The 70,864-nt window shown below is 48.9% G+C and overlaps 2 protein-coding genes and 1 long non-coding RNA gene across 17 annotated transcripts in view; 2 read left to right on the top strand and 1 right to left on the bottom strand.

Moving 5' to 3' along the window:
- The window catches only part of GREB1 (growth regulating estrogen receptor binding 1), a 91,257-nt gene extending 62,311 nt beyond the window's left edge, over positions 1-28,946 (bottom strand). For 3 of the 14 annotated variants that reach the window (XM_036224624.1, XM_036224628.1, XM_036224629.1), the window contains exon 1: positions 1-4,157. This exon is cut by the window's left edge and continues 2,136 nt beyond it. The gene's annotated coding sequence lies outside the window, so the exon portion shown is untranslated. Of the gene's footprint in view, positions 4,158-28,885 lie in introns of those variants that run through there. The other 11 variants (XM_036224633.1, XM_036224637.1, XM_036224636.1 and 8 more) reach the window with 7 other exon arrangements.
- Positions 28,947-39,056: 10,110 nt separating this feature from the next.
- On the top strand, positions 39,057-55,220 carry E2F6 (E2F transcription factor 6). Of its 2 annotated transcripts, XM_016127110.2 has the most exons (7): positions 39,057-39,423; positions 47,194-47,248; positions 49,341-49,557; positions 50,075-50,230; positions 51,057-51,171; positions 52,809-52,947; positions 53,396-55,220. In XM_016127110.2, the coding sequence occupies exons 1-7, from the start codon at positions 39,316-39,318 to the stop codon at positions 53,443-53,445; spliced, it is 840 nt and encodes a 279-aa protein (XP_015982596.1). In that variant the 5' UTR covers positions 39,057-39,315; the 3' UTR covers positions 53,446-55,220. The 2 variants fall into 2 exon arrangements, with proteins under 2 accessions (XP_015982596.1, XP_015982597.1); XM_016127111.2 differs by lacking the exon at positions 53,396-55,220 and having other exon boundaries at positions 51,057-51,175; positions 52,809-52,937.
- A 230-nt stretch (positions 55,221-55,450) lies between these two features.
- On the top strand, positions 55,451-63,758 carry LOC118605371. Its single transcript, XR_004952106.1, has 2 exons — positions 55,451-62,517; positions 63,137-63,758. It is a non-coding gene; the product is annotated as an uncharacterized LOC118605371 (long non-coding RNA).
- Positions 63,759-70,864: the final 7,106 nt, after the last annotated feature.

Raw genomic sequence — 70,864 nt, 5'->3', positions numbered from 1 at the left:
TGCAAAGCGATGTCCTCGGCATCCCCCACCCCACTGCAGAAGCAACTTCAGAATAAAGCCAGGGAAGGCATTCAAGGAGGAAAAAGCGACTGAAGAACTCCTCTCCAAAACCACCCAGGCAGGGTCCAGAACACGCTGTACGTCTCCCGAGCAGAACACGTAGAATCACACCACTGCTGCTTCTGTGTGCACCTCGTGCAAAACTCGTCATTTACAACCCCTCAGGTACCATTTCAAACAATAAAAGGAAGGAAGCTAATTGAGTGGGCTCCCTCTGCTTGCTGGACACCTGCGCTGTACTAAAAGCGAGTGCTTTGCCATTTTTTTTTGCTGAACACAAGCCAATGCTGTCTTTATAATAAGCAAAAAGCCAACACGAACCTCTCTACTCCCAAAGTCAAATGCACCAATGCACCGTACCTGGTCATTTCAGGCAGCCCATAAACCAGCCAGCCAAGAGCGGGCTGAACCCGGTGAAGTGGGGGCGCTCACAGAGGCCACGTCTTTCATCATGTGGGGAGCCCTCGTGCCTGATCAGGGTGCCGAGCGCTCAGTCAGCCTGACACCCTAGCGCCCCGGCCCCTTCCCAGGGAAGTAAAAGCAGTCAAGCCAGCCAGGGGAAAGGTTTCAAAGCCGGTATCTGCTCCCAGGGTTATGACAACCACCGAAAACAAAACAAAACAAACAAAACAAAACAAACCAGCAGCATACCTTCCAAGCGGAGCTCCATCTGCCTCAGGCTCCTGCTGGGTCAGATGACAAATGCCACCGTTTTCCGTCTTTTTAGCACTCGAGTGTTTTACTGGGTCAGAGTGCTCTCCGCGCAGGTACATACCAATCTGTCACTCTAACTACCAGCAGTTAAGTCGAGTCTTTTTAGACAACATGAAAGTCCTGTACTTGGAAAGTAACCACATTCTCCTGGACAGAGAACAAAGGGTCAGGGAGGCGCACAGCTCCACCGCAGGAAATGGGCAGCCTGGGCCCGTTTTGCGGCCACCAGAGCCCCACAGGAGCGGTGCTGACCCAGGGATGCACGCACCCCCTAAAATTAACCACCTCGGCAGGCGCCAAGTAAAACGCTCTTGACATTCACGGACGCACGTTCTTAGATTTTTCACTTACGTCATCGCTGCCACTATGGAAATCAAGAAAACACCAGCGTTCATCCAGAGCTTCCTACACGTCACCGTTGCAATTAACTCTACGACAAAGCCAGGAGTCCTGCTCAACTCCTCGCTGAAAACAGACAATAATAAAAGCTCGCTCCATTTGGGCTGAATACCTTTAACTGTGATTTTATCTTCCCGACAGGGTCATTTATTTGCTTGAAAAGATGGCTTGGACCCAGAGGTGTCCATGTCATCCACCCTTTATGACAAAGGCCAAAGGGCTGGACTGTTCTTGTTGGCGCTTCAGTGAGCAGAGAGAGTTCCCAGCTGTTTAAGGCCCGGTCCCCAAAAGCGCCAGGTGCTACAGAGTGTGGGAGGGAGTGGCCCACAGGGCAGGCCTAATCTTTACCTGGCTGAGCGGTGTCTTCCTAGAAAGAGCGAGTGGGGACACCACTGTCCCCACATTTTCACAGCAAGGGCAGGACGACACCCCCCGGTGGTGGTTCTTGAGGGAGACGCTGGGAGTCAGAGCCAACCCGCTGTGCCCTGGCTTCGCTTCCCCGGGGAAGACAAGTCAGGTGAGGAGGACCCGCGGGGGCTGCAGAGGAGGCGACCGTGCCGGATCCCGCCTTCTGCCACTCGGTGCACTGTCTGTAACGGCGGGAAACTGGACACTGTGGCACGTGCCCAACCAGAAAGCAGCCTTACGCGGTCTCCGATTCGCATGCGAAGCCAAGCCATGTGCAGAGGGGCCCTGAATGGCATGGGTCTACCTCGGGTCTAACACCCAGCAAGGAAGATTTTAAACTGTTACAGAAACACCTCGACAAAATACATGTATATGCACATATGCAATCTGCGGTATTTTATTATATATAAATGTGTGTGCGTGCTGAGAGAGAGAGTATTTTTAAGAGAATGGGCTCTGGGTCCAGGCTGGGGTTTGAATCCCGACTTACTGGATGTCAAACCTAATCTTGATGTGCCTCAGTTTCCCAAATCTGAAAAAAAGAGATAAAAGCACCTATTCCTTAGGGTGGTTGTGCGGATTCTATGAATTCCCATACACAGGGTGCTTAGACCAGTGAACGATACACATGAGGTAGTTACCATGTAGGCCATGATAACAGTAACAATCGTCATTACTAAGCTTTCCCCCTGTAAATCAACAAAGAAAATGCATAAAAGAGATTGGAAAAAATGTCTACGGTGGTTGCCTCTAAGTGAAAGAATTCAAGATTTGGTTTATGTTTCTCTAATCTCTTCTATAATTTGTTAACTTTTTAAATTGACACGTCATCGTCATCATGTGGAGGAAATTGGCAAAGAAGGTGTGTATTACGAAACTTTGGGCCGACTGTGCTCTCCCATTGCTGTAAAAATTGGCTTTTGGTGTGAAAATAGCACTGAGGTGCCTAAAGAGGAGAGCGCTCGGCCGACGTCAGCTCCAACGGGTGCTTCTGGTGTGGGGCTCCCTCCTGAACGTGGCTCTGCAATCCCACACTCAACGCCAATGCGTCTCCTTGCCACGAACCCCTTCCTCCTGTTCCAGATCAAACCCTACTCTCCCCCTGGCCCGATCCCTTCCACGTTAAATACGACTAGCACAGACATATCATATCAGCAGCAAACACTAGCCGTTCAGGCTGTGATATGTTGGCTTTATTTAATTCTGTGACCACAAAGTCTAGAAACAATGACCTTCAAAAAGCAGAAAAGTCTAGGTGTCCAAAAAAGTGTCCGGGAGACCACGACAACTGCCATGATCAAATAAACGGGCCGCGACTTTGACAAAATCTTTCCCCGAGAGCTTCTCAGATCCCTCTGCCTCCGCTTTACCTGTACGGCTGTGAGGGGCTGGCACTGCCCGGGCTGCCGTATGCCAACCGCCCCAGGTTCCTGCTCGCTCCGGGTCTCAGTGGCCCCTCCCTCCGGTTCTCCGTGCGTGGTGAAGCCAGCCTCCCTAAACGGACCCGAGAACTTTGTCTCTGTTTACATCTAACGGACTCCCAGGAGCCACACTAGAGAGAGGATGCGTGGCTGCTGCGGGCGCAGCGCCCGGAGAAGCCGATCGGCTCGCCACGCGCTCCCGGTGCCTTGTTTCTGGAGACCCCGAATTTTCACGTCCTGCTTGGCCTTCTCCCTGCACCAGTGAACCGGAGTGTCTTCCTGCGACAGAGCCAGTTGCTGGGTTGTGTTAACGTACAAGAAATCTGTGGATCATCTGAGCCTCTTTCCTCCATCAAAAATGGGATAAAATTTGAGCATAAATAATGAAATCTCCATTCCTGGATTTTGTTCACAGAGAGCTATGGCGCTGGGGCCTGGGTCCCCATCCCAGCCCCGCACCCGCCTGTCAGATATGGGTGGGTGCGGCCCGGCCTCGGAGCTCCGGTCCCCCATCCCAGAGGGAGGGAACGAGGCTTACTTCAGAGGGGTTTGTGAGGAGTAAATGAGACGATGTAGCAAAGCATTTAGCACAGCCGCTGGCACTTAATACGTGTTTTTCCATTTACCTTTTTTTCCCCCTTTTTTGAGGACTAGTCAGGCTGAGCTTTCGGTTGGTCACAAATCTGTTCCCTCGTCCGCGTCTTGCGTTATTTGCCGACACTGACACCCCAACCCCGCCCCTATGTTCCTCAAACGTGGAGCTTAAAAACTGAGCAAAAAGAGTACCCGGGAGGTACAAAGCCCCTTCGCTTCTGGGACCAACTCTTTCGGTTCCTGTCGACCGGGCGCTGTCCTGACGCCCTCCCTTCCCTCAGCCGCTCACCCACTCGACATTTGCTGGCGCCCACTACCCACTGAGTGTTTGAGTGACTTAACTTCAAAGAGCCTCAGGTCTCTCAGCAAAACGTGGATACCGATACCGACATCGCAAGGGGGTTGGAAGGCTTCAATGACACCAGGACCGTAAAGCCGCTTTTCACTGCCTGACACATAGTAGGTGCTCAACAAAGCGGAGCTTTTATCGATGTCATGATGATGAAAGGGAAAAGCTACAGCCCTGCTCTAAGGGAGCTTAAACCCTGACCACATAAAGACACGCCCCCCATCCCCCCTGCTGGCGCAGACGAGCAGACCCCCAAACCCTCTCCCCCTGCAGACCCAAACGTGCCGGAGCGGATGCCTCGCTAGCTGCAACACAATGAATCTGGTTGTGAATACACATGCCTGAAAAGCAGCAAGGTTACTCAAGTATGATTCATCGCTGTCTGCTGCAGTAATTAGAAGTATTTTGGCTGGTTCTAGGTCAGAATGACCCAGTTACTGCACTTTTTTTAATTTTTTTTTTTTCACGGCCAGAAGTTCGTGGTGAACCTTACAACAAAAACAAAAGGCTTAGGGAACAATGACGACTTTGTGGCTTTCACTCAGAGTGAGGACATTATCAGCTCTGCCCTTCAGAAGCAAGGCCTGACCACGGAAGCCATTTTCACTCGGTCTTTTATTTTATGAGGCACAGTATAATTTCCATGCCCACCCCCCAAGACTGAGGCTTCTAGAAACTTATCTGGCCCATCTGTTTCTCCAGGACCGACCACAAAATCATGAGAGTGTTTATCGACAAAGGTTAATTTTCAAGAATTAAGGACAAAGAGAACTAATGACCCCAAATAACTGATCTTTGCTAAATTCTCCAGGAATAAATAAACATTTCCCACTTCATTCTTGCTGATGTTGACTCATTAGCAAGGATAGTCTCTGCAGAGTCAACGACAAAAGCATGAAATAATCATGAAAGCAGAGAAAGCGGACATAAGGGCAGAAAGCTGTATCACTCGCACCCTTAGCACTGCAGATACCTGTAATTTTTAAAAATGCATAGAAAAAAAAAGACTGGAAGGAAATACATTAAATGTTAACAGTGGATGTTTGGGGAAATGAAATTACGGACAGCTTCTTCTCCTTTCTAGTTTTCTGTATTTTATTTTTTACAAACGGTCGTGTGCAATTTGTATAAATAACCTTTTAGGGGAAAATTATAATTGTGATACCCCATTAAGCGTGACTCCATTTTGAGGGAACACAATATGCAATAGATAAAAGGACCTGGGTGGCGGAGTCGCGGGGACCAGACTCTGCCACTCCCGGGAGGCAGGTCACTTATCCCAGCTGTCTGGGCTGCATGCCCCTTGAGCAGCTGCCAGCTCCAGCTCAGCGGGTCCTTGTGTCCTGCAGGGGACAACGCTCCAGGGCAGACAAGTGACCCCCGGGTTCTACGGTCTGCTCCTCAGACACAGCAGCAAACGCGTGGGGACAGGCCCCTTCCCAGGGAGGGCAGCAGAGAACAGGGGCGTCCCACCTAATCTCAGGCGCACTGTCCCCCGAGTGAGGTTCAAAACTGGACTGACAAAACTGGATTTTACAGCCCAAGAAAGACCTGTCCTGAGAGCTCGTGTGTTTACTCTGCTGAACAGCCATGTGAGTGACCATGCGGAAAGCAGATACGACTTCAAAAAAGTTAAAGAAAAGGGAAATGAAGGGACTTAGCGATATCCTTAGGCCCGGAGTCGTCTTGGGAATCTGTACCAGCGACTCCACCAAAGTGGCAGACTTCGTTAAATTATCGGTCGACGTAGGATGAGGTGACGCCCTCCCAAGCCAGCCTGCCTCTTTCCTCCCAACACGTCACGCTTCAGTGTCTGTCTGGCCACAAGCCCGTGAACCTCCACATCTGTTTTGTTGACCACAGACTCCCCAGAGCCCAGCCCAGCCAGTGTGTCTCCGTCCGCGCCTCCTAATCCAATGAATGCGCGCAGTGCTGCTATTTGGAGAGGCTGATCGGCAGAAAAGGCAGCTGGACAGACACGCCGTCCACCCAATCCACCAGGCAGGCGCCGAAGCTTACTCTCGGGTCAAGTTTCACCACAAGACGCTGTCAACCCCGCTAGCCTGGTCCGCACGGAGTCACCGTCCCGGAGTTGTGCTGGACTATAACCTTGGCTTTTCTCCAACACCGTCATGGAAAACAGCGATGTGAAACTGACGCTGGCATTTGCTAACAAATTAATCCACTGCGTCACCAAATCCTGTGTAGGAAGTCCCACGGTAGCAGTGTCTTTGGGAATTTAACGCGGGGGGCGGGGGGGGAGTCCTTTCTCCTGAAAAGCTGGCACACTTGCCCCTTTCTGATAATACGCTCCTCGCACTTATTACTTCCTCATTTTGTTCTGACCACGAGGTTAATAGCGATAAATGCCTACAAGAAAAATAAATAAATAAGCGAGTACTAATTTCAGGGAAAACAATACACAGGAAAACAGGAGGACTAACAGTAGTACCTCCCTGGCTCAGCTGCCAGCGTTTACGTGGCCATAAGCATGTATACAAGGAGCCAAGCTACCAAAAACTGTAAATAACTATGTCGTAAGGATGGAGCGCAGGAGGTATGTGTCTGTATGGGTAGAACGGGGCAGGTGTGAAACAGAGAAAAATCCTTCCCTTCCACATTAGGGAATGTAATAAATATTGCCTAAAAATCAAAAGCCGAGAAGCAGCAAAACATGCTCTTTAGAAATGTCAAGATCATTACCAAAAGCACCAGTCGAAAGGATTGAAAGCGGCTGCCTCCCAAGAACGGGAAAAGGGATGGAAGGTTGGGGAGCTGCAGAGAAGATCGTAATTAGCAGCTTACTTAATCACCTCTCAAGTTCTTCTCTTACTGAGAAAAGCTACGGCTCGTAGATGCAGAGAACCAGGATCGCACGGCGAGTTAGTAAAGCTAAGATTCTAATGCAGGCTGCCTGGAACCCAAAGCTCACGGTCTTTCCGCTACATTATGCCCCCCCTCAGATTCTTCCATACGGAGGGGACTGGTGACATAAAGGAAGGAAGCCTGCAGCCCTGTGGCCCCATCAAATGCCACACGATGAGAAGCAAGAAAAAAGAGGCGGCGAGCACCGACAGTGGAGGACGACATTTGGGACCATTCGCGAAGCTGGGTTCCACTAATAATTAATTCACGTGGCCTCGAGGCCTCCGTGCGTCTTTTTTTTTTTTTTTCCAGAACGAACTAAGTTGGCATTTATGAAAGTGAGACTTGGCTAAAATCTGCCAAGTGTCTGATTCCTCCATGCCAAGCCGGGACAAGCCCTCGGACGTGTCACCCACCACAGGGAGCAATCGCTGGGCCCCAGGGCAAGCTAAACTCCCAAGGGCACTGGCCCCCAGGCAGTGTGATGCTTTACAACCAAGGATGGCTCAGGAGGCCCTCAGAGCCCGGGGGGAGAAAGGATGCTGAGAGCAGGCAGGAAGGAAGATACACAGCAAGGTGGACTCGGGGTGGGGAAAACCGGGCAAGGGGTTCAGAACCGAGCCTATGAACCACGCCTGTGTGCTAGCCTCTACCTCGCGACACCTCCTCTGTCGCCGGATGGGAGACCCGGCCTGACGGGGTGGCTGTACCCCCTGCAGGAGCTTCCCTCGCCCCACTAGAGGCAGAGTTTCTGTAAGAGCACGGCCTCCCAGGTCTTGGCCAAATGTCTAATGAAAGAGGCCCAAGTAAATCTATAGGGTGCATCACCCTGGAAGAAAACAGGCACGAGAAAGAGGCCGTGCCCCGGGCACCTTTAGGAAGGCCACATTGGAGACGGTTAACCTGAGAGTCACGTCGGCATGAGCTCGGGACAGCACCTCGCGCGTCGACAATCACGTCAGCCCAGTCGGGACTCGTTCTCCCCCAGGTAACGAGCCCGCGGGGAGCAGCTCAGAGCCACGGTGGCATTGTGACAATGCCATCCGAGACCGAAGCTCCTTCAGCCTCGGGAGGTGGCAACTGTGGCCCACACAGGAAGCAGCAAGAAAGGCAAAGAACAAAAGCAGGGTGGCCTGTGTACCAGGAAAACCATCGTTTGCCCAGAAGTCCTGCCCGATACATTTCCGCTTAGGAAACACTGGCCAGAACTTGTTCCGAGGGCCACCTACACGCCAGAGGGGCCTGGGAAACTGCGTTTTAGCTGGCGCTTTGCTATCTTGAACGAAATCAGAGTCCTTCCGTCAGGAATAAGAAAAGGGAATGGACGGAACTGCCTGCCACGGGCTGCAGAGAGGCCAGCGTCCGTCGGCCAGTGCCAAGATGAGCGATGCAGTTTGGAAGGCACAGTATGAGAAGCAATGATAAGACCAAAGCAGACCAAGGCCAAATCCGTCCCAGACAATGAGGTCAGGCTGACCTTCTGGGGAGGGGAGGCTGTTCAGACGAGGCATGGTCCTGTGAGGCAAATGCACAAACACCCAAGCGCTATTTTACAGAGGTGGCTATTTTGAGTGTGGGTTATCCGCCGGATGAGGGCAACACAGGAACGCCGCGAGAGGACACTCCTGCCGGGCATTTTACATGTCGCTCCTCGTCACGCGCATGCAGCCCTGTGAGCTCAACGGGAGCGGAAACGTGAGGGCCAGAGAGATGGGCTGCCTTCTTGCCCAAGGACACAGCTGGCAAGTAGCAGAGGTGGGATTTGGACAGAAACCTATCACGGACCCAAGCCCATGACCTCTCCCCTACTCCTGTTGTCCAGGTCGGTCTCCTGGGCACTGGGCGCTGGCCTGAGGCTCTGGCCGTGGGGCCAGAACAGAGCTTCCTCTCACCCACCTCCCGCAGAGAGGTCTCACGGTCCCACACCCTCACCCTGTCTTTGTCCTCAGGAGTCAGAGCCCTCCGTCCGCCTGTCCCGCCGCCTGGCCCCCTGGCTGTGATCCTGGGTGACGCAGCTCAGACCGCTGAGCAGCGCAAAGTGCCTCTCGCCCTGGCCGTCGCCCTGGCCCTCACCCTGGCAGGTCTGCCTTGGCCTCGAGCGGCCCACCCGCCACCGCCCCCGCAACGAGCTCTCTCCTGTTGTGGGTCTTCATTGAGCCTTATCGATAATGTCCAAATTGTCTTCTGCAGCTAATACCTTCTACTGGGAGGAAGGAGAAAAGAAAAGGGTGAATTCCACGCTTGGGCATTTATTTATTAGGAGTACAAACTTCCACTGGCAAATTCAGACGCAGTGTGATAGGTCCATGTCTGCCTGGTGAGGGTGCGGGGCAGGGGGGGGAGGTGGTAGAGATATTTCCTCAGATGCACTAAATTGTTTTCCTTTTCTGTAAATAAACAGTTCTTAAGTGGAGCCTGTATGAACCCCAAGAACAGACTTGCCCACGTTTGTACTCAGAGAGCCTCCATTCTGTGCCAGGCACTTCGAACCAATCTAGGTGGAAAAGACAGTGACGATTGACAGAGACCCCCAAACTGTGAGCTACACAGGCTGCCAAGCACAGCCTGCAGGCCTCCTGCAGTAGTCTGAGAGGTGACGCTCCCTGCATGTCACCTGGAAGGAGACGGACCAGGCAGGCCGAAAACCCAGGGCTACTTCCAGGTCTTCCTGTCTTCATGGTCTGACTTTGAATCACAACTTTGGGACGCCTCTCTAAGACACTCCTGCCAGACATCTATGCAAAGGGATGTCCCTTAGGGCTCACGAATGGTCACGTCTCTGCAGATCTCTGTGGCCAAGGACAAGATGCCCATTTACTACGAAGACGCACATCCCAGAAGCCTGCCTTTGTGTGGAGGCTGCAATCGACGCGTTCTTGTGGAGCTAGCTTTCGTGGCATCCCAAGGCCAAACAGCGATCTGTTTTCAAAATAACGCAGCATGGAGAACTTTCACAGATGGCACGAAGTAGCAAACAAGAAATGGTATGTGTTATCTGCATTTCGTAAGTTTCCCCAACAAATGTGCGCGCAGACTCATCTACACGTGAACATTCACTTTGAATGTGACAAGCTCCGTAGCGGTGATGGAAGTAGAGGCTTTGGTACCTGATGCTGCTTTTCAGCCCTCGATGTTGTAAGGAGAAACCTGGCTGGGGTTAAGAGACACGGATGAACAGAAGTGAAATATTTGAGTTTATAGCAACGGAGATTTTTAAATCAAGGTAAGTTGTCTGCATAGGAAACAAATTTTTGCATCTGTCAAAACTGCAGGATGTCACATATCCCTAATTTTTCCTCACCCTGAATATCGGTCAGTTTTCGTCTAAGAGTCCAGCACGAAGCCGCCCATCCCCACCGAGTTAGTGCTGGGCCCCCCGCCTTGTGCCCAGCGTCCATGCAGCTGACTTGGGCACCAGAACCAAACTGCCCGCGCTCCAAACCCAGAACCCCGCGGGAAAACAGGGCGACCTTGAAAAAGCCACTTACCCTCGCCACATCTCAGTTTCCTCATCTGTAAAATACGGATAATAACAGCGCCCCCCTGTGGCTGGCTTGATAGCGGTCAGTCCCCGAGGATGTTCACACCCGAATCCCTGGACCCAGTAAATGTCACCTTCCCTGGCAAATGTGACTCTGAAACCCTGATTAAGGTTACAGACCTTGAGATTGAGAGATATATCCGGTGAGTCCAATGAAATGGGCACAGCCCTCAGCTGACCGCCTACAACCGAGTTATGCCAACAACCCAAATGGGCGAGGACACAGATTCCTCCCTGGGCAGCCAGAAAGGAAGACAGCCCTGCTGACGTTAGCCCACGGAGACCAACACCAAACTTCCGATCTCCAGAACCACAAAATAACAACTCTGTGTTGTTTCGAGCCACTAAATTCATAGCGATTTGTTCTGACAGCAATAGGAAATCCATTCCCTGTCTCTAAGGGCTGTTGTGAAGATGAAATGAGTGCTTGAAACAGGACTCGGCATCTAAGAAGTAAATGAGTAATCATTTAATTTTTTAAATGGTGAGCAAGCTAAATGCAGTTTACGTTCTCACAGACCTTCAGTCTTGTGGGGAAGGGGGCTAAATGATTAAACGAGTACTCATATAATAAAATGTGAAAGGGCTAAGGCAGGGGAAAGGCATCATCGGAGGATTGCTGGTGAGCTTCCTAACGTCTTACAGACCTAAGAAAGACCTTCGAAGATAGTCAATTCCAAGTTCAAAACGTTTTCCTTTAGTAAGCCAACAAGTGGTCGGTCACATCTAAACAATGCTTATCGCACACAAAACAGGTAACTGTATCTATCTACACCACTTCCGAATTATATTAGACTACGAGTCTGATTAGAAGAGAATTCAAATAATGGATGCCTTTCAGTCAAAATTTTCTGAAAGGTCTTTCAATGAGAAAAATAAGGCTCAAGGGTATTTTTCATTTTTTTTTTAAATCATGTTTACATTTTATGCACATGCTTTTGTTTTTCCCAGTTCGCTCTAGTCACCTGTTAGACCTGGATGAGTTGCCCAGATCCTATTCAAAGCACCACCAAAATGTCATCAGAGTCCAAGGTAAGTTGTTTTCACAGGTTTTAGCCTTGGCCCAGACTGGGTCACGCCCAGACCCTCTGTAGCTACAGCAGCGTGTCCCAGAAGCACAGAGAGAACCCCGTGTCCTCTGATGGCCCCCGACCCTGGAATTCGAAACTCTAAACTCAGCGTCTGAGACAGACACAAAGGAGCCGCCCCAGAAAGAACAGCGACTTTTTCTACCGAAAAGGAAGAAAACTGTGTGTAGCCACACTGCCTGGAGATCCCAATTTACCTACCAACGAGCATGATGTCCTCCTATATTAAGTTTTTTAAATGTGTTTATTTTCAACTTTCAGTGATGTCTGAGTCATAAATTCATGTCCACCTGAACGCGACCTTGATATTGTACTTGTATCTTGAAAGAGGTCCCCAGTGTCTCAGCCTGCCGCCCACCCCCGATTGCAAAGGACACGAGCCCTCATGCAGTAATTAAATAAGCAGTCGCTGGTTCCTTTTTTCTTTTGCTCTTGAAAACAAAAAACAAAGAAACAAAAAAGACACTAAATCCTCTTCTCCGGTCAAATGCCCGCAGGCCAGGGAAGCCAACAACAGCTACTCCTAGAACTCTCTGAGTCCGGTCATATCACCAGCACCTTTTCCTTCCTCCTGACAGTCTCACTACCAGTTGTTACATGTAGCAGAAACAAGGATTACAGTAGCACATTAAAAGAAAAGGATCATAAGCCTGTGGCCAGAGTCAGACTAACATGGGAAAACAAATGAGCCAGTGGGAAGATCCCCTCGAACAGCGACTACGGGGCCTGGAAGGCAGCTTATCCTGGGCGGTGATCAAACGCCGAGCACTGTACTTCGCCTTCGGTATTGGAGGGGGTTAGGTGGCTAGCGCAGCCACCTGCTTTACAGGTAAAGAAACTGAGGCTGGTCACACAGGAAAGGGTAACGGAACCCGAGGTTTGACTGACTCCGAAGTCAGGCGCACCGGCTCCACCGTCGGTACGTGGAAACGAGTCTCAAAATGGGGGTGTCGAGGGACAGTCGTTTAAAGGAGCATATTTTCCAAATGTCTGAAAGTTTCCGATAAAATCCCACGACCTTCTGGGCTTTCCAAAATGAGAAGCAAGTGGAGAACTATTTGCACATGCAATAAAGAAGTATCGGAAAAGTCCCTCGCCCGCTGGACAAAGTCGGTCACGACTCACGCATACATTCTCGTTACTAGGTTAAATTCTTGAGAGAGAGCAGACTTTTAACCATGGACTGGCAAATAGGCTGCAATTCCCTACAAGGAGCTCCTTGCTGCTTCAAAGCATGGGTTGCCGTGGCGATACGTGTGCCAGCAGGAGCAGGTGTTTTTAGGGGTGTTGTCGGTATAGTGGGAGAAATCGCCCGAAGGCAGGGTAAGGACGTCAGGGGAGTGCTGCTCCGTGCATTCTGGACAGACCCGGAGCGCCCCCGCCCGCCCCACGCCCTCACCGTGGACAGCACGCGGCTCGGGCAGTGGCCTTCCCAGCCTCCGTGGCTCCTGTGGCCGCCGCGTCCGCCCTCCTCCCAGCCCCCCAGCTCCGTCAGTGACATCGCCGTCCCTTCGCCCCGTTTTCCTGGTGAGGAAGACACACGCATCTCTCAGCCCATCACTGGCGCGTGCTCATGGCAGTGCCTGGGGCCTCGACAAACCTGGATTTAGCATCAATGCACCCTGGCAAATCTCTGTGCCTCGGTTCCTCCTCTGTCAAATAAGCCCCATTATGACGCTTAGGGACCTACAGAAGTTACTGACCAGAAGCTGCTCAATAAACATGCTTACAGCTCCTCTACCGCCCCCCACAGGCATCTCGCAGCCCTCCTGGGGGCCCCAGGCCACGGGCACACATGTCACCACGGCAACAGCAAGGAGCCCGTTATAAGACCTTGTAAGGAATCGCAGCCTATTTATTTGCCAGCCCATTTTTAAAAGTCTGTTCTCTCCGCAAGAATGTATATCCTCTTAACAAAAATCTACACGTTGATACTTTTTTTCCGGCATAAGTTATGACTGACTTTGTTCCGTGGGTTGAATTGTCCCCCCGAAATCCATATGCCGGAGCTAACTCGCGGGAACCTCTAACGTGACCTCATTTGGACCCAGGGCCATTGTAACGTAGTTCGTTGAGACGAGGTCACACTGGCGGGCCCCTCATCTAACATGACTGGTGTCCTGATAAAGGGGGGGAGTTTGACAGGTGGCACTTGTCCCTGTCATTCATGTCTAATCCGCTGTCCACTGTGTCCTACAGGATGGGCCACCTCCACATCTCCACTTTAAAAGCACAGATTACGGATGCGCCGAGACACCTGGGGGGGGGGTGGCTGGGAAGAACACTGAGTGCTAAGGAGGTTTCTTCGGACCGTGTTCCAGCAGGGGCCCAGAGGGCTTCCTGCGTGGCTGAGTCGGACGCCCTAAGCGTCTCCACCACGTGAGCCTCTCGGTCACAAAGGCTGGGGACGGGGAACGGATTAACTCTGCCCTCAGGAGTCTGAAGTGCGACACAAAACGCCAAGAGGCTGACTAAGGACGAGTGTCAAAGGAATTAGCCTCCGCTCTCTGATAAACGTGCGGTCACCTCCGGTCCCCAGCGGAGGGGCCGATGAATGATCGCTCTGCCCAGAGAACATCTGCTCTGTCCTTCCAGGCAGCGTTCGTCTTGGGCAGACACAGGAGGGGGCAGTGACGAGGCCACCTGGAGGCCACCGGGTCAGTGCCCTCTGCTCTCCCCTCTGCACGCAGCCCCCCATGGAGGGCCTCGTGTCTCCGCGGGCTTCCAGCCGAGCGGGAAGCCAGCCAGATGGTGCCAGTGAGATCCCAGAGGCCCGAGGCGCCAGGGAAACGGCACAGAGACAGCTTGCGGCGTTCATATCCACACCACCCCAGAGTGATGCGCCGTGCGCCCAGAAGCAGGTCAGCAGTGCAGGCGTCTGAAGACACGGCACTAACACTCAGCGGCAGGCGGTGCAGCAGCAGAGGCCGGCAGAGGGGTGCAGACGGGTGAGGGCAAGACCTGGAGTCAGAGTCTCCAGCTGGTGAATTCCAAGATCAACAATGCAGCAGCTAACTTGGAAAATAGCTTATTTTCTCTAACCCTTGGTCTTTCCCATATGTAAAATCGGAAATATGATAGCGTCTACACCACAGCGCTGTTTCAAGGATTAAAGGAGACCTGTTTGCGCACAAGTCCCGCTCACCCTCTGGGGCGCACACGTTTGGTTCTTGGGGGTCATCGCTGTCCTCCTGCTCCCTGGGCTTTGGGGACCGCCACTCACTTCCCACCACCTGCGATCTGGCCCAGGCCCCCAATAAAAACACTCCGTCCTGCACCCATCCCCGGCCGTTCCACGCTAATCCAGCTCCCGCTGTCGGAATGAGAAGCAGATGCCTCTTCCCCTCTCGAGTCTGAGCTCCTGCCGGCTCCACAACCCGAGCCCGGCTCGGCACGGGCACAGGCTGTTGCTATTCGAGGAACATTCGCTGAATGAACCGGAAATTACGCTGCCACCGCCACCAGTCCCACTACGGACATGAGGGCAGCCGGACAGGCTGAGCCGGGGCGTCCAGTCTAAATATCACTTGGTACCAGCAGAGGCCAGGCCTGGGAAAGCGCTTCAGGTACACGAGGGTCTAAATAAGTGTGAATTATTACAAGGCAGACACTGTTCTTACTTTTTTTTCCAAACAAGACTGAGACCCCTCAATTAGCTAGAAATGGAATTCCAATGAGTCAGAATAAAACCCCAACTCAAGGTTACAGAAGTTCAGAAAAGGGAGAAAATTCTATTGGTTAAGAAGATCAGGGAAGGCTCCCTGGAGGAAGTGAGACTTGAAGGTTGACAAGGAGTTTCCCTAGGACCCCAGTACTGTGCTAGAGACTCAGAGAGTCCAGTTCCTATACTTATTACAATGGCCAAGCTGCTTAAAACTATCTTCCCTGAGAACCTGTCCTTCATTCCTTGGACTAAAACCCTCAAGGATGACTCTTCCCACCGAGTTAGAGACGCCCACTCCCTCTGACAGGGAGATGAGCTACAGATCCCTCACAGGCCCCCAGGGCAGGTGAAAAAAATGTCCTGCCTTGGGAAAGTAAGAGAATAGATCTGATTAATCTTGGAGCCTTCCAGAACCATGCCCTGCCCACTTATCTCACTTATGAACAACGAAGAGGAAAACAATCAGATCCAACTGAACCTACAGTTTTTAAACATTTCATTTCGGCTCAGGAAGAGAGAAGCTCTGACTTCATCAAGTTCTCCATTCCCAGGCAGACAGTGGGTGAAAAAAAACAGAACGTTCTTCCCACCACCCCAGGGTTCACTTACGAAGCTGCTCCAGCAACTGGAGGGTCATTCTGACCTGATTATCTTTGTCTATAAATAGTAAATTATATTCACTTAAGCAAAACAACTCTCTGAGCTGCAAGAAATGTCTCCCAAGTAGTTGGGAAGAGGTATTGCCTTTGTTCTTGTCTTGAGAGGACCCTTCAGATCCCCTCTGGGCCTGGCCACTGAGCATCTCCCATGTATACGCCAGGCACGGCTTTGCTTTTTTGGAGTCCAAGGGCAGCCTTGTGAGGTAAGAGGTCTGAGGCCTCTGTCACTCGGGGAAAGAGGCTCAGGGCTCAGGAGACGAACTGAGGAAGGCCCCACGTGGTACTGTAAACGTAAAAGGAAATCCAGGCTCCACTAAGTGAAAAATCAGTTCAGTCCGAAGATAAATAAAAGGGAACCTGAAGAGTGAGAATCCGAAAATAAGACGAAGCAAACCTGGCAGGAAGTAGACACTGCGCGTGCGTTTGTGGTTGGACACATCTCAAAATCGTCTTCCTAAAAGGTGTGATACATAATCGATCTAAAAGCACCTTCCAAAAATAAAAAAATGAAAATAAAATAAAAGCACCTTCCACTCAAATGAACCGGGTCATAGGAACTCAGAGGTAAACAGGAACCATGTCTAAGATGTTCGGCTGATTCCAGGAGCCTCCCGCACCCCACCCAGTCCGGTGGGCCCCCAGACCACGGACGCCTGGTCCCTGTCTTCAGGGAGCTGGGCAAGCGGCGTGGGGCAGGGGCGCGGGTAAGCACCGAGGATAATGCGGTGTGGTCTGCGCGAACACAGGGCCCGTCGCCGCGTGAGCTTTGACCGAGACGGTCAAAGCCTCAGACCTGAGCCCAGTGTCGCCGCCAGGGGGCGTCGTCACAGCAGCAGCGTGGAGTGAAACGGTATCTCACAGCTGTTACATTCTCTAACGTCTCGGGCGAACGTCGAACTGAGGCCGTGGTTCGCCAGTGCTCCCTCCTTTTCTCCCTTCTTTGTTTCTTAGCCCGAAGTTCGCCTAGGAGAATGCCCCAGGGACCCATCCGCCGCCCCCTAACTCAGACTTCTTCCCGCGAGGCGCCTGGTGAGGTCGGTTGTCTCACTTGTGTCTGTCCCCTGCTGTAAAGATGTCCAGCACAGGCAGGCATCCCGCGGGACCCTCGGAGGGGACTGGCTCCAGGACCATCGCATGCGGATACTCAAATCCTCGGATGCGCAAGTCCCTTACGCAAAACAGCACAGTATCTGCGTGTGCCCTGTGTTTGCACAGAGGCTACAGCAGGACGTGCCTACACCTCCCTTCGTTTGTGTGGGTGCAGCATAGTGCTTGGCACACGGCACATTCAAGTTTCGGCTTTTGGAAGTTTCTCGGATTGTTTTTTTTCCAAATATTTTCAATCTGCAGATGTGAAACATGTGGATATGGAGGGTGGACTGTACCCATATTTGCTTATTCAAACTGAGTAAGTCTCAGGGGTTCCCTTCCCAAGCAGCTGGAACCGTTTTAACCACACAGTAACAATCTGTTACTTGAAGGATACTTTTGAAAAGTTCCTGTTAGCAAAGCAGGTAATTTTGTTTCCGTTTTAGTGCTACCACAAGAATTCCTTACTAATCAAAAAAGGCAGCAATACTATTTTAGTTTTTTGTAAAGCAATAATTCTATATTATAAAGAAATTATGTAACAAGGATATAAGATAGAATACTATGCAAATATCAAATTCTGTGCAGGAGAATATTTACGGTAAGGACATGGATAAAGATTCCTAGCACGCCTACAAGGAAATTGTATGTATAATATTTTTACAAAATTTGTTACTGTATATATGTACATTAAAAAGACAAAAACTTCCCCAAATGCTACATTAATTATTTCTAAGTAGAGGAATTATTTTTTGGTTTTGTGTTTTTCTGTGTTTTCTAAGTGTCCGCAATTCACACATATAAAATTTTAAATTTGAAGAAAATGCTTTAATCTTCTAATCGGATAAGTAAATAACAAATTTTCCTCAGAACAAAACAGGGAGACTGATGTCAACGGTTAATGCAAATATTATTGATCGGCTCTTGCCCAGAATGAATAGCGGGATGGAAGTTCTGCCCTCCGGGATTCCCTGTGGGAAGACCCCATATATGGTCTGTCGGGGCAAAGGACAGGGCCAGATAACAGTGTTTAGACACGTCTTTGATGTCCTCAGCCATCACCCTGGACAGCCGAGCCGAGGAAACAAAAGATCATTCTGGCCGCAGGGCCGCAGCTGGCCTCCATGGCCCCCATGCCCCCGGCTTTAGGTCCTGCTGCGTTCCCCAGCGCCAGCCCCCTCGCTCACGCACAGGCCTCCTTTGCAGAGTGCTCAGCTGTGCCCAGACTCTCTCCACGCGGCCGATGAGAGAACTTTTTCTTCCCTAACCAGCCTTGTGTCTTCGTGGCCCAGCTAAAGTGAGAATGGAGTGTTTACAGGGATTATCTCAGAGTACGGGGATTATAGATAAATTTCATTTAACTGTACTACCTACTTTTTCTCCAACAAACATATTTGTGTAAAATAAAACATTAAAAAAACAAACAAACAAAAAGACAATGATGACTTTTAAAATGTAAACCCGCACTTCCAAAATTGCACTTGAGTTCTGCGTGCTCTAGACACAGGTTTTTAACCAGCCAGTGGCTGGAAGCCACATGGTGGGGACCTCACAGGAGCGCACGGCTGAAATCAGGCAGAGGTCAGGCGGGGCTGCAGCTGACAGAGGAGACAAAGCGAGAGCCCAACCCGGTCATGCCTATGCCTGCCGCAAGGTCAACGCCACCCCGCAGGTCAGTGTGCCCCAGTTTGACCTGGCACACCCAGTGCCACCACCCCTGCCTGGAGAGGAAGGCGGCCCAGCGGTGCGGCAACTGCACAACTTCCCAGGAGCTCAGCCCCCCACCACCCACCCAGATCCCCCCAGCCCTGACCCACCCCCCACCCAACCGCCATCGAGCCCTGACCTACAGGGTCCCTAAGCTAAATCGTCCTTATGGATCTCTTGAAACCTAGAATTAACTATATGAGCATCTCAAATTTATTTCATAAACTCTAGATACTTTGGGGCCCAATATATTCGACTTGATAATAAAAAGCACCAGTTCTTAAAACGTTATAAGAAATCGATGCAAAAGCATTTTCATGAAGGACAGAGAGCCTTTTCACAAATGGTGCTGGAACAACTGGACACCCATAGGCAAAGAAATGAACCTTGACCTAAACCTTAACACCTTCTACAAAAATCAACTCAAAATGGATCAAGGACGTGTACTAAGACATAAAACTACAAAACATTATATTAAGAAAAGAAAGCAATTGAAAATCTTTACGATCTAGGGTGAGGCTAAGAGCGTTTAGATTTGACACTGAAAGCACAATCCCTAAAATAATAAACTGATCAACGTAACTCCATCAAAACTAACAAGTTTTGCTCTGCAAAAGATCCTGTTAGTAAGATGAAAAGATACGCTACAGAATGGGGGAAAAAATATATTTGGAGATGACATATCCAACAAAAGACTGATACCTACAGTATTTTTTAACTCCCAAAACTCAACAGCTAAAAAAACAAAAAAATTTCTAATTAGAAAACAAGCAAAAGACACAAAGAGGTATTTTACCAAAGAGGACCTACAGATGGCAAACAAGTCATGGAAAGATGCTCGGTATCATCAGCTAATAGGGAAATACAAATTCAACCCACAGTAAGATGTCACTGCACACCTATCAGAGTGACTGAAATAAAAAATAGAGACAATGCCAAACACTGTCACGTATGCAGAGAAACCTGTAAACTAACGATAATACTAGCTTTACTCACGATGCCCCCAAACCTGAAACAACCCAGATATCCGTCAACAGGCTAATGGTTAACATCCACAGCCTGGCATACGACTCAACGATAAAGAGGAATGCACTGCTGAGAGTAAAAACAGCGTGTGTGAGCCTCCAGGGAACCACGCCAAGCGGCAAGGAGAAAAAGCCGATCTCAAGAGCTCCCATCGTGTATAGTTCCACTGACATGACATCGGGAGTCAACAGAATGACGGAGCGAGAGCGGGGACCAGCGACTGCCAGGGGCCAGGAACGACGGGAAGGGCAGCGTAAGGGGTCCTGGAGGTGGGGGAACACTCCATCTCCACCTATCAGTGATGCGACACCATCCTGCAGGTTTGCAGGACGTCACCATTGAGAGAAGGTGAGTAGAGCATATGCGTGAGCTCTGTATTATTCCTTACGACTGTGTGCTCACCTTTAATTATCTCAAGATAAAAACGTGCATTAAAAGTAGATAATATCAATCAGTATTTTTTTAAAACAATAATCTTCTTGCTGGCAACTCGCCACAACGCTGCGCCACCAGAGCGGTAAACAACGCTTCGCCCAGACTCCTTGCTCTGTTCCTCAGACATTGGAGCGCGGTGACAGGCTGGGGAGCAGGCGTGGCTGGCTGCTCTCTGCCGCCGCCTCTGCGTGGGAACGCTCCCTGGGAATTCGCAAGCTTCACTCAGTGTCGACGGGGATCAGAAGGGCGCAGCCAAGGGCCAGGTCTGAGCCTGTTCCTTTTCACCCACGTAAGTGACTTTGAATAAACCGAGGGCATTAAAACCCCAATGAGGCATTTTTGTTCCCTTCCATGGTGACCAGATCACTGACGGAAGACCCCGGAGGCAACCCCGGCCCCAACCGGAGAGGCATTCGAGTCCCTGTGCGTGGGAGAGCAGAGCACGGGGCCAGAGCCTGGCCTCAGCGCGATGGCAGGACCTTGAGAGTTCCTAGGAGAAGCCCCAAGAACGGTGACCGGTGACCGTGGCTCGTCCACCCTGGGAGGAGTGACGGACGGGAGACGGAAGAAGCGCCCAGGATGAGGGACACGGGGAGACGCAGGGAGGCGTGGAACCCAGCCGTGCCACCTTTGGGGTGACAGCTTCCCTCGCCTCTGGGAGACTGGCTCTGCTCACCTGTAAAATGGGGCCATCGTCCCGTACATCACAGGGCTGCTGTGACAGTGAGATGACTGGGCGCACAGGGCACCTCGCACAGGTTCACGGAGGTGCACAGGAGGGCCCTGCCCTCCCCTTCCCCATCCGCCCAAACTCTCAACATCTGAAAATCCCATTTACTCGAGAAAAGGCACCTGATCCTATCAGAGACTCAAGAGATAAAGGCACAGGTGGCTAAAAGCTCACAGCGCCTGTGGCCAGAGGGTGTCTCTGCCACTTCCTGGGTTTGTGGCCTTGGACGAGCTTTGTAACTGCTCAGTGCCTCAGTTTCCCCTCTGTAAAATGAATGTGGTGATACTAGCAGCTACTTCACAAAGCAGTCGTGAGGACCAAGTAAAGAAGCTTTGGAAAAGCACATGACCCAACATTTTTTAATGTGCTCTTTTACGTAATAGTTTGGTTAAAAGAAATAAGAATATTTCCTTGGGACCACTTTTTTAAGTTTGTCAAAAACAATTAGATCGTATGATAACAGTATTAGGTCAAAGGATACAAAATTGCCAATGTTTTACAAGTTCAACCTACCAAAGTAGCAATTTCATATGTTTTTTTGCCTAGCAGGTAGATCTCTGAGCCTCGGTTCACACACGTGTAGGAAGTGTGCCCTGGCCCCTACGTCCCGAGGCTGTGGGGAAGCTGTGGACACTGTAAAGTGCTGGTACGAGGTAGGAGCTTAACGGATGACGGCCGCCAGCCGCCAAAACCGCCACTCTGCTTCCCAGTTACGATGCTCAGAGAACACGACGTACGAGCAACACCTCTAAAGAGGCGCGATAACAAGACGATGTCATTGTCCCAACTCCCCATGCAGACCGGTCGATGTCACGTGGTGGGGACCTCTTCCCGAGGTCATAGAAACTGAGCGAGAGGTGTGGATAGCAGTAAGAATTGAACGCCACTGTAGGGAAGCGCCCCTGAGGCCAGGGCCGAAGACGGGATGTGAATAATGTCATAACGGCAATGGCGAGTGCGGGCTTCCTTCTGTGCCCAGCACGATGCTCTGAGCACCTGACCTGGGTACACTGAATTCTGACCATCATGCTATGAGGTATTTTATTAGTGACCCCACTTTACAGGTGAAGAAACAAAACCGGAGACGATTAGGTAGACCGCTTGCCCGAGTGCAGTCAAGTTCAGATTTGACCCTGTGCATGCATGACTCCAGACAACCAGCTCTCAGCAACACTCAGATCCAGCCCACCCCCGCCCATTAAACCCAGGCAGGATTAGCATCAGATCCAGCCCACCCCCGCCCATTAAACCCACGCAGGATTAGCATCATTTAAAGGCAAGGCCGAGCCAGGAAGCCAGAAGCCAGCAGCTGTGTCAGGAACAGACTCCAGACTTTCTAGACCACAGGGCCGTTCCACTGACCTATTGCCCGGGCAGTTCTAGGCAGTGCCCATCGACCCTGGGCATGCATGAGACTCACCTGGAGGGCTTTTGAAAACACAGATGCCCAGGCTCCAATAGCAGGGGTTCTGATTCAGAAGGTCTGGAGTGGGGGGGAACCCAAGAATTTAGATTTCTAATGATCTTCTAGGTGATATCAACGCAGCCGGCCCATGGACCGCACTAGGGCACCCAGGGGTAGCTTCCAAATCCAACGTCTCATGAATCCGTGTGATGAGAAGTCAGGAAAAGTGGTTCCCATGTCGAGGGCACCCTCAGGCCAGCCTGCTCCCGTCAGCCCAGCTTCTCAGCCTGGCTCCGTCTATGTCGAGGGCACCCTCAGGCCAGCCTGCTCCCGTCAGCCCAGCTTCTCGGCCTGGCTCCGTCCAGGCCCCACTCCTACTTCGGAGTCAGACAGAACATGGTCCCCACCGTCTGCCGTCCAGGTAAGACCGGGCAAGTCCACGGGCTCTTCCGCGCCTCCATTTCTTCGTATTTACCATGGGTACAGTACTCTACCTTGCCAAGTAAGGATTAAGTGAGCTGGCATATACAAAGCACCCGAGCTTCCGACAAAGTCAAGGACTGTTTATTTTTTCCCCTCACCTTTCCTCGGTCGGATCCATTTTTCCTACATCCCCAAACACATGGCCTCAGATTCCACTTTTTCTTAACGTGCGCCGTGTCTGCAGCCATTGCTAACGATAGCGACGATCCTGCATATCGCTATGGTTTACGGTACACCTCGTACGTCCCTCATCACACGTAATCCAATACCCCGCACAGAGCTAGCATTCACTATGAACTCACTGAGCAAACAAACGAATGGAATCTGCTCTCACACTAACATTTTGAGAAGAAAAATTTAAGTTTCCAAGAAGCGAGCTTACAGCGGCTCTGGCTTTCTGCTCGACCGAGAACTCCTCTCCTCTGCGCACAACTCACGGATGCTGGAGATAGCCAGCAATAACCAGGAGGGAGGCTGTGATTACAGATGATGGTAAAATGAAGCTGGTGCCCTGGGTACGGTGAGGCAAAGGCAGCTCTCCTGGAGCCACGGACATCAGAACACCTCGTTCCCTAAGCAGGACCAGCAAATATATCTTAGTAAAAGAGAGAGCCCAAAGAAGATAAACCCCCATGACAGCCTGTGAGAAAAGGCAGGCTCAGGAAGAACCAGCCGAAGATGACAGAGAAGGAAAAGGCAGAATGTTTATCCTGAGATATCTCTCTTAATCTGACCCGTCCCAGAGCCAAGAGGAGTTCATGTGGAAAGTAACTTGAAACAGATGAAATGACAGACACAGACCTTTTTTTGTGCCAAGATTTGGCTTCGCAGTGGTATAGCTTCGTGGTCAGACAGACACATGCTCACATCCTGGTACCTCGTCTCACCGCCGTATGACCTTGAGTCAGACCTTGAACTTCTCTGGACTTGACTTATCCTACTTATCCTACATATAAAGTGGGGAAAATACCTATGCTTCACAGGGTAGTCTCAAGGACTGAGTGAGGTCGCATAGACACAACCCCACCTGGAACCTGGCCCAGCACAGCCATGTGAATGTCAGTTCCTGTCGACTGTGCCCCACTTGAAGCCACGAAGAAAAGAGGAACTGGATTCTACTCAGTCCGATGGCCCGGAAGTCTACAGTTACTACAAGTCGCTTCCATGCATCTAGCTAAATGACCACAGTTCTATTTCTATCCCATTCGAACCAATTCGTACTGTTAAAATGAAAACTGTGTCAAACTCTTATAATTGGATAACACGATCAAACTTTACGGAATCCATAGGGAAAATAACTTTGCAGGACTCTTCTTCCCGTTAAATGTTTTCGAGTTGATTAAACGGCGTTTAGTTTTTAATCTAATTAGGAGTGCCGGAAGCAGCTCCTCGACTCAGTGCCCAGGTTCCCTCCCTGTGCTTCCGCTTCCTGATTGCGAACCCGCCTCGCGGGACCACCCTCGGGCGGCAGAACGGAGCAGGCCATGCGGTAAGTGCAGAACGGCCCCCTGCACGAACACCTCGAGCGTGCGTGCCGGGTGACAGGAAACACACGGAAGCCACAGCACAGAGCAGGTGCACGCTGAGGTCTGGTCCCGGGTTTGCAGTCGACCCGTTCTGCGATCGCTTCTCAATCTGAAGTACGAGGACGACGGCCCTGGCACATCCAAGACCCAGTTGGGCTCTTGCGACGTATTACCCTTAAACTGAGCCACGGTCGAGTCTAATGGAAGACAAGAATGCCTCGCATGACGCAGAGTCTTAAGGAATGGAGAGACGCTTCTGTCCAGCCGGAAGCAGAGCCCGTGCATTGTGATCATTTTTTAAGGGTGGTCCGCATGTGTGCATGCCTTCGACATCAGAATAAACCGGCACGTTTAAGAAATGCGTGAGGAACGGGGGCAGACCTTGCCAGTGTGGCAGGGGATCCATCTGATCTCCCATATTCACAAGCCCCAGCTTTCTGAAGGACCTAGCTATTTCAACATGCCGTTTCTGGTTCAAAATTGTCCACCAGCCACCAACAAACACCTGTAGGTGAGCACCTCACTGTGCACTGCCCTGGGCCGGCCCAGGAGTGTGTGCACACTCAGTCTCTGCCCCAGACACAAAAAGATTCCTGACAGCACAGGAGTCACCTGTGTGTGCTCCAGCCTTACCCTCCTCAGCGCTCCCCAAGCCAGCACTGGGAGCCTCTTGCAAATCGACCCTCTAACTGCCCGCTCCCACACCGAGCGGACTCGCCTCCGGGAGCCATCTTTGGAGTGTGTTAGGGACTGAGGACTTGTGTACCCCAAATTCACATGTGAAAACTGTACTTGGAGACTAATCTTAAAAGGAGGTAATTAGATTACGTGAGGTCACAAGGGTGAGGCTCTGATAGGATTAACGTTCTTCTTAGAAGAGACAGCAGAGGGCGCTCCCTCCCCCCCACCTGCTCCCCACCGGCCATGGCCATGTGAGGACGCGGAAGGAAGGTGGCCGTCCCAAAGCCAGAAGGTGGGCTCTCACCAGAAAACAGACCCGCCGGAACCTTGACTTCAGACTTGCAGGCAACTTCTGTCACTTGGTACTTTGTTATGGCTGCCCCAGCTAATACAAGCTAATACAAGTGCAAGAGGGAAGACTGGATTTTTGTTATTATGTATCCCTTACTTTAAAAACCATAAATACATTAAGCCTTGGTAACGGATTGGCACTCCCACGCACAATGCACGTGTCGCACATGGCAGGCGAGGTGTCATGAGGAAACAGTGGGCGTCCCCCAGCTCAAGAGGGTTGGCGGAATGCCCACCCCTGTCCACCTGTTCTCCATGGACTGCAACATACTGCAGCGGACATACAGGTAGCCAGGTTGTGATCTGTGGCCATAGAACCTTTACCATATTTCCTATGGAGACAAGGAAAGACAATGAAATCACAGCACAGAGGTTCACTAGTGATCTTATCACTAGAATATAAGCTCCATGAGAGCAGGAATTGTCTGTGTGGTTCAATGCTGTATCTGTAGCCCTTAGACTAGCCCTTGACACATAGTACGTACTCAATAAATATTCATGTATTTAAAAAATGATGGGATTTTTTTGTTGTTGTTAAAACCTGTTACCTTTACAGACCATCGTGTCTGCAGATTTTTAAAATCTGGAAACAACTTTCTGAGCCTGTTTTAAATTTTTACTAATGAAGATTTCAATGGGTTTTTAATTTATTTTGTTAAAATATAGAAATTCGAACTTTAGAAATGCACCGCATGTCTCTGGGAGGACCTGGGTTTCCAACATAGTGCCTGAAATATACTCCCTGCAAGAGAATACTTTCAACGTCAGTGACATGCCAAGCCTTGGCTGGGCATTAGAGGGAATCAGACAAATTAAGGTACAAATTTCTGCCCCCAAGGAGCCCATAATTCAGTGGGGGAAATAAAATATAATTTATCAGGCTACAGAGATTAGTAAATGGCATGAGACAATTAAGAGTGAGCTAAGAGATTAAGAAGACTGAGGCAAGATTGATTATTTTTCCCTGGAATTAAATTTTTTTTTGCCACTCTGTATGAGCAGTCACGTTTTAGAAATGTATATCACCATGGATCAGGTCAATGATGTTTTATCAGAATGAAAAGAATGTCAGAAGTACAAATAATATGAAAATCTCAAGAATCTGCGAGGGAAATAGTTGAATTACAAGCTTCCCAAACAACAGGAATGTAAAATTGTTATTTAAGATGACAATATAAAAAAAGATAGGTAATATTCATAATATAATTTTTATATGAAGATACAAAATGGCATAATGTATACATATCATATAATACACAATTTTGACCAATGTTTAGAAGCATATAGAATTTAGTTTTAATGACAGAAAAAATACCCCAGAGTGCTGACAGTAATTATATCTGGATCACAGATTTCTGGTATTCTTTTTTCTCTTTAAACTCCTTGCATGTTCTTAAATTTTATGGCACAAATACATATTACCTCTACATAGCCTTCCCTATCCTGTTTTTTAAAAAGGCAGTTAGCTTTAAAGTACTATGACTTGTCTCCACATCCAGAAACTGAACGCAAAAGCCGAAAGTGCCCCTTAAGCAGTGGTTGAGCTGAGAAGATTAACTGCCTGGAATCTTTTGAAGGGATTAGAGGTCCAGGGACCCTCTGGGGTGGCCAGCCCAGGGTGCCACGAGCTGTGCTCAGCCGGCCCTAATGGCCAGTTGCCCCCACAAACGCCCTACAGGTTTCCTTTCTAGGTCTGGAACAGAAGCACTGACACATGCTAGAGAGAGAGAAAAAAAATGGTGTGATTATTAAAAGCAAGCTCCCTTTACACACTCCGCACCACAGCCTTTGTTTAGATGTCCTGGTCCCTCTCGATTCCCGTGACTATGCCTGGGCACCGGCGGTGGGCAGGGGGCCTGCCCGTCCTTAAGGTCTCATGTATCTTCTTCCCATTCTGATTTTTTAACCTTTTATTAGCTCTAGTTTGAAGCTGCCTCTGAACACTCTGAAATCTGAATCCGCAAGCTGGGACGGTGTTCTTTGAAGGGGGTTTCTAATGTCGAGTGGAATGCTGTCAGAGAGTCAGTACCTACAATGCCACAGTCCAGCGAATTGCTTACTAAATGAAAGAAAGACCGGTCAGCTTGATATTCACCATAGAACGCTTCAGCCAGGCTCTATGGGAACATAAACTCCCCTAGTAAAAACGACAAGACAAAAATTCAGATATTAAAACTGCAGCTCCAAATTACCCACCAGGTAAAAAGGCTCTTTTCACTAACTAAAACCATCTGAAGCCACAAACAAACCATTTATGCCATCCACACAAACAAGAAAATCCAGGATGGAATTTTAGTTTCAACCTGAGCTCACTTCTTACTTCATAAAAAAATACTCGTTCCAGAATGAACAGCGGAATACCTCACCTGTGGCTGTGGGCAATGGAAAATACCACAGATCCCACTGCAAACTCTGAATGGACCAGATTCCAGCCTGAAAAGACTTGTAGAAAAACCCCTCACCTGTGTTTCATTTCGCTGTTTCACATTTTAAATTCGGTGTTTATTTCCTAGAAGCAAACTTTCCTGAGAAAGCCAAAAACAGTGCTCTGGTTATCAAGAATTCTTCAAATCCGCCCAGAGACTTAACACAGTCTAAGAAGACAGTCAGACGCGGGAACTTAAAACTTCCAAAAGTATTTTCCTACAAAGTGCTGTGAACCAGTCAACAGTCAACACAACATTGATGTAACATGAAGCTCAGAATCCTGCCAGCCCTCCACCTCCCCAGGGCTAACTCCCAGTGGTAGGCGCAGAAATTCCAACGCTCTCACTAGGAATAAAGGTTTTCGTTGGAGCTAAATTTACACATTTATTGTTTTACACAGGTACTAAAAAACCTTTCAAGCCCCAAAGTAACGCCTCTATAATAAAAGTTTATTAAAGAAAAGCTTCAGTAAACAGATTAAGTAGTTCCTCTTTTTTGCTGGTCCGCGTGACCAAGGATCAAAAGAGGCTTGACAGCAGCTTGGCCCAGCATCCTTCTCCGTGAAAGGCGGTGGCGTTGGCGCCTGGCGGCCACACACACACACACACACACACACACACACACACACTTCTTGGACTTCAGGAAAGCAGTCTTTGTTCCCAAGACTCAAAACGGGGATCCAGTTACTAAGGCCCCACCTCCCATGAACCTGCCTTCCCAAGGGTAGGGCCCCTCAAACACGGTCCCCTGGCCTTTCTGGGAAGAGGTCTCTCTCTCTCTCTCTTTTCTTTTTTTTTCCCCGCCGGGTCCCAAGTGCGGGAGGTGCGGCTGTCTCCTCCGGCTCTAGTTTCTCTGCACCGATAGACATCGATGCCCGCGTGCACGGACACCCGCAAAACAGCCATTACTACGTTCGCTGTCACCCGCCGACCGCTCCCCGTGTGCCCGGCGCTCCGCGCGCGCTCCGACTCCTCTACCTCTCACGCGCGGTGTCTCCGTCTCTCTTACACACACACGCACACGCACGCACACACGCACGAGGCAGCAGCACTCAGGTCCCCAGGTGACCCCAGGGCTGAACGCCGACACTTCCGCGCCTCGCTCGCGGGTCCGGGCCGGGAAGATGCCCACGACGCGCGCGCGCTGCGCCCGGGCTCCTCTCCCGCGTGGCCGGGCGGGGCCGAGGTCCCACGCGGCCAGGACCCCGGGCCGGCCCCCCGCCCGGCGCAGCCCCGCGCCCCCCGCGCCGCCGGCCGCTCCTACCTCGGCCCTTTGTCCCCGCGCGGGCGGGCGGCGTCCGCTCCCGTGCGCCCGGCGCCGCCGTCCGACGCCAGCCCAGCCTCCGGCCGCCGGTCACCCCCGACTCCCGGGCTCGGCCGCGCGGGGGGCGCCCGGCAAACCCGGACTGCGGAGCAGAGCGCGCGCCGAGGACGCGACCCCTGACACCGCCCACCCCGGAGTCCACCTCTCCGGGTCTTCGGGCCGGCCGCGGAGGAGGGACGCGCGGCGGGCTCGGCCGCGGGGGACCCGCGCTGGGGAAGGGTCGGGACGGCGGCGGCGGGGAGAGGGGGGCCGACGTGGGAGGAGCCGAGCCCCGCGCCCTCCCCCCGTGCGGCGGCGCCCCGGCTTGACCCCGGCCCGCGCTCGTCCCCGCCGAGGACGCTGTCCCCACCCCGCGCCCGGGTCTCCGCGCCGCAGACCAGGCGGACCGGCGGGTCAGCCGTTGGCCCCTCGCGCCGCCCTGGCGGCCACCTCGATTCCCGATTCGCCGCCTGGGGTGCCGGGCACCTGGCGAGGGGCGCTGCCGGCGCCCGGGAACTGTCGCTTCCTCTGTTCTCCGCGGGGGATCCCCCCTGCCGCACCCCGCCGCGGCCGCGTCCCGCACCCGGTGCACAAAGCGCGACCTCCGCGCGGGGCCGCAGCTGGGAGCCCCGCCAGCCACGGGGGGCTCAGCAGGTCCAGCCACGGGGGACTCAGCGGGTCCAGCCACGGGGGACTCAGCGGGGAAGGGAGTCTGGTCGCCAGCCTAAAGACTCCCGGAGAAGAGACTCTGCGTTTGGACCCAGGCGCCCAGAAGGGACACGACAGGTGTGTGAGGCCGCGAGAGCCGAGCCCGGGCCCCCAGCGACTCCACGCCTGGGGCCACGGGACGCCCCACCCCGGCCGCCCGCTGAGCCCCGGGCGTGGTCCTGGGCTCGCCGTGGACTCGCTCTGCCCAGCAGAGACCAGACTCCAACTGCGCGCGCTGGGGCACCTGGATCCCCGACAGCCAAGGTCAGGGGGCGGCCCGCGATGGCCTGCCTGAGGTCAGCATAGAACAAGGAAGATTCTGGAACGACGGGCAGCTGAGGGTGGACCGACCAACTTCCCCTGGCCCCACTGTTGCTCAGAAGAACAAGTGGATAAAGGAAGGAACGGACCTCAGCTAAGCCTTGCAGACGTCGCCGGCGCCTGGTGAGAGACGGGCGGGAGCCACAGCGCAGGGCCCCTGTGGGGGGGAGGGCCGGGAGGTGGGGGGTGGGGAACGAGACGCTTCTTTCTTTCTTTTTTTAAGCAAAAGATGGGCCACTGTGATTCCAGCAACCTGGGGGAGGCGCAGAACCAAACTCAGGAGACCAACCCTGTACCCAGCTTCCACTCATCCCCACGACCTTCAGCGTGGCCTTGGACCTTAAGTGGCCTTAAGGACGCGGGACACACTCACAGCCGAGGTCGGCGGGCGGATACAGCCCCCAGCAAATGGTACAGCAGGTCCTTGGTGAAAACGTTGCCTGAATGAATCTCTGGGATCTCCTGTACTCTGACTAGCAGCACCATCGTTTCCTTTTACTATGAAACATTTGAAACACACGCTAACTAGGAAGAGTGAGTTATGAGCTCCTGTGTACCCAAGAACCAGTCAACCTGACATCTCGCCTACTTGCTTCAAGTGTTCATGTAGGAAATAAATCACACGCAATACAGTTACAGCTCCAGGACGCCCTCCCTGACCTCTAGTCTCTCCTCCCCACCCAGCCTCCCTCGGTAATCTTCCAAAACTTCTCATCCATGTTTGCATGTGTTCATGAACTATGCGTAGCATTTTTACCAGCCTTACAACTTCCTGTGTGTCATCATACTCTGTTTTGCTCTGTCGCTCAGTTACTTTATATTATTTTGCACAATGCTATGTAAGATCTATCTAATCCTACATGTAGCTCTACTTTATTCTCTTTACTTGCTAAATCACGTTCCAATCGTGTGAGTATGGTACAATTTTCATATACGTTCTTCCGATATACATTTCAGTTAATCCAGTTTTTCATGATTATAAACACAACTACAGTGAACACTCTTGAAACCACATTTGTGTTTCTAGGGTTTAGACTATCCCCTGGTATAAAAAAGACATTCCAAGAATTAATTTCTTTTCCTCGAAACCCAATGCTAAAAAGGAAATTACTTTTAATAAAGACAACATAAGATCGCTCAGCATAAGATTCAAAGCGACTATAATGTTACTAAGGAAAAATTCCTAGGTAGACATCTTATACCTTAGCTAGTCTTTAGCTAGTTAAGGCAGTGACTTTGGGGAAACCATTTATTTCTATTTTTGAAAATCTACAGTACATTTTACAAATGCATAGACTCCTACCAATTAAGAATTAATTAGACAAGAAATGAGAGTCAATGAAAAAGTTGTATATTGTTTTTCAGCTTAACGAATCATCTTTCTGCTTCTAGTCATTGATTTAAACACCAACACAGAAGCTAAGCAGGGTCGGGCCTGGTTAGTACTTGGATGGGAGACCACCCAGGAAGACCAGGTGCTGTAGACGTGAAAAAAAAAATTAAAAATAAGGGGTTGTAAACTTATTGCAAGGTTCTTGCAATCTGTGAAGTCGACCAAGGGTCGCCTCGGCTAAAAACAAACACCAACGCACAAATACAAACAATTAGATGTTTTTTCTGACCTGAATCCGACCCACTTATTTTATACGTCTTTTCTGAACTTGAACCAAAACTTGAAAAAGTAATTTCAAGGTATCTTCTTAAAGGAGGGGAAATCAACCTAGTTCAAAATGTTGACAAGAATGAAACCAAACTAAAATACTTTGGTGGCCAGCTTGAAACTGACAAAGGAACTGTCGCTCTCCAAGCCCATTCAGTAAGCAGAGGGTTCTGGAAGAGGCCAGGAGGTCAGGAGGGCAATTAGACATGGCTCCTGGGCACATTTATTTCTTTGACCAGCATTATCCTAAAGAATCATATACATACACCTACACACACACGCATTGTTCTCTCCCCAACATTCACATCTCACGTGCATTTCTCCCTTACGTGTGTATGCACGTGCTTCACAGATGTGTTCCTTACACACTTATCTGCTTCCTTGAGTGCAGAGAGCACACGTGCATAAACATACATGTGGCTCTTTTTCACACATATATATATATGTCTCTCACACATTCTTGCCAGAGACACCAAATCTCTCTCTCTTTCTCTCTCTCTCCCTCACACACACACCTTGTCACACAAACATTTTTCCCCTTCACACACGCACCCATATTTTTGTTTCTGGAAGACCCAGCTCTTCACACACCTTTTTGTTTGTAACACACCCATTTTTTCACACGACTACACCCACATACAAACTCGTTCTCTTACGCATTTGCATGTATATGTACATTACTTATCTAGTCACACGTGTAAAAATGTACGCACCGTCTCCTTCCTTTCCTGCCGTGGCCCGAACAGCTTCCTCCTGCCGTCACATTCATCACAGCCCCCAGCTAAAATGCCGCAGAGGGGCATGGGACGAAGCCTTCGGATGCCCGCGTCCCTGCACGTCAAGCAGTTTAGAGTCATCCGTTCCCAGCATGCTACTTGTTTCTGTAAGAACGGGCATGTGAGCTCTTAAATTTCGTTCCCTTGCAATAACATATCTCTAGACTGCGACCCCTTTTGCATCGACTGTCACCTTCCGTAGAGAAATGTTTCTGTAGCACAGTAAATGCGTAGTCCCCAGCTCGCTTAAGTCATCTCAGAATGCGAACAGGTAGGTGTATCTGTCTGCTCGAGCTGCCATAACGAATTCCCAGACTGGGCAGCTAAAACCACGCACGTTCATGGGCTCAGAGTTCTGGAGGCAAGAAGCCGGAAACCGGAAGGTCGGCAAGATTGGTTCCCGCCTAGACTGTGGGGAAGAGGCTGTGCCAGGCGTCTCCCCTGCACGCCAGGGCTGTCGCCCCCTCGCGCATGCGCATGCGCATCCTCACGTCGTCTGCCCGCCGTGTGCGTCTGCGTCCAGATGCTGCTTCTCATAAGGACACCAGCCATACGGGACCAGAGCCCGCCTGAACGACCTCGTTTTAGTTTGACTACCTTTACTGAGACTCTGCCGCCAAATAAGGCCACATTCTGAGGTACTGGGGTAGGATTTCAATGACGACTTCAGAAAGGGCCAGAGGCGAGGGACACAATTCAACCCCTAACAGTAGGATTTGGCTTGTTTCTGCACATGGTTTGGACCAGAGATACTGAACGCTACCTTGGTTAATAATAAATCCATGGCCTAAAAAATGGGAGTTCCTCATCTGAAACCTTAAACTGAAATCTGACTGCACACCTCCACTCCAATTCACCTCCGTTTAACCGGGAATATTGACCACTCAGGCCGTATTTCACGGGCGCCCCGCAGTGAAACTGCTCCACCTGGTGGAGCGTCAAGGCACTGTACTTCCTCCAACGACAGCCCAGCTTGTAACTGCCCTGCTCAGGTCGCCTTAGCTGGTGTCCAATATTAGACAGATAAACAAGAGGGAGTCCCAGGCACACAACGATCTTATTGCAACTGATATAGTTCATGGGAGTAGTCCACGGGAGGTTAACGTTTAAGTGGAATACATTTCTCAATAAGACATTAGTCAACAAACTAAATTGTGCTTGTATAGAAAATTCTATACAAGTTGTATAGAATGTAAGAATTCAACTTTGATGGAATTCTCTTTAAAGATATGGTCGTGGCGTAGTCTCACACTAGCTGTTTAGCACTGGATCCCACCCACAGGCAGAAAATTTGAACTGAGAAGATTCTCTGTTCCAATTACATGTACAGAAACATCACTCTGCTGGTTGTGTGACAATATTTAAAGACCACTTTCCTAACCTTTAATGGTATTTACAGGACAAAATTACAATGGACCGGAGAAAATGCAAATGATATAAGCAATATCACTCTAGATGTTGGTATCTTTCACACTTAACCTCATCATTATCTTGTTCTTTTTCTGCAAAAAACACCTCTTGGGAGTTTATTCCAAGGAATATCCAGGAATGTGATGGTATGTAATGTACACTACAGTAAGAACAAGTATAACATGCTTAGGTTATTGTAATGGATCCAAAAATTCACACTGGCATGCCAGACTTTATGCTAGTATGATTGGGGGGAAAAACTCTGATAACGTCCGCAAGGAAAAATTACTGTTCCAGCAATTGGTAGCTTCTTTCTATCCAAAAGAATAGGGATGCTTTTATTGAAGAAATGTATTGAAACAGAATGAACAATGCTGTTTCTTAAAGAACAAGCGAAAATTTGTTTGCTTTATGATATTTTTTCATACGCTTAGCTCTTACTAAAGGAAAGATGAATTGATCCAATTCTTTGGAGAATAGTTTGGTGGCATCTAGCAAAAGCACCGATACCTATGCCTCTGGCCCAGAAATTTGCTCCTAGCTGCTTACCTTTTAGGTATACTCACACCTACGTGAAATGAAGTCTATACAAGATTGCTCTGTATTTCGGTGGTGTCTGTGGTGGCAAAATATTGGAAAGAGCCTAAGTGTCCAGGTTTGGGAAGCAGTATGGATGATTTATGGTACATATTCACAGTGTAGTACTGTGCAGGCATAAAAAAGAAGGACTTCGTCACACCGTTAGGGAATAATCTGCAAGACATTTTTCTAGGTTAAAAAAGCAAGAAATAGTGTGATTATTAGTGTGTAAACTGGGGTGGGTGGAATGACATAACCATTTATGCATGAAACATCCCCACAAGAATACATATAAAAAAACAGTGCAATGGTGGCCTCCGAAAAGAAGACTTTCTGTTGAGAGACAGGAGTGAGGGGAGACTTTTTTTTTTCAGTGTTTATGTGAATGTATTTATTCAAAAAGTTAATAAAAATGTTTTTGTTTGTTTAATTTTCTTTGGCCAAAATTTCTCAAAGGTCTAATGATATTTAAATTATTTTGAAATCATAAATCTGAAACCAGCATTATTGTTATCTGATATTTAGCTACTTTCTTTTCTTTTAGTTTATCTTTTTCATTATGTAAATGATATATAACTACCTAACAAAAGATTTCAAGTTTGTTGAGTGTATCTCTTTTTTCAACATCATTAATCCAAATGAATTTTTAGTACATACTCTAACATACAGAAAATGCCAAAGAAAAATTCAAATGATTCATCTGAATTATTACCAATGAAATTTTGATAAAACTCTTTAACAAATTAAATTCAAACATTGCAAATTTGTATAAGATGAATCAAGAAATATCTGACAACTTGTGTGCAAATTTTTCTGAATTGTATGTCATATCAATTAACTTCTGAGAATTTCTGATGCTGACTATACAGCACTCTTTCTCCAAAATAAAACTAATTTAATCCTACAATATTTAAGAAATAATAAAAAAATAGTATCATTCAGCATAAAATTCAAGCAGGAGGAAAAATATAAGTTGCTATACTTATCAATGATTTGATAGTTAATGAGGAATCAAAACAAAAGCCATTGTAAAGAATGCTTAGAAGATTCGACAAAATATTATCTTTATATTCTGTGTTATCATGTTTTGCCCTAGACTTTACACTGCAAAGTCAGTGTAGTAAAGATCTTATTTTTTTCAAATATTTGGTTATTTATAATGTAATGTACCTAATGATAGTGAAATGTTATTAGAGGCATCCAACTGACTGCTTATCAGACTACATGGGGGGAGGCTGAGGTGCTGGCCTCGCTGGGGGTTCAGGGAAGGATATCTGATATGAGGATGAAGACTTTGTTAGAAGCATCATCAAAGGGATAATGTTCTAGGCAGGTAAGAAGGCTCAGCAGTGAGAGAAAACTTTTGAAGGGTTGAATGAAGATTAATGTGACTAAACAAGAGAGAGAGATGTAAGAGATGACCCATGATAAGGTGGTCAGTAGATCCTGAGTGCCCAGGACACAGCTCCTGCCCTCTGGAAGTGTGATGGTGAAGATGGCCAGGCAGGCAAGTGGCCAGGGTACAGTGGAGTATAATACAAAGTACAGTGACAGATTTTAAGCAGATGAGAGATGAGATTGGATTTGTGCTTTAGAAAGATTTCCCTGGCAATGTGAGGTCAACAGTCACCAAAAGAGAGAGAAAGGGGGGCAGAGAAGGAAAGGAGGAAGGGAGGGACGGAGGGAGGGACGGAGGGAGGGAGGGAGGAAGGAAGGAAGGAAGGAAGGAAGGAAGGAAGGAAGGAAGGAAGGAGAGGGGGGAGCGGAGAGAGAGAGAGAGAGAGAGAGAGAGAGAGAAACGGGCAGCTATTTCATTTGACAGTAATAGTGTAGAGTCCCTTGTTGGTGGAGAGAAGAAAGACAGGGAAATGAATTAGGAAGCAGCAATGCTAGTCCAGGAACAATGACAATGAAGGCATGAGGAGGAAGGAAGGGCTGAAAATCCTCTGGGGGACTAGCGCTGGCAGGCCTCTGAGCCTCCCCTCCCTTCTCTTTGTGGCTTTCTCATTGGAGTTCGCTGAGGCGTACAGCGCTAGCTCATCTTCCCCACTGGTCTTTTTTGACGGGCTTTCATGGGGATTTGCCCTTGTGTGTGCATTTGACTGCAGGCGTACTTTTTCTCTGTTCGTTTCCTTTCTGAGGCAGGAAAAAAAAATACCGTTGCTAAGTGGAGAGACTGAATCCATGCACTTGGACCAATGAAACTTTCCTAGGTGAGCATCATCCTGGGAGCCCCCTGTAAACTTATCAAGGACTGAACAAAACCTCAGAGCAAAGAGTTAACTGCAGTGCTCTTTGTTCCATTTGATGTCATTTTACAACCACTTTTAGTCACAGGAGTAGGGGGCTTTGAGACTTGATTATAAACAGCCCCTGTGAAATCCGATGTTCACTTTACCAGTGAAGTGAACCTGCTGTATTATCACCAATACAGCAAGTATGTTTACTCTGTTTACAAATATGGCAACTAAGGGTTCCAAAGGTTATGTTACTTGCCAGTGAGGGCTAATAAAAGCTGACACTGGGCTCTCTCCAGCAGGTCTGTCTGTTCCTTCTTCCACGCCACCCCCCTCTTCGCATCCCTCCATCCCTTCGACACTTCTCTCCTGCAGGTGCTGGTCCGGGCACCTCATCTCGACTTCCGAAACAGTGTCCCCATATGGAAAGTAAAAGACCAGCTCTGCTAGACACTAGCTTTTTGATCTTGGACAAGTCATGTAACTCCTCTGTTCTTGGTTTCCTCCCCAGTGAAAGGAGATGGTTTTACTGAATGACCCTCTTCCTGCTCTAACGTCCTATGACTCGTGCTATTACATATAGCACACGAATGAGGAACAGTCTTTGCTGCCATTCTCCCCTGCCCTCTTTTCACATTCCTCTTCTTCCTCCCACGCTCATAGGATATGTGCATTAGACACTGGGAGAGAGCCATGGACCCTGCAGTCTCACTGTGTTTCCCAGAGAAGTCTCCCCTACCGTTCCCCACCTAACTATAAATATTTGCCGAGTGCCTGCCATGCCTCCCAAACCTCCGGTTCCACCATCTCCCCTTCCTCTCGGTGGGTGACTTTGACATCACGGAGCATGAACTCCCTCAACTTCCTGCCAGGTCACAGGTATCGTGTCTGGAGGGCTGTGTCCTTGTCTTGACCATCCACAGCTGTGCTCACGCTGTCTTCAGCCTGGAGCGCCTGCCGCCCCCATCCTGACCCACGCCCCGCTTTCACTCACCTGACCCCATATCTGGCTGCAGCAAATCTAGTCATCTTTCAACAACCTTGTCAATAATCAGCACACCCAATTAATTCACCAGCGGTGAAGTCAAATCCCCCCTCTCCCACTGCCTAGCCAGGATCTCAGGTAATTTTTGTAATCTTGCTAATCTTCATTTCCCTGATCTGTAAATTGGGCAGAAAACCACTATCTTTCAGTTTTGATAGAAGACTTACATGGAAAAGTGTATGCAGAACGGTTTGGTAGAATGCAGATGCTGAATTAATGCCTCGCTTATTAAAAACAGCCATTTCTGGTCTCTAGAGTTTGCCTTCTCAGGACTAAGGTTGTTAAGAGTATCTTTTAACTGTTCTGAGAAATTCAATCTGCAACAAAATTCAATCTTCTAGAGACTCCCCTGTGTTATCCTTTATTTCAAGTCATTCATTTGGCAAACTTTTACTGAGCACTTACTATTAGCCAGGAACTGTGGTAGATGCTGGCGATATAAAGGTTAGAGGATGCCCTTTGGGAACTTAGAGTCTAGTCGGGAAGCCGACTACCTCCAGAAGCTTCTCTTCCCCACCCCAGGCCGGGTAGAAAGCTCTGCTCTAACTGCCTGGCTCAGTTGTTGCTCTCCACCCTGTGCTTACCACATTCCCTTGCCTTTTTATTTCTAACTTGTGCTGGTCCCTGTTCTAAGTAAATTTATCAATTCATTTATTCCTCACGACAACCTTCTGAGGTCAGTACCCTCATTATTCCCACTTAACGGATGAGGAAATTGAGACACAGAGCTACTAAGTAACTTGCTTAGGGCCTTACAAACTTAAGAGGAGCCAGGATTTGTAAATACAATTCTGGACCCAGCGTTAAATATTCTATTTATGTCTCCCCCACTGAAATTTGAGATCGAGCCTGTGCCAACTCCAAATGAATGTCTCCTGTGCCCACCGCCATATCTAACACCACCGGTAATCAATAATTTAGTCATCAAATGAAAGAAAGAAAAGAAGCAAGGAAGGAAAAGGAAAGGAGAAAGAAGCAAAAAAAAAAAAAAAAGAAAGAAAAAAGAAAGAAAAAAAAAAGAAAGAAGCACATAAGTAAACGATTCCACCGTGGTTTAGTTACCAACATTTACTAAGCATTGACACAGGGCAAGAGCCTGAGATGTGCGGACGGAGCTCAAGAATAAATTAGCATCTCTGCCCACGCAGAACTGTCAGTTACTAGTGTCAGTCGTGTCAGGAATTCGGAGGAGAAACTGCGTTTTCCTCGCAGCCTGTCGTTTCCCGCCCCGCTCCTTTCCCCTGGAGTCCTGCTCCATCTCTTCCCTCGCCTTCGCCATCCCCTCCGTGGATTCCGCCGCCCTTGGTTTCGCGCGCGCCAGGCTTAGGAGGCGGATTAGCGCGTGGGAGCGGCCGGCGGCGCGCGCATGCGCACTGGGGGCGGCGCACTGCGCATGCGGAAAGATGGCGGGCACCGCGTCCTGAGAGCCGTGGGTCAGCCCGCTCTCCTCCCGCCTGCGTTATACCACCCCCGCCCGCGGGGCAGCGGCGCGTGTGTCCGCGGCCTGGCCTGGCCAGGTGCACCGGCGGGCAGGCCGCGAGCCCGGCTCGTGCTTGGCTCCCAGACCCGGCGTGTCGAGAGCGGCGTCCGACCGGAGCAGGAGAAGGCGGGAGAGCCCCGGGGGTGCGAGGGCCAGGGGCGGCCGGCTGGGCAGCATGAGTCAGCAGCGGCCGGCGCGGAAACTGCCCAGCCCGCTCATGGACCCGGCAGAGGAGACGATGCGTCGCCGGTGCCGAGACCCCATCAACGTGGAGAGCCTGCTGGTAAGTCCCGCGGACGGCCTGGGTCCTGAGCGCCGGGGGCCCTGGCGCGGCGTGGGGAGGGCGGGTCCGGTCCGGTCCGATCGGGTCGCGTCGCAGGCCCAGCCACCTCTTCCCTTCCAAGGGGAAGCCGGGCTGAGTGTCTTCGGGGTCGGGAGCCCCCGCCCCCCCCCCGGGCTGGGCCGCGGCCGCTCCTCCGTCTCCTCTGCTCTGGCACTGCCCGTTACGGACTGTGAGCCAAACCCGCCATTCCCTTCAACTCCTACTTCGTGCAATACGGACTTTTTAAATGTGTCGTCAGCCCTCCTGGCTTTTACGTTGCGGCTACGGGACACCGTTGGAGAAAGTTGCTCAACTTTACGTTAGAAAATCTTGTTTTCCTGCCTCCACTCACTGTCAGTATACTTTGCAGGCTCTCATTTTTCCCTTCGGCCTCCTTTCCCGTTTTCCTACTTAATGCGGCCATTCAAAGTCTTGTCCACGCCTCACATTTCCCACCCCACAGCTCCCCATTCAGCAAATTGTCTTGTCCTGTTTGACAGAGAAAAATGGAAGAAAGATTGGGCTCCCTTCCTGCAGAAGTTAATTTCCTCTATTCTTGCCCCGGACCAGATGCAATATATTCTTCTTGATTCTCAGGGCTGCTTATGAATCCATCATTTTCCATTTCTCCCCATATTTTCAACCGTCCTGCTGGTTTCTTCCCATGACTAGTAACTAAACATTTACTGAAGTCAATATGCCCTGTTCCCTTGGGGACTCAGTGTTCAAAAATAGTTAATGACATTATCTCATTTAATTCACAGCAGTCCTAAGATTATTATTCTTTCACTGTTGCCAAAATGCACTTGGAAATATTAAGCGTCTTGCCCATGGTTAGACAGTACATGGAAAAGCCTGGATTTAACCTCGCCCTTGACTCCAGACGATAAATTCTTGACTGCTTAAACTACATCCTAAATCCATCCCCACTTAAAATATCCCTCCTGTCGTTCCTTAAGTCCTTTAATCTACTTAGCTCATGTCTTCCCCTTCACAGCCAAACTTTTAAAAATCATTTGCAATTACAGTGCCCTCTTACTCCCCTCATTATCACCATAACCCACCTTGACCGCTGCGCTCAGCACAGCTCTGAGACTGTTCTAACGAGCTTGCCAACAGCGTTGCCAGGTCTAGCGATGTTTCACTCCTCATCTCTGGTTCTGATGTGGTTGACTGCTTGCTTTTCTTGGAAACTCTGGATGTTGAATGGCTTCTCTAACACCACACTCCTGGTGCTCCATCTACTCCTCCAGCCTCTCCTGTGCTCCTTTGCAGACTCCTCTTCCCATTCCCGGGACTGTTGTTCAGGATTCTCTTTTACCTTTTATACACATTCTTCGTGTGGGATGGCATTCGCCACCACTCTCACAACTCCCGTTATCATCTATATTGGTGATCTTAATCTTTGAAAATTTGATAAAAGCTGGGAGCGTTCACTTAATTTTGAAAAAAACCACTTAATTTTTCATTTACCATCAGAGATATGCACATCCCTTGAAGTCTTAAATATTCGTATCCACTCTAGTTGTTTCAGTTACTGTGTTATAATAACTCCCAAATCTATGACTCCAACCCAGAGCTTTCCAACTATCTACTAGATATCTCTGCTTAAATTTGAAAACTCATATACTCAGAATTCAATTCATTTACCTTCTTGCCTCGGCCAGCAACAGCTTTGCTATCTCCTCGGTTAATAAATGGTAACACACCCACCGCATTGCCCAAGCTCCTATCCTAAGCATTATCCGTGCCCTTTCTCTTTTCCAAACTGATACCTTCCATCTTCCCAATCTAATTAAAGTTAATCACCAGTACTTGCCAGTTTTAACCATCTATTTTTCAGATTGTTGCCATGTCTTCCTAACTAGTTTTCCCGCTTCTGGTTTTGCTCCCTTACTTTTCTGTGTATTCGCCACATAGTAACTAACCATAATGGTCTTTTTAAAGCATATTTATGATCGTGTCATTTGGCGTAAAGAATCTATTGTGGTTCCCTAGTGCTCTCAGGACAGATTCAAAACTTCTTAAACCCCAGGTTTATCTTTCCTGAACTGCTTATCCTTGCTAAATTTTTCATATTTCCATATTTTTTTGGAACCCTACATAGCCGCATTCCCCCTTCCAAAAAAGCCTTTATTTAAAAAAAAATCCCATGTTTTTTTCAGGTCTAGAGATACAGATCACTTGCCTGAAGCTCTCCCTGATCTTTCAGCACTGGGTTAGCCACTCCTTTTCTGCTCCCAAAGCATCCTGTGCTTGCTTACCCCCTCTTTGCAATGTGGCTCCTAGGTCCCCAAGTGCAGTGATTCTGTGCATTTAACTGTTACATCCCCAGCCCACTTGGCGCCTCTCATAAAAAGATTTGGTCAATAGTCATTGAATGAATGAAGTAGGTACTCTGTAAATATTTGAATGTTTATTTTCCTGCTATAAAATGGTGATTCAAACATGTCATCGTTTTTTAATTGGCTGATTGGGAGTACTTAATAATTAAATACAAACAAGTGTATTGCTTTGCAAAGATTGGTTACGTATCTGGCTGAGTGATGTTCTCTGAGTAAATAGCTTGAAAAAATGTAGAAATTTGAGTTGGGGAAGATAATATGGTTGAAGGTGGAACTTAGTCAGCACATTGACAAATAAAGAACATTTAAAAATGAAGAGAATGTAGTCACCTAGGAGAAAGGTATATTTTCAAAGGGCTCTTCGAGGGATGTTATTCCCCAGAACAGGCACTTGGTACAGAGAGACGTCTATATAGAGAAATTTGTAACCAATTTAGAGACAGTGCTTAAGATTTTACTCCCTAAAATTCTCCTGTCTTGCACCTTTTGCTCTCATCTCTGGCATCTCAGGTTTAGAAGTCCAGGCCTTAGGGCAGCGGAGGAGCAGCCCGGCCTGTGCCGCCCCAGCCAGGCGCCGCTTGGTCCTGGCACGCTGTGTGCCCTGAGCTTGGCCTCAGTGGTTTTCAGTTCAGACACCGGCTGGCTTCTCGCGTCCCTCCCCAGCAGAGATCCGCACAGGCTGCATGACTCTGCGCAAACGGGAGGGCCATTCGAGGACTGGAAGGGGGCGTTTCTTAGTCGGCCAGCTGAGGTTTGACCACCTGCTGGGCATCCCGGGGAGGGGGGGGAGGGGCATGGGCATCTCTCACAGAAATCGTAAGAGTAACCTCTCAGCTGGACTCTCTTAAAAGACTAGAAGCGCTGTCACCGTCCCCACCCCACAGCGGTGGCTCGCCAGGGCCAGAAGCGGCAGCATCTCTGCCGGCACCTGGGCAGGTTCGTCGCATAGAAATCCGAGGGAGCATTCCCCTAAGGACTACTTCCTAAAGATGCTCAAAAAGCCAGAAATACATGTCCCATGTAGGAGCCACTTTGAAGAGGCCTAAACTGGGACAATTCGAGCCTCATAATAACAGGTTTTGACTTCACTGACTAGAATAGGAGTCCAGGCTGTTGGTGCAGCTCCTCGGGTGCAGGGTGACGCCAGTGACACGGGTGCCTGGCCCCACGCGCCGGGGCAGACGTCGGAAGGCGGCCGCGCTGCGTGTTCCCGCTGGCAGGGGAGGGAGGCGGGAGCCGCAGGGCAGCGGCTGGGCCACAGCCGTCCTGAAATCCAGGCTGGTCAGTCTCTCAACCATGTGTCAGGCCCGGGGCTAATTCCATGGCCCCGGCTCTGCCCCTGGCCTCTTGGCTCCACCCTCCGGTCTTCCTTTCTTTTTCATGAAAGGAAATACCTAGTTGTAGCTGAGTCTTTTTCAGCCTGCTTCCTGTCAGTAGGACTTTGGGTCGCCAGTTTTAGTGTGAACTGTTTCTGTCCCTTTTAGTCCCAGCCGGCAGTGCTCTCGCTGATAGAGTTCTTTTGAAAACCGTGTTGGATTCGCTCCTGTGAATCTTGTTGCGGTTCACTCAGTCCACGAGAGGCCCGCGCACAGGTTCTTCGTGGTAACCTGCCCTTACCTGGGCTCCTGTTGGGATGGCGGAGGGTCCGTGCCCCGAGGCTTCCTAGGTCTGTGGGGCTCACCTTCAGCCTGTGTCCGAGGCCTTTTGTGTGACTGAGTAGTGCTCAGAGGTGCCGCCTCTCCTCCCCCCAGGTGTTAACCGGTCTCGCCCCACCTTCCCCTTTAGGCCTCTTCTTCGGCAGTGCCTTTGATTTGGTCTTTTTCCGAAGTCCTGCAATTGTGGCTTCTGGCGAGGCTGAGAATTTCTAGAGCCACCGAGTCCTGGCTTTGCGTGTGCTTGTGTGTTTAACAGTTCTTGCCAGTTTCTCCCTCTCCCTTTTTACTGTGAACTGCAGGAGAAGCCGTGTGCCCCTGGCGCCCCTTCGCGTGGGATTCTCCTTCGTTAGACTCCCCCGTCCACCGATGGCTTCTGTCCACATAGCTGCAGTTGTCGGTGTCGCTGAGTCCTCTGTCCTAGCAGAACCAGCTTCCCCCTCATTCCTGGTCTGATAACATGTTCTTTGAACCCCTCGCTGTCAGCAAGTGTCCTCAAAGTCTGTATTTCTGCTGACGGTCTAAAAGACCGCTACGTCGTGAACAGATGGTAATTGCACATGGCTGTGTGAGGAGTGCCCTCGAGCCACACGCGGAATCATCAGGGGTCCGCCATTCACCCTCACACGATTCAGGGGGAACAGCGTTCACCTGGACAGTACCATTTCTGTACCTCTTCTGAAGACGGAGATCATTTAAAAAGAAAAAATGGGTGTCCCCAAAGGGGCTCAGGTGTCCGTCTCTGGCTTCCGTTGTTCCTCAGCGCCGGTGGGGGCCCCGCTCCACCCCGCCTCCTGCCCCGCGCCCTGGTCCGGGCAAGGGGCCGTGTGGAGGTGGCAGCCGGTCATTCTCCCTCCAGGGACGAGATGTGTGGCTCTGATCTGAGGGACCTGAGTGACTTGGGGCGAAGCGCACGGTGGCATTTCATGTACTCTTTTTTTTTTTAATAGCTCACTAACTTTTGTGTGAGGAAACCTTTATTTGGATTTTAAAGTCACTGAAAAGGAGAGGTCCCGTCTAGCCCCATCTGCTCCTGAAGAGCTCCTAGCCTGCCAGCTGAACGCAGGTCACCAAAGTTCCAGTAGCTGGGAAGGCTGGCCGGGGTGGCGGGGGCGGGTCTCCCCGGATGGTGAGTGTTTGTTAGAAAGCAGAAAGCGGGGCTTCGTGACCTTGCCCTGTCATGGTGGTGTGCCCGAGAGGGAGTCTCCACCCTGTGTCCTCGTGTCTGTCACAACGCATCGTTTCATGGTGCTGAGTTCTTCATCAGTTGAAGTCACCTACGACAAGGCGCTATTTCAGCCTTCGTACAGAGTTTTCCAAATATTTTCCAAGTGCCTGAATGTGCCAGGCAGTGTTCTGGTTCAAAAAGGAAAACGGTGACATGCGCTTGCACAGGATTTCTCCATCTTTGCGGTAGCTTGGGAATGGGCCGTAAAGTTGTATCGCTGCGCCGCGTTGCACACGAAGGTTGGCATCTCCCAGCATCTGCGAAGTCACGTCACTGGTCCCCCGAACCCAGTATTCAACCAAGAGCTGCTTTGACTATGAAGAGGCGTGTGTCGTCACTGGGCACTTGGGAAATCTCCAGAATCGTAGACCTCCAGGGTTTATTCCTATTGGGACGTCTGCCCCTGAGGGGCCGTGATGCCACTGTGATTCCACCAGGATAAAGGGAGCTGTTTTTCAAAGAAAAAAATGAATGGGTGTCGTCGGAGTCTGTTTTCCCCACTCCAAGGCAGAGCCGGCACGGGTGGGAAGGAAAGTCATACTTCTGTCCTTATGCCTGACAAGGTGTTCTCCCTGCGCCAGCCTGTGGATAGCAACAGTTAGGTGAGGGGGCCGAGGGAGGGGCTCACAGGGCAGAAAATGCGCGCTCCCCGAACCCGCAGAGAGCAGAGAGCCAGGCGGCCTTGTCGGCAGCCGCAGTGCCGTGACGCGGGGCTGGGCCCTGCTGCTCTCCAGGTCAGAGGTCTGCTTGCAGCAGGCGCCCGTGAGCCCTGCCGCCCTCACCCCGTCTGCCCGTGTCCTCAGGACGGCGCCGACGGCAGCGCACGTTCACCCTAACCTAATCGTAGCTGCAGATACCTAAGGAACAGATCGCGGACCGACTGGAAAACCCATAAACGGCCCTTCGCGTATGCGACAGGTCAGGGCCTCTGTCTATGCGTGTTGCAAGTCGCTGCGATGAGGGTGGATTTTCCCCTCCAGGAACCCTGCCACAGTCGTTAGACTGTCTCATGCCACGTGGGCAGAGGGGTTACGTGTCAACACGGCAGCGAGAGTTGGCCATGCTCTTCCCGTGTTTGACTTTGATAGGACTGCCCTCAGGGTTTCGCTGTGGGACACCGTGTGTGAAAGCCACTGTCGTCAGCCCTGTTTAGGAGAGCTGGCCAGACACAGCCCCTGCCCCAGATACGCCTTCCCAGCTCTGGTTTTGCACAGCCCAGCAGGTTGGTGTTTTCCTTTAAATTCTAACAACTGATTTTACGGAAGAATCTATTTCAGTGGAATTATTCCATATCAAGGAAACTTGCTGATAATCTGTCATCTTGTCGTAGCGGACAGGGAGGTCATTGTGCCAGGGATTTGTAACACTGGTAAACAGCTTAGCTCCGCGCCTTGCCTCCAGGCTTCCCCGTTCCCCAGTCTCTTGCTGTATTTCTCCCTTACTTACAGTCCTCAACCCTGAGCTTGAACGTGTTCAGAAATCTGTGGTCAGTCTCCACTAGTTATGACGAAGTCTGAACTTCTTGCTTGACTTTCATGGTCCTCCACGTTGAGCATGGTTGCAGCATGCCCCCGAAGCCTTGTCCCTCAGGGCACATCCACGGTAGTACTGTCGAGTCTCCTCTTAGAACACCAGATGGAATTCACTCACCTCAGTTGTGCTAGAGCCAGTTTGGGGGCTGGATTTTTCACTTAGACCAGAGCTGAGCTTGATCACAGCGTCTGGAGGCATCCGACCCCGTTATGTTTCATTCTAAGCATGAGACTAACATGGCTTTCTGTTTACACAGCTTTATCGAAAGGTTTTATTTATGTTTTGCAAAAACAATTTTTAAACATATTGCAAATGTTACCAGTTTATGTAAACTTTCTTAGCCTCTGAATAGCCGATTAAATGGTGAGCATTGATCATGGAGCTACTACTGTTTTCCCAGTGTTTTCAGGAATTTAAATGAAGCTTTTTGTCGGAATACCAAAGTTTTAGTTGTGTAGCGTGCGTTTTTTCCCCTCATGAGCAGTGCTGCTCTTTCTGCATTAACTGTAGGGAATGCGTGGCTGCTGGTGAAATGCCAGCCAGGTCTGGAGCCGCTTACACTTGAGCAGCAAGAGGCGGGCGCCTGGCCGGGGAGGCAGACCTCACGCCTCCGCTGAGCTTCCAGAGGCAAGGGCAGGGTCCTGTCATCGTCGTGTTCGCTTTTGGCCTCGGTACCTGTTGCCGTCAATAAGCGAATGTCCGTTCAGTGCTCGGTTGTCATATCCACATTTTCTCTCCCTCACCCTTCCGCCCACCCCCTTCTCTAACAACTTTAGAAATTTAAGTCTGTGAACGTTATCAGATGTGCTCACAGTGAGGGTGGACATAGTTTGGAAAAAGGACCGGTTTTCTCATGCCCAGATTATTCATTCCGTGGTGAAAATAAAAGCAACGTGTTATCCAGTGAAATGCTGTTCATTCACATTGTTGTTTTTAAATTGCTAAGTTAAATTCCATGTCTTCTTTTTTCCAGCCATCAAAAATAAGGATTAATTTAGAAGAAAACGTACAATATGTGTCCATGAGAAGTAAGTTGATTCCTGACTAGGTTTCAAGTGTTGTACTTTGAACTTCCTTTATTCCTTCGTTAAATGATCAGTAATTTGAACGATTTAAGTGGTTTATTTTAAATGTACCTGAGGTGTTCAATTAATATGTTCTTTACAAAATGACTAACATGATAGGACTATACTTATCCTAAGCTTATAAGACCATGTCCTATTAGTAATTTAGTATAATTAAATAAATGTATGCTTTTTAAAGTTAGAATTTCTCATTTGTAATCTTCTAGGGTTTATTGTACAATTGTGACTTTCTTCTACCTCCAGTTTAAAAAAGAGTCACCCTTGTTTAACCTTGTTTAATCTTAAGTATAGGACCCGTCTTCCGTGAAGACGTTTATGCTGTAAGATAGTACTTTTGCACTTGGAGTAATCACCAGTGGTCTTTAACCTGAATGCCACTTTGCAGATAAAGCATTTGTGGGTAAAGATAGGAGGTGGATTTCTTTCGAAGCATGGTAGCTGCGGTATGCTGTGGAAGCAGAGAGGAAGAGAAATGCACTGCACACCAGAAGGACGGCTGAGTTATTCGCAGGTTCATTTCCTCCGCACACCAGACCATAAGAACTTTTTTTTTTTTTTTTTTTTTGGTATCAAATTGGGAAAGATGAAACGAATGATAATATTTGCTTCTGGCAAGGCCTGAGATGAGGCCCTCGTACACTGCGCAGAATTGTTAGAATCCACAGCCTGGAGAGCAGGGTTAGCAGTACATACCAGAATTCCTTTAAAAATGCCCTTTTACTCAGCAGTTCCAGACCTTGGAATTTATCTAAAGGAACTAATTAAAGAAGGGTACAGAAGTTTAGCTACAAGGAAATTTGTTGAAGTATTGTGCAAAATTATGCGGTCATAGGCAATCTAAATTTCCAATACTGAGGTATGTTAGCATATATTACATGCAGGTAAATATTATGCAGCCATTAAGGAAAAAAGACCCGTTTTTCCTCGTTTTATTGAGAAGTAATTGGCATTCATCACTGTATAAATTCAAGGTGCAGAGCGGGACGGCTTTGCCTACGTCGTGAAGCGATGGCCGCGGTAGGTGCAGTCAGCACCCATCATCCCACAGGTGCAGCAGAGAGGAGCCGCTTCTCGTGGCCAGAGCGCTCGGGGTCCGCGGCCTCGACGCCTTACGTCAGCCGTGCAGGGTGCTGCGTCGTCGTCGGCTTGCTGCACGCCGCAGTCCCGACAGAAAGTCATTTGCTGACAAGTCGGATGTTCAGTGTTGAGCTGAAAACAGCATGTTAAAAAATAGCATATTCCTGTTTTTGTTTTCATAAGCTATATGTACCTATCAACACACACGTATGTGTGGAGGGGGCAGAGTGTGCACGAAAAACCAAAATCATCATGTTAGGGAGGCGAGTGAGGGCGTGAAAGAGATTCGAGATTTTTCCCCTTCATTTGCCTGTTATCGTAAGGTAGTGAATATTTTTAAAAACAGGTGTGCCACTTCTCCTTGAGGTGCGTGATAATTGTCTTAATAGAAGACTACCTTGAGCGTTTTCAAAAGACAGGGTTACACCGCGACGTGCTTAGAAACATTCGAAACATGAAAAAGCACCAAGTCTCTGCTTTTGCTTTATAAAAAATTTTCTTTTTTTAAAAAAAATTTAAATTATTGGGGTGACGTTGGTTAATAAAATCAAATAGGTTTCAGCACATAAAGAATTTCTTAACTTGAAGACCAAATGAGAAATTTAATTTTAAAAATCATTTCTAATCATAGTCCTGAAAGTGACGTGGACACAAATGCGAATTCTCACTTTATATCTGATAAGATGCACTAGGGCTCCAGAAATTCACGTGTTCGGTGACAACATTCAGTGTTTCAAATACTCATTTAAGTGTAAAGCTTTTGTTTACTTGGCCTAGGCTAGTAAACTTTTATTCATTTGAGAGCTCTATTTCATAAAGGTTAGCTGCAACTTGGTCAGTGTGTAGAATTTCTGTAGGTGTCTATGCTTACTGATCAAGAGGAAATAAAGGATTTGTTAATGAGTTCAGAAAGAAACGCTGTTTAAAATTTTATAAATGTGTTGGTTTTGTTTCCCAGAAGCTCTAAAAGTGAAGACACCGCGTTTCGATGTATCATTGGTTTATTTAACACGAAAATTTATGGATCTTGTCAGAAATGCTCCCGGGGGTATTCTTGACTTAAACAAGGTCGCAACAAAGCTGGGAGTACGAAAACGCAGAGTGTACGACATCACCAACGTCCTGGACGGAATCCGGCTGGTCGAAAAGAAATCCAAGAACCATATTCGATGGATGTGAGTTGTGGTCTAAACTCTCCTTGACTTTTTTTCCTTTTCCTTCAGTGACGATACCGTGCTTAAAACAAACTAAACATTAGCAATGTTTTAACAGTATAAGACACAGTAAGATGGGACTTCTTGTTAGAAAAGGAGTCTATAAAATTTGTCCAAAGCCATGCTGTGAGGAGTAGCGCTGGGGCTTATGGTGGCATTATTAGTCAGTCAGCGATTATTTCATCAAGCTTTCCCTGCTAATCAGGCTTCATTAAGCATTCCCTACTCCTGTTAAGTTCTGTAGGGTTACGATGTATGTTTTTTTAAAAGTCCCTGTGTAAGGGAGTAGAAAAGGGGACAAAAACCAGTTTACATACAGGAAGAATAATAGTTACCTAGAATAATGGGAGAGCAGAAGCAAAATCAGAGTACATAGTTTTTGTCTGTCATCATGAGAAAGACCGGATGTGAATGTCTGGAGAAGTTCCAGTACCCTGACCTGTATTGTTCTGTGTCTTTTTCTTTAATACTTCTAAAGAGGATCTGATCTCAACAATTTTGGAGCTATGCCCCAACAGAAGAAGCTGCAGGAGGAACTTTCCAGCTTATCAGCGATGGAAGATGCTCTGGATGAGTTAATTAAGGACTGTGCTCAGCAGTTGTTTGAATTAACAGATGACAAAGAGAATGAAAGATATCCTTTAACTCTGTGCCCTGTTTAAAAGTTTCTTCTTCAAAGCAGGTTACTTTACACTGCAGAGTCAGCTTGGGGATTTAATTAATTTGTTTAGGAAACAAAGTTAGACTTTGATAAGTTAAAGTCAGTAAAAGTTTAGTACAGCCTCAGGTAACACATGTTACTCAGGTAACACATCAGAGCCTTCAGCTCCTTGGTATGGCATTTGTCCAGGTAAATGCCGCATCCAGGTAAATGAGCGATGTACCAAGGTTAGCGTCTGCATCTGAAGCTAAATTGGTGGCGCCTGCTTGTTCACGTTCGTAGTCTGAATACTATAAAGACGGTAGAATATTTGTTGGCTTTTGTGAAATTCATGTTGGCCCTAATTAACTAAATTTTATTTCTGAAACAATGGCCATTAAATGGCACGTAAACTGCCATGTCAGCCCCCAAAGCCTGACGTAGCTGCATGTCACTACTGCTGCAGGGACCAGAGGGGGAGGCTTATCTCTGCGGCCGATCTTCTCCCCGTCTCTGGGACCGTTTACTGCTGCATCACCCTTGTGAGGTGTCACCATCTCTGAGCTGTAACACTGATTAGCAAAGTCCAATAAGTTTCAAGTGTATAATTCAACAGTAAGTCAAATATATATATATATGTATATTGCATTGTGTGTTCACCACCCATTTCTTTCCGTCACCACGTATTTAATGCTTTTCTTGTCTGGATCCCGTAAAAACTAAAGCTGTTCTAACAGTACACGTGCATCCCCGTGTTACAAGGATACGTTGTCTCCCCAGTGAGCACCACTCTGGTTAGAGGTCCTTGACTCATGTTTACACTGGCGTATGTGACATATCAAGATATTCATAGCATTCAGGCCTTCCATGAACAGATTGTTATTGCAGTTAAAGCTCCAGCCGAAACCCGATTGGATGTTCCAGCCCCCAGAGAAGTAGGTAACCCTGCATTTTTAGAAGATTTAAAGAGGAGGCGGGCCACTTACTTCGGCTGTACTTCATTGCGGTCCCAGTAACTCCGTAACTCTTATTGCACAGAGCTGCACACCTGGTACTGCTCAAGGCGCTATACACGTTTTAACTTGCTTTGAATAACAGAGGAAACACAGCAGTCATGATCATCAGCCTTTTAAAAATGAGGAATCCGAAGCACAGAAAGATTAACTTCCTCACGACCACACAGTAAGAGACAGATGAGAATTCAAACCCAGAGAGTCTGGCATCAGAGTATATTCTTAAGCATTGGACCATGGCGCCTGTTAGAGGAATCGCCAAGACCTGGCCTCAGCCTTGTCCCTCCAGACAAAGATCTGATGTCAGCCAGGGTTCTAGGGAAGGACTAACTGAACTCATAAGGAGCTGATGAGTAAACTAGAACACTAAGTCATGCATTTAAGATGAAAAGTAAAATGGCTCTGTAAACGAAAATGTTCTTAGCCGCCAGCCGCTTAGCGCACTCTTCCCCTTGCAGGAAAGTTTGTACTGAGAGGTAATTGTCAGCAGAAGGTGGCTCGGTAAGAATGGAATCAGAACCAGGCAGTGTGGCCATTCTTAGACAGGACAGATCATCAGTTCTGACGGCCTGATAGGCCCATCGCGCTCATAGTGATGCCATGGTCATTCTGTAGGGACTTACCTCCCTCGTAATGAAGAGTATTCTCATCACCCACCCGTCCCTTATCCCCAGCAGACCACTGTCCCAAATGAAAGCCCATGGCATCACTTGACTAAGGAACAGCTGCCTTTTACTCCAGTCACATTCATATTGTGACTTCTTGGTGTTGTTTCCTTGTTGATTTGGATTTAGATGTATTTCAGGTCGTTTCACAGGTATTAAAACTTCTTTAAAAATAATCTTTCAGCACATGGGGCATGATAGTCCATTCTGCAGTGACCGGCAGGGCAGGGGTTTCTTCCTGTGCTATGAGCTGCTTCAGACTGTAATTGCCAAGTCTCACTGAGCCCTTTGGACATGTCCAAGACTTCATAGCATCACATTAAAAGTCGATGCACATGACAAACTATTTCTTAAGAATTCTGCGTAATTCGTAGTGGAAGCACTCAATTTCCCGCTATCTTTTGGAATTTAGTGTTTTAAATTACATGAGGTGTATTTTGTCTTGATCTCATTCTTTAACTTTTTCAAGTATATGAAAGGATGGCCCTGTCGGTTAGCCCATGACCTCCCCAGAGGTCTGCTAAACACACCCTTTTCTTTGAGACCACACGGTATTTTAGATTTCTTTGTCATCAAAACACTGATTTTTGACACTCAAGTACAGGTTCCTGGATGAGGTCAGTCCGCTCCTTGAGGAGAGAAAGATGGGACTCCTGACTGCAGGGATGTTCACTTCTGGCTCTGAAACCGAGCAGCAGTTTTAAGAACATGAGTTAGCCAGTGATTTAATGAGATTAAACCCAACAGTGATTTTCTTAAATATATGATAGAAAGGAATCTCCCTGGATTTATTTGCAGTAATGTCTCTTGACACTTTGGCAGCTCTGTTCAGGGCAGGGCGTAGTCAGTGAGCTCTGCCCTCCATCCTGGTGTCTGACGTGTCATTTGCTGTAGGACTCTATCGCGGTGCACATACGGAGCACCCAGGGGCCCATCGATGTGTATTTGTGTGAAGTGGAACAGGATCACGCGAGTCACAAAGGGTCTGAAGGCGCAGCGACCTCTTCGTCTAAAAACAAACGCCCCGATAAAGGTAAACGTATTGAATTTGTGATTAGGAAAATGTAAGAGTCTTAATGATTTTAAAATTATGTATAGTGATTTCAAAAGTGTATATCATGGTCTTTAGGTAGTTTTCCTTTTCCTAGCCACAAAAACATGAGTGAAACAATTGCAAGGTAATTCTCGATGTAGTTTAGAATATTTCTAACAACTTTATAGTTAAATTCCATGTGGTTTTGATATGAGTGAAAACTTAGAATTATGATTGGCTCAAGGGGGTGCCCGCTGGCCGTGGTGGCCGTAGAGAAGGCCACCAACATTCCCCGACGGGTGCCTTCAGGTACTTGTTTATTTCTGTGACACTCAAAACGTTAGACTTATGCCATTAACATAAGAATACGGTTCTTGCCCAAGAATCTTCAGTTTTTCTTTTTTAAGCAGTTCGCGTATAAGAATTTCTTTCATGTTTGATTTTTCAGGAGAAAATCCTCCACAGCAAAGTGAAGATTTGCTTGAAGTAAGCAACTGATGGGCTTTGAGAATGCGTGTTTGGGGAATTTGAGAAGTGTTTGGGGAACGTCCCGGATGGGAGAATCATGTGCCGAGTCCGAGCCGCAGGGCAGCCAGCCGTGAAGCCCGCACGTCGTCAGCGGCAGCGTGAAGGCCAGTAGTAGTTTCGAGTAGTTCGCCACCTAGGTCACTGGATAATTATGGTTTCCACATTCTAAAAATGACTCTTTTATAATCGTTCACTGCTTTTTGTCAGTGAAATGGACGTCGGCCTCCCGAAATAACTCCATCACGAAGAGCACCGCTGAAACGGACGGGCCCGCGACGGCCAGTTCTCCGTGGACTCTGCCCCCTCCTTCAAAGATCATGTGACGTTACCGCTAAAGAAATTGCCTTACGCAGGTTCGTGTCTGCGGGTAGCCGTCGTGCGGTGGGTGGGTGCTCACGCACCTGCGCGTGGTGTCGTCCTAACTACCTGTGTAATGTCTGGGTGACTTATGAAATGTGTCCGAGTGAAACTCTTCACTGTTGTACAGCCAAATAATGTGTATGTGGAAAGTAACAGACAAGTCCTGTAATTCCTGTGGTATCTGTAACTTATTAGAATCCTCCGAATGAGGGTTAGAGGAGAGCTTTTCCCCAAACTTCTACGTGTAGAAGTATCATAAACATGCCGTACATGTAAAGTCCATGGATTTCTTTGGGGAGTCGCAGTGCCCCCTGCAGCCGCGGGGTGCGACCAGACCGCTGCGCGCAGGCGCAGGCGCGGGGTGCTGCCGGGTGGCGGCTCGATGGATTGCAAGACATGAATTCAATCATGGCGAAAATCGGAGACTTTTAACGAACCTTCTTGCCAGTGGATGTTGTACTACGTTTCTGTGTGTCGCCGTGCTCTTCAGTCAAAGGAGTCGACCTGCGAGGAGTTAGTTGCGCCCCGCCCTCTCTCCAGCTCTCGTTCCCCCATTCCCATGTATCTGGCTGATTCTACCTCACTGGGTAAGTCATTTACCACTCTGTGCCTCAGTTTACTCAGTATTTACCATTAGACTGTGAGCTCCTTGAGGGACTGTGTCTTAGCCGTTGTCATCCGCAGCGCCCTGCCCCACGCCTGGCACATAAACTGTGCTCAGTAGATGTTCGAGTGAATTGTAAAATTAGGCTAATAACGCTTGGCTCGTCTACCATACAGCATTCTTGTGAGCATCGTTCAGATTTATCTATTAAATGTCTCTTGCAACTTGAAATTAAGACCGTGTATAAAAAGATTTAAAGTGATTGAAATGTTAAAAAATAACACTGAGTGTTTAGGGGTCACACATCTCTGAGCTCTGGTGGCTTTTGCCAGTCTCGACCCTCCGCGGAACCCCGGCCACCTCTCTGCCAGCAGGCGCTGCCGGCCTTCTGTCTAGGCCCGGGGCTGCCGGCGGGCCCCTTGTCCGGGACGTGCGCGATGCACGTGAGATTTTAGGCAGGAGTCGTGTGCGTGGCAGCACTGGCGGGGGTCGGCGTGCGCGACGCGGAAACCACGAGGTAGGGGAGGCCGGCTGACGAGGGCCCTGGAGCAGCTCTTTCCGGGACCGGGGCGGGAAAGCCTTTCCCGAGAAGGAACGAGGCGGCTCCGTGAAAACCAAGGAAGGGGGCGTCGGGGGAGGCGCGCGCCGGCGCCGAGCGCAGCCCCTCGCCGCTGGGCCGTGCCGGCGTGTGCCTCGCAGGCTGGTGCCCAGCGTAAAATGAGATCACGTGAACGCCAGTCCTCTGTGCGCTGTGTGTTACATAAAGGAGAATTTCCTGTCACTCCGTCCTCTGGCGTCTAGTGTCGTCTTTTCACAGCCGCCTGCCGGCCCAGAGCCAGCGCCCCAGCCCTTCGCCCCCCCGCGCCCGAGCAGCAGGCCCGTCTGCGCGTGCCCTGCTGCTTCCCCCGGAGCCAGCGCCCCAGCCCTTCGCCCCCCTGCCCGTCCCCTGCCCGTCTGCGCGCGCCCTGCTGCTTCCCTCCTGCCCCATAGCCCCACGCGGAAGCCTCGGTGTCGCCGTGTCGCCTTCAGGCCGGAGGCCACACCTGCTACAGGACGCCCGACAGGGCCGCCCCAGCCCAGCCGGCCGACCTCGATACTCACCTCGCCAGCCCCCGGCCCAGGCCAGGCCGTTCTGGTCACTGTGCCTGGAACGCACTGCGCTTCCTCGCCACGGCCTCGCGCGCAGCCTCCTGCCCGAGCTGCCTCCCTCGTCCGACTGCAGAGCCGACTGCGGAGCCGCAGCCCGGGTCTGCCCCTGGCCCCGCCGCGCTGCCGCCCAGAGCGCGTGCGGTGGCCGACGCCCGTCCCCAGACTGCTGTTCGGGCCTCCCGCCTGGCGGCGCCGCTGCTGACACGGGCTTATGTTTCTCACGTTTCCGTAGCGTTCAAGGTTTTGCTTGATAAGAAGAGTGACCCAAGAATTTAAAAACAAGAATTTAAAAACAAGAACCATGACTTCTCAAAATCACAAACCAACAAAATGAATTGGCACTAGAAAAAAAAGTGCACCAATTTTGCATTTTGTTAGGAATTGCAGCACGTCTGCCTAACTGCCCCTCTCGTGAGGAGGAACCCCTTTGTGCTGAGAGCGCACCGGTCAGGAGGGAGGCCGTGAACCTGAGGTGGTTACGAGGCCTCTTGTCCAGGCTCCTGGACCCACCTCTGGGCTGCCAGTGCTATGGGACCTGACATGTTCGTAATGGTTGCCACCTAGTGGAGAATTAACAGTTACATTTCTTCACTCTTAAGCAGATGCTGAGAATAACATTTTCAAAAGGTTCAGAACCCATTGTTGATAAAGTGAATTGATACAAACGTTTACATATTAAACTTTAAACGGAACAGCTTGAGAAGGAAGAAATTACAGCTGTTAAAAAAACCCGCTGATATCCTAGCTAAGTCACGTTTTATGTTCTTGCCATAATCTAGTCTGCAGAGACCTCGAGTGTCTCAATGCCCCTGAGAACATGACATCGGTCCATGATGTTGGACCTGGTGATCAGGAAGCAGCAAAGACCTTAAACGTTCTAGTAAGACGTGCGCCCAGGGTGGTAGACACATCCACTCTTGATACCAAGTATCGTGTCTGCCAGGGTCCAGTAAGAAAGCCGTGGCGGGTATGACGACAGGTAAGTTAACACAAGAAGGCAGAAGGAACAAGGGGAACTTGGGGTCCCAGATACTGTCATTCAGGAGACAGCTACCATTCGAAGGGTAAAGCAGGGTACCACAGCCCGGGAGCTCCAAGGAGAGGCCCCCACGTGTCTGAAGCAGATGCCACACCAGCGCTTGGACCTGTGATGGGGGAGGAGGCGCCTGCTGTGTGGCCGGTGCCCACACCTCCAATGGGGACATGATGCCCTGGTATGCACAGCCACTGATGCTGGCACTTCCGCGGGCACAGCATGGCTGGCGCCGGGGCTACCACGGAATCTGGAAACGAGCCATCGTGGTCCTCTGTTGCCGTGGGGACACTGACAGCTAGGAACAATGTCCCTCTGGCCACCTCCTGCCTTCCATTCTACCATCGCCTCCTTATCAGAACCCACCCACTAGGGTGGGGACTGTGGGACATGCACTCACAGAGCCCAGCCCCAGTGGGACAGAACAGGGACCGGAGGGCGGGCTTGGGTGGAGCGCGAAGGTCCACGCAGCACGCCCCCCTGTGCACTGTGGCCCCGTGGCGCTGGCCTGGCTCACCGTGGCGGCGTTAGATGAATCATCTCATCGGCGGCTTAGTTGTGAAATTCCTTTAGAGTTCCTCATAGTCCACGATCCTAAGTTGATTCTGGAGTCTGAGGTGACCCCACGTCCAGGCCGCTGACTGGGAGGGGGGCTGTGTCTTAGAGATGCGCATTCTGACGGTATTTCGAGGCCTCTTCCCTGGGAACTCCCCTGGCTGGCTGGCCCGGCTGTTTCTGCAACAGTCTGGCGTGGAAGGCCTGGCTGCTTTGGAGAGCTTGCTCCACCACCTCGGCGGGCACGCGGATAGTCCGTGTCCTTCAAAAGCAGCACCACGGCCCCCACCACATTAGAAGACCCTATGCTGGATTCATAAAAGGTTCCAAGTCACAGCCTCGACTCGAACAAGTCAGATCGGCCTCATTTCTGCTCTCCAAAGCAGCCAGGTTTTCTGTTCCCTTATGACACTGAGAAATTGTAACACAGTTGTCGTTAACTTCCCGACGTAGTCACAGTGCTGTTGCCCCCGAGGGTCGAGGAGCCTGAGGGCTGTTTTCATGTGTGCGTCAGCTCCGTTAAGCCCATTTCCTAAGCAGCATCAGGCCCGAGAGGTGGATAGGTCCAGCCGCTTTTGCAGTTTATTTGTACACTTTGCTTTGACTGTTTTGTCCCCAAGAGCATGTCTTTACCTGTAGTCCTGTCAGGGGGAGGCGGGTTCTCCACTGCGTTGAGGCTTCTGAACACACCCAGGTTTCTCTCGGTCCCCATGTGCTCACACGGCCCTGCTGGCCAACCATTCTCAGGTCGTCCCCATCCACAAGGCCTGGGAGGACCTGGCGGACCTCGCCACACGCAGTCTTCAGCTGACTGCCTTTGGAAATCTCCATGGAAACCGCGCTCCTTCTGAGGAACAAGACCATCAAAGCAGACCTGCCTCCCCCACCCGCCCCCAGCCAAGGTGAGCTGAGCCCGGAAGTTCTCCCTCTAAATGGGGCAGGGGTGGGAGCCCTTCCAGCTGCCGGTCTGCCGCCTGGGGCTTCTAACATGCTCATCCAGATAATGACACTAAGTGGGCCCCCCAAAAAGCTGTTTCCATACCTGGCATGGGGAAGAAGACAAAATGTGGGATGGAGTGGTCAAGTTTCACGACGAAAATGATGACAGGAGACTTCCCGTAAGGAATGAATGGGTGGTGCGACTTTGGGCTTCTTAAAAGGAAAACGTCCCTTCCTCGGTTATCAAGGAGAAGTCACGCACCAAGCTTTTAAAATGCAGACGGTCCCGGACGCAGAGCGGTTCCGCTCAGGAGCGCTGGGCTTAGCGATGGTGGGAATGCACTCGGCAGAGACCGGCCGGCTGAGCTGATGCGCGGTAGGTGCGGTGTGTTAAGTGCGGTTTTGACTTAATACATTTTCAACTTGTGATGGATTTATCAGGACATAACTCCATCGAAAGTCAAGGAGCATCTGACGCAAAACGCATGAACACTCATCTTAGTTATCGTGCGCGAGCCATTTTAGACTAGTAATAAATTACTGATGATGTGGCGGTTAAAGCAACGTGAATTTCCAATTCATACAGGACAAAACTTTAGATGTAGTAGGAATAGACTTTTATTTTGGCTTTAAACCTTACTCTGTAAACCTTCACCATTCAGTACAATAGCCCCTAGCCATATGCGGCTATTTAAGTCTACACTGTAATTAGTTTAAAATCAAATAAAATATAAAATTTAATTCCTGAGTCACAGTAGCTAAATTTCAAGTGCTCAGCAGCCACGTGCGGCTGGCAGCGCCCACACTGGACAGCATACAACATTTCTGTCGCACATAAATTTCTATTAAATGATGCTGCTATATACTTTTATTATAGTAGCCTCACCCCAAAAAAAGGTTAATACATTGTAACTACACTTTACCAATTATAATTCATTATTTAACATATTTAATTAAGAAGTGTTGCATCGTCAAAGATTCATTACAGAGACTCTAATCAGAAGTTAGCTACTAAAGTAGTTAAGTTGATTTATCTAGCAGTGTAGTTATCAATAAAGTATTTTAGCAATTAATTTAATAGTGTCGACAAATACAGGATAAACATGAAATACGAACTCAAAAACTAACTCATTTAACTGAAGCATGATCGATTTACAGCATTATTGATTGAGAGTTATGAATATTCACAGCCAGGTAAGCCTGTCACCACACATGGGTCATGACCATGTCGCTAAACTAACACTGTTTTTATGCTTTTAATCTTTACTTATTTTTCCTTGAAAAAAAGGGGAAAACTATATGATTGCTGGGTATTATAACGTAGAAAGAATGTGCATTAAAACTTTGAGAGACGTAACTTCTGCCTGTTCTTGCGAGTAAAACAAATGTGGTTAATAATTTCTCTCGTCTGGAATGATGTATTTCACAATTTCCCAGGATCGTGTCACAGCAAATATGAAGAGCACAGAGGGGCGATTAGCATTAGTGTGAGAGGACACAGGTGACAAGTGCCACAGAGCTTGACAACCGTGGGGTCTCGTCCCTGAAGACACGTCTCTGACGCTTCGATCGAAGTAAACATAAGGGGATTAACACGACTATGAGAAATATTGCTTTACTGTAATTATAAGAACAAGATTTGGTGGCAGCAGAAAATTCGGGAAATGCAGAGACACGGGAAGAATCATCTGTATTTCTTCCTGGTTTTATTTCTACCCACGTGTCTTTACTGACGTAGTCGAAACATTCGAAATAAAATTTTCTATCAGAATAACGAACTTTTGAACTCATAAAGGTCCAAGTAGAAAAAATTTCATCACTCCGTTTATACTTTAACGAGAAAACGTGTTTTAAATTGTATTAGTAATAAACATTTTTTAACGAGGCCACAAATATTTTAATTGACAGCAATATCGTATTCTTCTAGTATAAGTTGTTACAGATCGTCACCATTATGTGGGATAACCTGTCCCAAGATGATGTAAAATTCCGTGGACGAAAGTCAGAAAATGTTGTAGGGTAAGTGTGAGCACATGGGCTTGTCATCAACTGGCAAGAGGTACAGGGATGCTGGAAACTGTGATACCGGGCCTTCTCTGTTGTCTTGGTTCTACAGTTGCCAAACTCCGCTGAACTACACACATAAGAACTGTGCATTCTATTTAGTGTTACGAATAACTCAATTTCTTAAAAAAAAAAAAAAAAAAAAAACACTTTAGCCATACTACCATTTACGATTTACTTTACTCCAAAGAAAATGAAATACCTAGGTATGCACTTGACAAAACACACACAGGGCTTATATCCTGAAAATTACAAAGTGCTAATGAAAAAAAAAAATCAAAGAGGACTTCAGTAACTAAATAACTAAAGCTTCAAATACTCTTCCTAAATGATGGGATTTGCACCGGGATTCTGGCCAAGCCAAGCAGGGGATAAAGGCAGACGAGCCGACCTCAAACCATTTGGGTGGAAAGAACCCAGCAATAGGAGACAGGCTCCATCTGACACTCATGGCGTTTGGAATCGACTCACCAAACTGATTTCCCACTCGGCAAAATATTTTTACATTTGGCTACTCCTTAAGCGACCTCTGATTGACGTCGGGGTAATGTTAGGATCGAGAAAATTTTTTAGTGGTGGAAGAAATCAGACTTAAAAGGAATGCTGAAGCACTGCTCCGTTAAAAGTCTTAAAATCTGTTTCCATCTTTGACATGGTTACTTACTCGAGCATACAGTCTGGCGAAGGAAAGAAAAGATCATGACACTGGCTTCTATTTATAACAAGAAATCTATTGCTCAGTGCTCATCAGCTCTCTGACGGCACTGAACATCGCGTCCAGTACTTTGCAAAATTTTTTCAGATCCTCTGATGAGAGCTTCAGTAGAGAATGTCCTAGTGAGCCAGAGTGGTTGCCTGTAGATAGACTCTCATTTTATATTTAACTTTGAAAATATATTTACCATCCTTTTAAAGAGTCATCGTGCTCCGTTGCACTGCTAGATTTAATCGGGCATGAAAGGAAAGCTGGGTGGTGGACAAACACCACATCACGTCTGGGCAGTGCATCATAGTGATTTCAAGCGACACCTCCACCTGCTTTTATGAACCATATTATATTTTGACTAGTTACAGTTATTATATATTCATAATAACAACTCCTATTGAGCTTTTATCATGTGCCATTCACTAGAGTAAGAGATATAAAAGGTCGCCTCTTCCCATTATCTTGTCAGGTAGGTATCATCATCCTCATTTTGGAAACGAGGAAGCTGAGGCTTGAGAGGGTCAGTGACCTGCCTGCCCAGAGCTACACAGCCAGGACCTGGCCCCAAGACAGCATGAGTCACAGGCCCAGATATCCTTTAGAAAAAGGTGACCCCCGTGCCAGGCCATGTGGTTGGATGATCTGGAATTTTGGGGGCTCATGCTGTAGCCACGAGAACATGTCTTAATTTTTGGACAGTTCTTTGGAAGTTGTGGCAAATGTTAACTATGAAATTGTGATAGCAGTACCATGTAGTTCCATTTTTTTTCTACCAATGATCAATTCTTTCTTCCTTTGACCAGTATGTACAGGTTTGAGTACATACAGTGTCATGAGACCTGGTAAAAAAGGAGGCGATCTGACTAAGCGCTGGGCTGGTTTCTGAGTGGTTCTGCAGTTCACCGATGAGGACATTTCAGCTGGGCAGGGAACCCCGGAAGTTCGTGTTACATGTCTCATGAGAGCTATATATATCCTGATTTTTGTCCAGGGCTGAAGTTTAACACATGGAATTTTACATATATACATATTCTGGGGCAACTATGTAGATTTTGATTTCATAAGTCTGGAATATTCATCTTTATATTCAACTAGGGAATTCGATTTGGGATATTTGGGATCTGTCACAGCAGGTCTAGAAAGTCATCAGTAACGCTTTGAAATGCCGCAGTTTTGCTTACACTTCGCATTGTACCAGCCGGGATGTCCAACGTCTTATGAAAATATGCAGCACAGTCATTTTTTAAAAGAGTCAAGGAAATTGGGATAAAGGTCAAATAAGGGTAGAAAAAAATAAAATGAAGCCAAGGGGAGGAGAGCTTGGTATGCAGCGAGCATGCCGTGAAGTGCATGTCATTCACGGCATCTCGTTCTAAAAATAAAACGGCACAGCCCACTTTTCTTAAAAATGTGGCTCCTCGGTCAGGAACCTCCATCTACTTTTCGGCAGTGGAATTTCTTGTCCTTTTTCATACTTGCTCTTCCGATCCTGCCTTGGGAAATATTTCACTTGATTTCGATGCTCTTGTTTTTCTAAGGGGCGACTTTCCACGGCTGTCTGAGGCAATGAAAAATGACCCCGGCCTTTTGAAACAAGCGGTCACCAGGAGCATCTGAGGATCCGTTTGTCCGGTTAGTCGGAACTTGTGTGAACAAGCTCGTGTTTCTAATTTGGGACGCAGAGCAAGCGATCAGCCGCGCGCATCCTCTTATCTGTCTGACGTCTGTCTCTCCCGTCGTTCACTGTGTAAGGTGACGCCAGCTGGGGAGTCGCTCCATGGAAAACAGCTCACTTGGCATATGCGCTTAGGAGGCTAAGATTTGGCAGCGGCATCAAGACCTTTCTTCTAGAAATAGCTATTACCAGTCCACGTAGTGGCCAGATCCAAAAGGGAGAATTTCATTTTCTCGCCAACTCGCCTCCCCGTGACCATTAGGCGGAACACTCTACTTAAAACCGTGACTTACACAATGAAGAAACACTGACGGCATTCTTTACCCCGACATTTTAAGTAGCTGAGTCGAACCCGGCAGAGTGACATGTAGATACCTCTGCAGAGAACTGCGACAGGTTTCAGACAAAACGCGAAGTGTGCGTTATTTTCACTTCGTGCCGCTGTTAACTATGAAAAGAAATCATCGGAAACTCTAGGCAGAATGGTGGGGAGAGGGAGCCTAAGACTCTAAACTCAATGTTTGATGAACGTCACTTTCAGTGACTTTTAAAAAACAGACCTTTTTTTTTCTTCAGCAGCTTTAGGTTTACAGGGAAATGACGCCGGGAGGACCAAGTCCCCGTGTCCCACCCGCCTCCTGCTCATGGTTTCTCCCGTCATCGGCTCCTCACGCCCGGCCTGTGTCTCCGTGACAACTCAGGAATCGACGCCGATGGGTTATGAAGTCCGAAGTGGACGCGACATCACGATCTGCTCCTCGCGGTTTGGCGGCACCCATGCCTGTGAGCTCCGACGAAGGCATGCTGCCTGCCACAGCATTCTGCAGAGCGGTTTCCCCTGCCAAAAAGCCCCTCGCTCCGTCTGTTCGCCTCCCTCCCTCCCTGTCCACGTCCCACCCTCACCCCCCGGGGACCACGGGTCTTTTCCTCGTCTCCATCGCTTTGCCTTCTCCGGGATGTCATATAGTTGGAATCACGCAGTATGCAGACTGGCAGATGTGACAATAGAAGCATTACGCTTATATCGCAGTTAAGATTCTTCCATGTCTTTTTGTGGCTCGAGAGCTTGTTTCTTTTTATTGCCGAGTAACATTCCATCATATGGTTGTACTACAGTTTGTTTATCCTTTCTCCTGTTGAGGGATATCTTGGTTGCTATCAAGTTTACGTAATTATGAATAAAACTGCTGTAAACGTTCATGTGCAGGTTTTCATGAGGACGTAAGTTTTCCGCTCCTCTGGATAAACACCAAGGAGCTCCACTGCTAAGCCTGTACTTAGCTTTGTGAGAAACTGCCAAACTCTCTTCCAAAGCGGTTGCACCATTCCGCATTCCCGTCAGCGAGCGGTGAGAATTCCTCCTGCCTGACACCTCAGCAATTGCTTGTTGTTCGCGTTCTGGCTTTCGGCCATCGCGATAGGCGAGTAGAGGTACCTCGTTGTTTCGATCCTCATTTCCGTGATGACATGTGACGTGGAGCATCGTTTCATATGCTGATCTGCCATTCGTGTACCTTCTTCGGTGAGGTGTCTGTTCCGGTCTTTTGCCCGTTTTTAATCAGGTTGTTTGTTTACCACAGAGATCAAGGGAAAGGGACTGCATATTTGTTGGACCATTGTACGAGGAACCACACAGTAATTTGAACAGGCAAAGTTTAATTAAAGGATTATTACCTGTGACAGGAGATTAGAGTAACAAAGGATTGGCTGAAAAGAAGGAAAGACAACTCTAAAGAATAAAGGAATAGCAGACGTAAGGAGCAGTCATTACACCAGGGACTGAGGCAGGGAGTCCGCAGTAGAGACCCCTGCCCACCCAGGGCTGAGATGCGGATGCCCCTGGAGCCACAGGGCAGCGCGGCGCTCTGGATGGCACACGCCGTGAGCACTGTGTCTGTGGAACTGGCTGCAAATCTGGCTACAGAGGAAGGCCGTTCATGGAGGTGTCTGTCTCTGTCTAGAGGCTCCGCCACAAGCTGCCCAAGGTGAGGGGAATCGCCAGGGAAAGCTGCAGGCCGCTAGGTGCTGCCGGCCACTGTGCGCTGTAGGCGCCAGACCCTGGAGAAGCCACACCCTGCGGCGAGCATACCAGGGCTGGGCGGCAAAACCGCGCCTTCCTGCGGCGTCTCTCTGGCGCCCTCCACTGGCAAATCTTAATATTGTGACGACCGCGAAGGAAAACAATGTTTCAAGGGCCCAGATCTATCGCTGCCCAACAGGCAAAAAGGAGGATCTTGAGACTCAGAGGCCATCAATTAACCATGAGCACAACAATGATCTAACCTACCGCAGACAGTAAGACTCAGCGGAGGGCAGCCTAACAAACCGAAAGCTAAGCACTTGTGAAAAGCGTCCGAGTTCAGTCTCTGGACCAAACTGCTTGTGCCGCTAGAGCGATGAGTCTCGAAGTGCCCTCTCACATCTGTTATACCCGAAACGCCCAGAGGGCTTGTTACCGTGCAGGTTTCTGGGCTCCAACTGGAACGGACATAGGAGCCTGCATTTTCGACATCCACCCCAGCTGCCTCGATGGACAGTTGAGTGTCAGATCTGGGAGAAATGTGTGCATCGGCACCTTCTGACAAACCGTGGAAGCCTCTGCTCTGAGCCCAGGATCTGCCGTTGTTGCTTTAGACAGGTTGGTTCCTGGGCTGGCTGGTCGGCTGGCTGAGAGAACTGACTCGAACCCAACCAGCCGTCATGGGCCACAAGCCCTTTTCCCAGCCATGCTTTCACGGCGTTTCATCGATGTGCATGTCCCTTCGCTATTGTTGGTGAAACCCAAAGGTGACAAAGCCTCTGTCTCCATAGAATGGCAGATAATATTTTCCAAACGTGGCTGCAACGATATCTGCCACCCTGCTATTCTCCTGCAACGCGACCCTGCCATTCTTCCATCGAGCGGCAGTTCTCTGTCCCCTGCCCTTGCCTGTCACCAACAAAACGTGCAAAAGTGATGAGCGTGACTTCTGAGGCTCATTTCAAAAGGCAATGAAGCTTCTTCCTTGTTCTCTGGGATGAATGTTATTGTGGAAGAGAAAGCCCAACACCCGTTACATGACCTAATGACTGTATTTCAATTGCTTCGAAAAAACGATTTCAGAAGTGTGCCACAGGTCTCGTTACTTTTCACGGTACAAGGAAGACTTAAAGCAAAATTATAAACTAAACCAAGGTAATTTTAAAGCAAAATAAAAGACTAAACCAATTGACATGGCATTATATTTGTTTCAGATGTACAACAGAAGGATTCGATATTTGTATAGACAGTAAAATGCTCACCATGGTAAGTCTAGTCAACATCCATCATCATACATAGTTATGTTTTTTTTCCTTGTGATGAGAAGGTTTAAGGTCTGCTCTCTTAGCAACTTTCAAATATGCAACCAAGGTAAAATGATATTCCAGTCTAAAAGGGAAAGACTAAAGAATCAACTGTCTTAGCAGCATCCAAGAATTTGGCCAGGTAATCCTTCGCAAGCCTCTCGGTTTGGAACATTCAAGCAATAGAAGAAAATGTACTTGCCAAAAAGATGCTTCTTAAAAATCTGCCCTTTTTAGCTTTGAGCCATAAAGAGCATTTGTTAAAAGATGGACTATGCAGTGACCATTAAATGCATCTGAATTGTGAATTCACATATAAAAAAGAAAGAAAGAAAGAAAGAAAGAAAGAAAGAAAGAAAGAAAGGAAGGAAGGAAGGAAGGAAGGAAGGAAGGAAGGAAGAAAGAATTAGAGATTCATGAAACCTGGATTCAAAAATAAGTGCTACATCCATATATTGTCTACATGGTCACGAACAAGTTTCTCTTCCCAAGATTCAGCTTCTTCATCTCTAGAACGGGATGAGATAATAACCTCCCGAGCCCACAGGGATGTTGTACCAATCGAATGAGGTGATAAGAGACACGATAGCACTTTGCAAAGCTGTAAGACAAAATACAAACAGTCTTTCACAAAAAACTGCTCAAGAATGCTGAGAGACAAAACAAATTAAACCAAAATCATACCTAGGCAACTTAGGATTGTATCAAAAAAAGTAAAGAAAAACAAACAAACACACAAACAACCAATGTTGACAGAAAGTCCTCTGTGGACATTGCTGTTCTTGAGTTGCACTGCGCCTGGCGAACACCCGTGTCCAGACTTAGTGGCCGTAGCGATAAAGGGACCGGGCACAGACAGCAGCGCCCCCTCACTGCCCCTCCCCGCTGATCCTGTTTCCACAGAGTCTCAGGCCGCTTTGCTCTGAGCAGGTTCATCTGCTGCCGAAGCATCTGCTTCCCCAACACCCACTTTCAGAACAAGCAGTGCTGAGGTGGCTTAGCAAAGACTCGCGTCCTGAGATAAGCTGCTCATCTTCCTCGGGTCTTGTGTCTCTCTCTGGTTTTACATCCCAACTGCCACAGCCCAGCCCGCTCCTGCTGCTCCGTGAATTTATTTAAATGCTCATGTTCTGCATCGTACTCGCCTACATGAAAGGGCCCCAAGAGACCGGTGAACCCTATTTTTCACAAATGAGAAGGGGGAGCCCAGGAGAGGAGCAGGCTCCCAACCTGCCGCCACACTATCTGACGGAATGGCGCTGCTCTTTCCGTGAAGTTCCCCCGAGACCGTCCTGCACCAAGCGTGCGCTCCCGACCCCTGCTCGACAGCCCCGGATGGATGACTAATGAGTTTCTTCGACTCAGCTTGTCCAAGCAGAACTCCCGATTCCACCCGCCCCTTGGAACTTGTCGCCCGCCCTGTCTACCTAATCTCAGTTAATTGCCCAGCTGCCCAGGCCAAAAGCACAGCCACCATACTTGATATTTCTTTCTTTCTTTCTCTCACTTCCCCATTCAATTCGCCGGCAAGCCCTATGGCTCTACCCTCAAAACACATCCAGAATTCGTCGACCTCCGACCACTCTGACGACTGACCAGCAAGCCACCATCGCCTCTCGCTTGGTCTTCCGCTGGACTTTATTTTTCTCTATAGCACTATCTCCACATAGAATGTATCATACATTGGTTTACTGTGTGTCTTCCACACGGATAGTGAAGCTCCATCAGGCTACGACCTTAGTCTGCCTTGGTCTTTTCTTTATCCGGGCGCCTAAAACCAGATCTGTCCGATATCACTCACATATCACAATGCTGATCACAATAGTTATATAATGAATGAACGAATGAATCAGCCAACTAGCATATAGAACTTGGGACAAGCCAAAATTTCTTAAACAGCTTGTGATCTTAACACACCACAAACACGTGGTTTTCACAGGGGAAATTCTATCTGTGATGAATCGCTAAAGGGCACGGTGCTTACGAATGAGAGCAAGGAGAGAACATTAAAAAGTACATTTTGTGCAGGGAATATGCTAATCGAGGACTTCCTTGTTTTCCTGTGGCACATTTGCATATTTACAGGCTCGGACCCAGCTGCCTTCCCAGGACATGTGGCTCCCAGCAAAATGGTGGGTCACTTCTAAGCAGTGGAGAGGTTCCATCTGTGCGACATGATTTAAAGTTTCTCCAGAATCCATTTTCACAGAGGACGTCCGAGAATTCCTCGGCAGATAGGTCTCAGACCTGCAGGGGGAGCTGATGGCACACGTCCATCCTGGGAAGCCTCGGAAAGCTGGGGTCCAGAAATTTAACTATTCCTCCGAGTGGGGAGGATTAAACAGGTCATTGGAGTTTAGAAACATGCAAGATGTTCTCTTATTACTGCCAGAGGCTGAGACATTCAAAGATTCTTTAGACTCAAAATGTCAAGTGGTCAAATTGGGTTCACACAACCCATATAACACAGGATTTTATCTGAACTCTGGGACCACTTCCTCTTCATGAATGTCCCTAACCACAAATATGGCCAAGATGACAGCTCCAAACAATGATTAAGAATGCCCCAAAAACATGCTGTTGAAATTCTGCCTGAAAAAAGCACACACACACACACACACACACACAAACCAGCCTTCATCGTCATACAGAAACCCTTGCGGGTTTGTTGAGAGTACCCAGAACTTCGTTTCAAGCAACCGGAGAGCAAAGCAACATGACCTTCCTGTTTAATGATCTAAAATTACTTAACAAAATGGAAATCGTTCTATTACTTGCTTATTTAGGCCACTAACATTGGTAAGAATTAATTCTCAAATCTTGCTTCTAAATGGTGTTAGGTAAGGAATATTCTGATGATTTAGGGACTAGTTAATTTTCATCTCTTCATTCGCCTTCTGCAGTCAGCCTCATCTGAAGGCATTTGTACCCTCATGGGTACAAAATAGCTTTCAGCAGCTCCTGGGGCTTCTCCTTCACATCCAACAAAACCAGAAGAGTCTTGGTTTCAGTATTCACTGCCGAAGGCCCTATCTTCACTCTGACTGACCCAGCTTAGAGCGTATGGTCATCTCCAAGCCCATCACTGTGCCGGGGAGGATGAAGTACACTGATTGGCCACACCAGGTCATGTGTTCAACATCTGGAGCTGGGCGGGAGAATCTCCTTCCTGGAAACCACATGTCTCCCCAAAGGGAGCAGTGGGAATCGGATGCTGGGAGACAATCGGATGCTCGCGGCATTCACTCCCTCTTCTGTGGGCCACATGCACGCGCCAGCCGCTCAGTGAAGGCACCGAGCACCTTTTTCAAGTATTTTGTTCCAGTAGCTGTAATAAAACTCTTTGGGGTCACGACTATGTCTTCCTCACACCTAGGTCTCAAGGAAGCTATTCCCATAGTTGGTACTCAGTAAAGTTTTGTCGAATTTTTAAAAAGGAAGTAAAGGAAGAGTTGTTTTCATACTTTCGAATTCCCAAAGGATCCTGTTACGTCGCTTTCTTCGCATTGATTAATCCCTTCTCCAGTAAGCAAGACTAATCGCGGGCTGAATTCAAGGCTGTCACGTGCTGAAACTTGATATAGCTAGAACATTTTGGCCATTTAATAAACTAAGTCAAATGTCCACCACATTTGTGTGTGTGTGAATGTGTGGATAGCTATAAATAGACATGGAAAAACACTCAGCCTGTGTGAACTCAGTTGGCAGGGACCCTGGAATCGGACCCCCAAATATAGCCACAGGCATTTTTTTTTTTTCACACAGTTCATCATTTCAAACATTCTGAAAAACCATCCTGAGTATTTGTTCAACAGTACATTTTTTCCACTTTGCCTTTTTGGCCGAATGTGTGGATTTTCTTTAAACAAGAGACGAGAATCTCAGGCACAGATAAATATATACCCTGGCACTAGGCTATAATACGGTTCTCTATAGGCAGCTCTGTCATGCACGTGGGATTGGTTTAAATCTGGAAGCTTCCGGAAGGCCTTTGTCTCATACTCTTGCTCCCATAGCCTGAGCCAACGGCAGGAACCCTAGGGGAAGGTCCAGGGAGTGGGCCCAGGCATTGTTCCCCATCGAATCAAACCAGACGGAACAGGGACGCTCAGGCGGGAGTCTCTGGAGAGAGAGGGGGCTCGGGGGCGCCCTCCCCTCAGAGCTCTCCGGAGACCGGCAGGGCGCGCGGCCACGTGTACCACGCCTTCTGCCTTTCCCCAGCAACGTCACGCTGGTGTGCTGCCTCCGTCTCTCTCCCTCCCTCCCTCGCTCTCCAAACCCCGCCCGCCTTTCCGAGTCCAGTCTCACTGCCAGATTTGACGTGTCTGATGATAGCTGATCCGGGCGTTTTCCAAGCTAGGTTGGTCCATGTCCGGATGGTCAGCTGGATCACAGAATTTGCGATGAGAACAGACTCTCCCATGGGTACCACGGAATCGATGAGGGTTTAGATTCCCGGGATAGGCCGTAAGAGCCCACGTGGCCCAGAGGTGCTAGTGATACTGTGGGTGAGCATTTGGGGTCGGATTTCGAAAGATGCTAGACCTTCACCCCCGTCCCGCCCTCTTCCTCCGGTGTCAGATGCGAAAGGGGCGGATGCTTGGCGGTGAGTCCGTGGGAGCAAAAGCCTTCGGGAGCACGGTGAACAGTCCCGGGCTCCTCTTCACAAGAAGAAAAAGAAAGAAGACAAAACATAAACGTGTCTGAAGAATCCACGAAGGCAGGTTTCTGCTTAACGCAGCAGCACAGTCTGGAACTAATCTGTGCAAGTTCCTCCTGCAGCTGCGGGGGTATTGACTTCTGATTTTAAACAACCAGGGGAAGAAATTTCTGATCACTCACGGGCCACTGATGAAACTTGCTAATCCTGGTGTCCCTCCCTTATGCGGCCACGAGGAGAGGATGGGCTGGGAAAAAGGGGCCGTGGAAACACCTGATGGATTAAGAGGCTGGAAGGAGGCTCCTGTTTTGAAATGGGCG

Source organism: Rousettus aegyptiacus, unplaced genomic scaffold, assembly GCF_014176215.1.
Source record: "Rousettus aegyptiacus isolate mRouAeg1 unplaced genomic scaffold, mRouAeg1.p scaffold_m13_p_7, whole genome shotgun sequence".
Lineage (NCBI taxonomy): Eukaryota > Metazoa > Chordata > Mammalia > Chiroptera > Pteropodidae > Rousettus > Rousettus aegyptiacus.
Note: the sequence above shows the minus strand (reverse complement) of the source record. Positions and strands in the feature narration are given on the sequence as shown.

Bases quoted from the DNA above. Each gene is read 5' to 3' on its own strand.
- E2F6 (XM_016127110.2), top strand. From the start codon at position 39,316: ATGAGTCAGCAGCGGCCGGCGCGGAAACTGCCCAGCCCGCTCATGGAC. The intron at 39,424-47,193 runs GTAAGTCCCGCG...TCTTTTTTCCAG, and splicing joins TCAACGTGGAGAGCCTGCTG to CCATCAAAAATAAGGATTAA. The intron at 52,948-53,395 runs GTAAACGTATTG...TTGATTTTTCAG, and splicing joins AAACAAACGCCCCGATAAAG to GAGAAAATCCTCCACAGCAA.